The sequence below is a fragment of the Terrapene carolina genome, unplaced genomic scaffold, assembly GCF_002925995.2.
Source record: "Terrapene carolina triunguis isolate 2854851 unplaced genomic scaffold, T_m_triunguis-2.0 Scaffold69, whole genome shotgun sequence".
In the NCBI taxonomy this organism is placed as follows: domain Eukaryota; kingdom Metazoa; phylum Chordata; order Testudines; family Emydidae; genus Terrapene; species Terrapene triunguis.
In genome coordinates this window covers 4,597,822-4,669,910 of record NW_020664420.1, presented here as the reverse complement: position 1 = coordinate 4,669,910, position 72,089 = coordinate 4,597,822, and the positions used below count along the sequence as shown (strand labels likewise).

Below are 72,089 nucleotides of genomic sequence, written 5' to 3'. Positions count from 1 at the left end.
TGCAATCAATATTCTATGGGTCCTGGAGGAGAGTAACTGCGTGTTAGAAGTCTCCAGACTTGTGTCGGAGGTGAATGTCTCCATTGTCATTGTCTCTGAAAAGTGTAGCTTCAATGGTTTGCTTGCTGCTCTGTGACCTCTTGTTCTGCTCCTGTGGCTGCCCAAGACAGCTCCATATTGTGCCACTACAGTAATGGAAAAAACTTAGGAGCAACTTCTTCCTAGAGTTGAGGACTAACACATTTGGCTCCTAGTCTCCTCCTTTAACCAGTAGATTAAACTGAAGGTTCCATAATAGCATGTGGGAAGAATTGCACTGTATGTGTATTTTATAGCACTGATTCAAATCTGTAGACGATTGTTATACACAGGATGGTGATCAGTTGTTCTTCACGTCCACCAAGGGTAAGACAAGAGTTCAACAAGTACTATATCGCTTTTGTTATTAAAGAGTGCAGTCTGGCCCATTACGTTTATTAATCACAGCAGATTTGGACGGATTTGTTCCAGAGCTAAGGCAACAGCTAGTCAAGGTATGAACTCAAGGGCATTCTGCGCATCAGTCTGCACTTCTGCTCTATATACATCACCTAAATGTTCCATATTCTTCTCTAGCTCTCTGTGTGGGGTGATTTTCACCCCCTGCACAGTCTCTGTAAATTATCATTAATACTAAACAGATTTATTTTTAAAGAATTCTGCCTACCATTAATTTGCTCTTAAATTCTATTTTTTTCCCATTTACATACCATATTCAGTAAATCCTATAGTTGTTAAATATGGATAAGATTGGACGAATAACAATATATAAAGCACAATAGTAAAGATCATTTGTTGTTATCTGATTCAGAAAAGTGCTAGCATTATCAACAATATGAAATTGCCAATAACTATCTTTTAAGATGTATTCTGTATGTTAAAATGCCTAATACATTATATTTCTACAGTGTGAAACTGTTTGAATACTTGAAACTTAGTGGAATTGAAAGCCCACTAGCGAAGTTGTATGAACTGCACGCTGTTGCATTATTACAACATTGTAGAACAGTTATATTCTGTATGGGAAACTTCATGCAATTGTTTAATCTGGGCCGTCAGTGTGAACATTAAATTGTTGCAACCCTGATGGGATTCTGCCATTCCAGTGTAGTGTTGCCTAGTAGATAGGCCACTGGCTTGGGACTCCGGAGAGCTGGCTTCAGTTCCCCACTCTGCTGCTCATTTGCTGTGTCACTTTGGATTAGTCACTGCCTTGCTCTGTGCCTCAGTTTCCCCATAAGTAAAATGCTGATATTGATACCTTGGCTGTAAAGTGCTTGGCGATCTATGGCTGTAAAGCACTATGTAAGAGCTATGTGTTACTATTTACGTAAAAAAGCATGCATATGGGAGACCGTACCCTAAAGATTAGGACTACTCCCCCCCAATCCACTGCATAGTTCTTAGTCAGAAGCTCTATCTCTGTCACAAAACCATTCTATGGGATCATTGGGCCCGTACATGGTTATTAACAGATTCCAAGGCCAGAAGGGACCATTGAGATGTTCCAGTCCGATTTTCTGTATAACACTGGCCTTAAGGGGTATGTCTATAATGCAGTAAGAGACCTACGACTTGGTCTCATGGGGTTTGGGCTGTGAGGCTATAAAATTGCAGTGTAGTCATTCAGGCTTGGGATGGAGCCTGTGCTGTGAGGCCATGAGAGGGAAGAGGCCTCAATGTCTAACCTGCTATTTTTAGCCTCTCAGCCTTAGTCTTGCGAACCTAAGTCAGCTGACTCGGGCTCTGAGACTTGGTGGCACAGGTTACGTTTTGAAGAAACAGGTCTATTGTAATACACTCACACCTTTTTTCCCATTAGCTGAGACCACAAATCTATCTGAGCGTTATAAATGTCTAACTCTTCCTCCAACCCAGATTAGAACATAGCAACATTTTCCCTTCTCACTCAGAATACCCCTGAAAGGGAGCTCCGAAAGCAGCTTGAATTCTTCCACTGCTTAGGAGGGCTCATGTTTTCCATTTCTTTCTGGACAGTTAAACTCCATCATACTCCATGGTTTTGTTCACTTAACTATTCTTCTTAGGTTGCTTTTCCACTTACCTTCTGACAATGTCATGTTTCGACACTATGCAATGATTTTATTTGCTCTCCATGGGTGTAACCTATAGGCAGCAGTTCTGCATCTACTAAATGATCCTGTCAAAGAGAGGCTCAGCCAGAACAGACTGGTATCGACTGCTTCTAATTTTTTTTTTTAAATTGCACAAATAGCAGTAAGTATTTCTCCAAGATCTAACTGCCTGTTCATACAGTTCAACAGTCTCCACAGAATTCACAGCAATAGTGCTATCTGGTGACCTTGAATAATACTACAGTCAATCAGATTTTAGTTTATTTTCTGTTTGAGGAGTGTGGGGAGAAAAAAAATAGTTGTCCTTCACTGATGTAGAGGCAATGAATGGTGTCCAGGTTCAGCATAAATGAAGTGGCCCCAAATTGGCTTTAATTAAATCTCCCTCTAAAACTTGTATTTGTTTGACTAATCCAATGGGACAGCAAGCATAATGGGCTCCTTTTAACAAGCGTTATCCATTTGAAAAATGCATGCATTTCTATCCCTCTTTCCCTATGCATACTGGACTAGTGCACACCCCTGTAAATGCATGCTGTACCCTGGACACCAGAATGCTGAGTTTTGTATAACTTTAATGGCAGCGCAATGAATCGTGTCTCTCTCATTTACATCACCTTCAATCATGAAATGAGGGATTATCAAAACCCCAGTTATCCGATACTCCCTATAATAGCTGGAAACTGATGCGAATAGCGAAAACCTTGATTATCCAAATTGATTCAGTTTCACCTGTATTTTCTGGATAATCAAAGTTGTGGTTCTCGTTTGTAGGGTGAAATTCACCCCTGTGCTGAGGGCAAGCACAAAGACCTATGAACCACTTAATTCCCAATTCACTTCCTCAAGAAAGGGGGTAATTATTGTTCGGGTAAATTTTATCCGTTGTGCATAATTGAGGGGATAATCAAGCCTTTAGTCCAGTAGGATACAGTTTTCAATCGTACACAAGTATCTTTGGAGCCTAAGTCCCATTGATCTTCAATGAGATATAGGGTTCTAGGTCACGTAGGGGCTTTTGAAAATATTACTCCTAATGTTTATCTACAATATATAGTCATGAAGATTTACTTTGTATCCCTGTATAATACAAAATCTGATTGCATTTGCTACCTTGAATTTTAGCGTGCTGGATTTTTCCTCCTCTAATTTATTCTTGAAAATTAAAAACAAAAAGATATTTAAAACAAAAACAAAGGATCTAGTTCTGGTGCTTGAATAAAAAGCCGTCATTTCAATTAGCAAAGGCTTCTGTTGTTGGTTTTTTTTATTCTGGTGATGGATAAATGCTGTAACTAAAAGGTTGGGACCAGTTCCTCAGCTGGTGTAATTCAGCCTTGCTCCACTGACTTTAATGGCATGATCCAATGTACACCAACTAAGGATCAGGCCCTTGGGCTCCAAATGTAAACGAATAATAGGATCTTGCAGCAGGAGATAGTTTCCCTGTGCTGCTGTAGATATGGAGCCATATACATACATAAAAACACACACACACAAATGCCAACAGGTGTTTAATTATTTATCACTCCCAGAACATGGAGTGCGATAACATTCCTGGAGTCATTGCACTTCTTTTTGTTAGAGCGGGTTTGCTTAATAAATGTTCAGTATTTGTTTGCTAAGCATGAATGGAAAATGGAGCAAAATAAGATCCTTGTCAAGGACCATTTAAATGGTAATGCCGGGGTTACAAAAGGTGATAGTCTGTTTTCCTTGTAAACAATTTATTTCCATTTTCCTTGAACAGTCTGCTTGCCATGCTGACTGATTTAGCACCTGCTATTTTCGGTTTGCAAGGATTTTTCTAAGTGACTTTACATGACAGAAGGCCTAGAGGCAAAAGGGGCATGTGCGTGTGTGTGGTAGTGTGTATCGGGGAACTTTCCGTCGTTCCGTTATGCAAGGCCTGCAGAAAAGAATTGTGGGATCTCTGGCTCTTCCACAAAGAAAGTTTGTCTTGTGAATAAGGCACTAGATTGGGTCGCAGGAGATCTAGTTTTAACTCCCAGATCTACCAAAGACTTCTTGCTTGAGATCAGGCAAGGCCTGATTTTCAGAGGCTCTGGGAATCTGTAGCTTCAATTGGAGCTAAGGATGATCAGCTGTTCTGAAAATTAAGCTCTTAATCTCTCTGTGACTCAGTTCCCCTCATGTGTAAAATGACGATAACGATCATTTTGTTATCTGTCTTTCCTGATTAGACAGGATCTTTGGAGCAGGGACAGGTTCTCACTTTGTGTTTGTACAGTTCCTAGTATAATGGGGCCCTGTTTTTGAGTGACACCCATAGGTGCTACTGTAATACAAACAACAGCATCAATAATATTAATAATTGCAATGGTATCATGGATATGAAAACCTGTAAACTATTCTATTCTGTGTAGGCTCTCATACTATCTTCATCATAGCATCTGAGCATGTATCAGTAGTGTGTTAAGTAGCTTGAGTAACATCTGTCATAAGTGGTTTATTCTCTCTGCCATTCTCTCCCCAGAGGAGAATTGCATGTGCAGTTGAGTGCTTTTTAAAAAAAAAAACTTTGTAAATGTGTGCACTGCTCTGTATTTATATTAGAGAAGGCAGGTTGAAGAAATGCACTATGGTTTTGGAGTGGAAGTTGGTGAGGTTTGGAATGGTCAGTTCATGTGGGAGTTTGTTCCACTGTCTTGAACAATGGAACCATCTATGTCCTGCACAGGCAAGCTTTACCCTTGTGGTAGAAAGCTCCATTGTTCCTGAGAAGTGGAGTGATCAACCTCTGGTTTCATCCCAGAGCTTTATATGATCTTGTTGATATCCTGGGCACAGGCCACTGAGATTCCTGAAGATAAGGACCAAGATGTTGACTTGACTTGATGTTCTAGGAGAAGCCAGAGTAGAGAACGGAGGATGATTTGATGAGCTCTCAGTAGCCCATGTAGCTGCAGCATTCTGGTCAATAAATGGCAACAAATTAGTACAATTAGGGCACAGTCTTGCAAGCACTTATGTGAGTGAAATCATGCATATGAATAGTGCCATTCTGTGCACAATCATGTCCTAAGTATCTCACTTTGCTATACCTAGCACAACTCGGTAGCTTCTGAACCCAGCAGATAAATTACTTGTTGTGGCACTACTGGAAATGAGACTTTGGCAGTGAATTGGAACACTCAGTGAGTTCATTTTCATTTCTATATGCAGAATGCTCTTCCAGTTCAGCTGTGTCATAGCAGCACTGTTATCTGAATTCTGAGGAAACAAAATGAAAAGTTCAGACATTGCTAGTGGGTTCAGCCTTTTCTGTGAGTTTTTTAATTAATTGAATGTTGGCTAAAAATGGAACATCCAGAGTAACTGAAACCAGCCCAGATAAGCATATTTTATGGTACAGTTAATAGGAAAGTACACTTAGAAACATTTTATGTGAGATTTTCTGATGTTGGTCTCCTAATACAGTCAACTCTGCCTATATTAAATATCACTATTATCTCCCTTTCTGCCATATTCCTTGAATCGTTTTTCAGAGATTCTTTTAAACCCCGTTACATTTGCCTTGAGTCTTCATATTACTTCAAGAATGAAATTTTCATCCCTACATAGAGTTGAAGGCTTGTTTTCTGTCCATACTAAAATCTCAGCCTGTCTCTGTCATCTCCTCATGGACAGCCATCAGCTCAAACTCAGCCTGGATAAAACCCTCCCCACTGTCTACTTTCTCGATCACTGTGGACAAAACCTCCATCCTTCTTGTCATTCAGGTCTTTGACTTGGACCTCTCTCTAGGTCCTCATATGTGTGTCTAAGTTTCAAATTCTTTCTGCATAACATCTCTAATATACAGCCTTTCCCAGCCACACAGCTACAATTCTCATCCAGACACTACTGCATCTCAATTTCTGTAACATCCTTTTCTCTGGCCCTGACAGATGCAATCTTGCTTCACTCATATCCATTCAGAATGCTGCTGCAAAGATTGTTTTCCTAGTTTGTGGCTTTGACCATGTCACCCTCCCTTTGCATTCCTCCATTGGCTCCCTCTTCTCTATTGTATTAAACATAAGCTGCTTGTCTTCACTTTCAAGGTCCTTCATGCCCTATGCTTGGCCTACATATCATCTCTCATTCAGTACTGAAAGGTTGAGTCCCACCTCCGACTGGTCCATGATGCCAGCCTCCATTGCCCACTTGTTACATTTTTAAACCAGCACCTTCTTGTTTTCTTCCATGCTACCCATCATGCTTAGGAGGTACTCCCTGTAAACATCTGCAAAGGCCCATCACTATTCTCCTTCAAATCCCTTCTTAAAGCTCTCCTTTGCCTACAAAAAAAATCAACATTGCTTAAGGCCATAGGTATGCAGGGACCACCGCCTATTATGCCGACCACTATTGTTTCACTGTTTCTTGTACTTCCCCATCAGTCTGTCTGTCTTCATCTATTGACTCTTGTTTTTAGGTAATAAGCCCTCTGGAGCAGAGACTGTCATTTTGTTCTAAGTTTGTACACTGCTATTTTAATATAAATAATAATAACAATAAAATATCTTAGGACCTATTTTGAGAATGCAGATGGTGCATTGGCTTTGTGCTAGCTCTCTTGCATGAGGGTGAATTTTATCTGAAATGCTTAGCTCCAAAGGACACGCAAAGGATAACATAACATAAAACAATGCAAGTATGGTGTTCACACCACGTGAATTCCTCCCATGAGATACACCCACCTGAATAAAACAGCCAACTACTCCTTGGTAAGGATAAGGCTGCCTCTTTATTAAATGCAAGCTTCATAAAAACAAAACAATGCTATTAATAACAGCAATGACTGGTATTTACATATTGTTCTCCTCTTTAGTCTTTTTGAAGTCACCAGGCTTTCAGGCAACTTCCAAAGACCCAAACTAGAGAGAGGTCTGAACAAAAACATTGGACTTGAGTATATATAAACTTCAGGGAAGCCCAATGCTAGATCTGAACATTGTGGTATGGATCCCAATCTGTACAAAACTCTTTGGTAAACTTGTGACTCATATTAGGAAAAGGTTTCGCCTTGTCCACTTCTAGTGGCTGCTCCACATAAGAAGTTTATGTTTGCAGCTTAGGGAGGCTTATTTTCACAGTCCCAAGTTCAAAGCCTGCTGAACCCTCAAGCTCCTAAATGGAAGGGGTGATCCAATTTGTAGGGCCCTCGCCTGGGAATGAGCATGTTTGTTTGTTTTTTTCTGGAAAATTTACATTTTTCATTGGACTTGAGATTTTCTCACAAAAACATCTTTTTTTCAATGAGATTCTATTTTTGAACAGGAAAACTTTCCACACTAAAAATGTTGACCTGCTCTAATCAGAGAGTTCAGTGGCAGAATAGAAACCAAGTGCTGGCCTCAGTGGAGGACAGCAAGGATGGTCTTGTGGTCAAGCGGCGGGAGTGGGAGTCAGGAAATCTGGCTTCAGTTCCCAGCTTTCCCTCCCACTTCCTCTGTGACCTTGGGCAAATCACTTAGGCTTTGTCTATGCTACAAGCTAGGGATGTGTTTCCCAACTTGCATAGGCATACTTGTGCTATCTCTGATCGGAGCTAGTGTGTTAAAAAGAATAGCTTAGTTGTGATAGCATGGGCAGCTAGCAGCACCGAATCTGCAGCCATATGCGGCTTTGCACTCAGGGCAGCGAATATTTGCCACCGCTGCCTGTGCTGGCACGACACTACTATTTCTAACATGGGAGCTCGCACCCGTATGTCTATGTGAGCCGGCAATCCCACCCCCAGCACACAGTACAGACATATCCCATATCTCAGTTCTCCAGCTTGTATGCCATCTTTCTTGGTCCCACCTTTTCTCTGTGCTGTTTTGTTTTTTTTTTAGACTGTAAGCCCTTTGGGTAGGGATTCTCTCTTATCATGTGTTTCTAAAGCAGCCAGCTCAATGGTCTCCCCAGTCTCAGATGGGGGTCTTTCGGAGCTTCTGTAATACTACTCCTAAAAATAAGGAGTTATTCTGGGGTAATCAACAGTCTCTCCATCCTTCCATTAATAGTGCCCCCTCGCCAGATGGCAGCATGGGATGACAACTCTCTACTTTGAGTTCTCATCTCTTGGAACCCAAAGGCAACTGGGCTTTCTGTCCCTCTCCAGCCTCATCCTGTCCTGCCTCTTCCTGCGGCCTCTTTCCATGCTCACTGGCCTCCTGCTCTTGAGTGAGCACTGACTCCCAGATCTACTCTCCCTGGAGTTTTTCTTAGTTTGCCTGGTCTCCCTCTAAACTGCAGGCAGCCCTTTCCCTTTCCTGCCCCCACCCCCACCAGGGCTGATGTTCAAATGACCCTTTGTCACTCCTCTACTTGAGGAGATGAGCTAAATCTGACACAGGTGCATCTGACTGCCCACCTCCTGAAAAGGCCAGCTCACTCGATGGTACAGCTTAAAGCGGTTTTAAAGTTGGCTTAAATTATTTCACCAGAGCATTGTAAACTGGCTGTAGTGTCAATGAGAATCAGGCCCCAAAAGTTTGTTTAATAGCAGAATGTTTCAGTATTGCAATAAAACACAATATATTTATGACATGCACTGTTTTACCACAGATTACTCACTGTACATGTACGTTCCAAATCAAAGCATTTAGTGGTATTCAAAAATAATATGTCTAATATAGAAAATATAATTAATCAGAATCTTCCTATCTGGAAGTAGCACAGGTACAGAACCAGATTATAATTGATTTTTTTTTAATTGCTAATGCTTTACTTGAAGTATCTTTCGTAGGGGTTCCAGTAGATTACTCGTGTTTGGCATACAGAAAGTACAAGTACAATATGAGATCATTCATGAACTGAAATTCTATCTGTGCTCATTAGCATCTGATGACAGAAGGTAAGAGATCTGGAGGGTTTTTTTTTCTTATTAGAAACTGCTTGATACAGTTTACTCAAAAATGGCATTTTAGTTTAAGCTGAATGTGGTCAATGAGCAGTCTGTGGGCTACTGAGTCATTCTACATCTTTAATGCAAAAGGTCTGCTAAAACTACACTTCCCAGAATGCAATTTTACACTTCATCTAAAAACATTTTCTCCCTATACACTCTCCATATACCCCATCTTTTTCTAGAGATTTCCCCCTCCTGCACATCATGGAGCAGTGGGAAGCCCCAGAGGCCTAATGATTTTAAAGACATCTTAGAATTTAAAAATATAATTTTTGTCTATTAATCTCTTTGGGCCAGTCAGTAGCTCGGATAAAGCAGCATAGCTTCACTGAAGTCAATGAAGGTGTGTCCCTTTTTACTGACTGAGAACTTGGCTCTTTATTTTCATTCCCTCACCCTCTCCCATTAGTTACAATAAGAGCCAAGTTCTGCCCTAGTTTATACTCCATACAGCCCAGTTGGAGTCAGAGCAGACCTTGACCCTGTGTTTGTTCACCATGCAATAATACTGCAAACAGGTTCCACCAGCAAATGAATAGAACCCTGTACAATACTGACGCTGCTAATGCCTTCTTTTCAGTTGACCCTCCTGCCTGTAATATTTTTCTTCCAAATGTTCTATGTAATTTTTGGCTTCCCCCCGCCCCCTTCATGTGAATCAGAAGGAGGAAAACAGCCGCTCCTTCAAATACAAAAGTCATTTCTCTTTTATATATGTGTATTTTTATTTTTTTCAGAAAAAGACTATGGTTTCAGCATGAATAATATCCCTTGTGGATTAGACAGAGACATTGTTCTTAGCTCTGAGTAAGGGGCAGAACAAAGCTTTGAATCACAATCTCTTCTCTGTTCTCCCCTTGCTCCCTGGTGGAACTAGTTTTGTGCCACCCTCGACAATGCACGTATTACTTCCCCCTCATGCCCAGCCAGCTTTCCCTGCCAGTGCATTGGGGCAATGGAGTCAAGACTTTACCCACTCCCTAACTTCCTCTGCTTTGTCCCCACCCACCTGCTTATTTTGGGGAACTGCAATCTCATAGAGGTTAATCTCCCCACCTTCCTGCCCAGACTCCCAAAGTGGGTAAGGTCTGGGATGGGGGTTCCAGTCTATGATAGAAGTTCCAGATCAGGTTGTGGTCCTTGCTTCCCTTGTGGCCATAAAGGGGTAAGATACAAACTAGCCCTCTGCATTTATCTCCTTTCTAGGTTCATGAATCCTTTGCAAATTGATCTTGATTTTTCTCTAATGTATTCACTTTTGTACCTGTTTGACAATTAGTTCATTCTCAGACTATGAACTATTCATGATTCTGCTTTTGCCTGTTTGTTATCCATGTTGAATGCTTGCTCCCCTAAGTTACATGCTTTGTTTCTGTTCCCTGAAACATTTTAAGCAGGAAAATAACAAGTCTCAATAAAAACTAGAGGTAAATTTTCCATACTTTTTTTTTAATCATTCGTAGCTGATTGAAAATTTTTAACAGAATTTTTTATTTCAGGGTGGAGGGGGAAGGGAAGTTTCTGAAAAATATTTAGTGATCCCCCCCCCCACCCCTGCCAGCTCTAATGAATAAATCACTCCTAGAATGAATTTTCAGATGAATAATCATTCATGCTCAAATATGTGAAACTTCCTGGATTCATGACATTTTCACAACCCCCTGGCATTTGTCTGATTACTGCTGGTAAACGATAATATGACCCCATGAATCACAGCAAATGGAACTTAAGATCTGTTCCTACAATCATTGAAGTCAGTGGCAACACTTCCATTGACTTCAGGGGGTGCAGGATCAAACTCTTGCTGCCTAATTGGGAAAATATTGGCAAATGCTAGTTTACAGTTTGGCCAGCTCTGCTTAAGTGTTCGTGTCTGGTATTTCCCAGAGCATCCTTCTGGTTATTCCCTGACCTTCAGGCTTGAATGCCAATGCATTATTTAAAATTTTAGCATTCACAAGACAAAGAATACATGAAAACAGAGAAGTACTTATGTAGGAATAATATTTGGGGTCTGAGTACATCAGACCACCGTCTTACCAACTTTATCCCTTTGTAGCATCTGCTCAACCCAGAGGGGCAAAACCCATAAGGACAGCAGGGCACAAAAGAAGGCAGAATGGCTTCAGAGGGTGGTTTACAGAAAACCAAATTTTTACAGTGCAGTGAATCAGTCAGTGAAGCATGGCTTTGGGACCAAAAGGAGACTCTGAGTAAAGGCTGGGGTATGGAATTATTCCTGCCACCAGATGCTGTTTGTCTGCTTCTGTGCTCTAATTGCTATCAATAATTAAACACAGGTCTCTGATTCATATGCACAGAGGCAGAGATTCTTAAATTAAACATTTTAGAATCATTATAGTTCATTTTATATGTTCAGCTAAACACTGTGCTTGTGCAGAATATGATTAAATATACGCATACCAAATTACATATGGATTCCATAAATATCAATGCATACACAGAAGGAATAAAAAGATACATGGCAATGAAAGGGAACATTTTAATTTCAGATGATGAACTGATACTTTTTTTTATAAAAGTTGGCTGGCACATTGTTCCAGGAGCTGGCATCTCCCAGCTGACTTGCAGAAGACAGGAAACACTTTGTCACTTTGGATAACATCAGATGTTAACAATATGGGGATCATGAGTTTGTGTGGCAGCCTCTTGGAAATTCAAGTTTGAATGCAAATGAGGCTTGTACTAGTAAACCAGACTGTGGGGTAGAGGAGATTTCCAAAGCCTTTCTCCCCATGCCTCCAAGGTTGTGAGGTGTTGGTGGTCTTCACCATCCTTATCAGAATTGGAAAACAGTTTGGCTGGGGACCTAACTCCTCTAGGCTCCTTTGAAAATCCCAACATGTGTCTTTGCAGCCCTTTCAAAATCCAGAAAAGACTTGGCCTGGTTTTATTATTAGTCATTTACTGTAAAACAAGAAGGTCTGGAAGATTTTAATCAGAGGCATGATGATGAGCCACATTTGGTGATTCTCTTTTTTCCAAATATAGCCAGAGAGGTTAGCTCGATGGTAACTTTAACACAGGGCCGGCTCTGGCTTTTTTGCCGCCCCAAGCAAAAAAGCCTCCCGCTGCCCACCGCCCCCCACACCCCAGTGGGGAGCGCGGCAGGGGAGGGTGGCGAGCCCGGCCGCGGCCACGCTCTCCCCGGCCGGCCGGAGCGCCAGGGGGAGAGCTGCGAGCCCGGCCGCAGTCCCGCTCTCCCCGACTGGCCAGAGCACCACGGGGAGGGCGGAGAGCCCGGCCGCGGCCCCGCTCTCCCCGGCTGGCCAGAGCGCCGGGGGAGGGCAGCGAGCCCGCTGTGGCTCTGCTCTCCCCGGGTGAGCGCCGCCCCCCTCCAGGTGCCGCCCCAAGCACATGCTTGGTAGGCTGGTGCCTGGAGCCGGCCCTGCTTTAACATCAGGTTTACAAATGCGCAGACTCCTTGGGTATGTCTATATTGCAAGACAACACCCATGACTGGCCCATGTCAGCTGACTCAGACTGGTGGGGTTGGGCTATGGAGCTATAAAATTGCAGTGTACACATTCAGGCTTAGGCTAGAGCCCAGGCTCTGGGATTCTTCCACCTCGTGGGGTCCTAGAGCGTGGGCTCCAGTCTAAGCCTGAACATCTACACTGCAGTTGTATAGCCCCTCATCCTAAGCCCCGCCAGCACAAGTCAGGTGACAGGGGCTGGTCATAGGCATTTATTTGCAGTGTAGAAATATCCTGTGAGGCCTGGGGATCTTACTCACATGGTTCCTAATCTGCCTGCCCTACCTCTATGGCACTGACTGCCCCCTCCAGCATCCTATGGATGCCCCTCTGTGAGTCCCCCATTTGGAAGGGGCTGTGCACAGTTTTGAGGACATAGATGAAGGGCAGATAAGGGGATGCTCTATGAGGCAAAGTCCCACTGGGATTCTGCCTGTAAAAGCAGCTGCCAATGAATTCAGATCAAAATGTTGTTAGCTTCTTCTGGTTCTCCTCAGCTGTTGCTGAGCAACTTCAGGGAGACACAAACAAGGGAAACAGAGCTCTTGTTGGAGCAATCTTGCTAAGTGAAACCAGATGGAGGGGCTATTGTCTCTGCAGGACGGCTCTTGCTTCTATGGACCTGTGGATTTCCAGGATCTTCAATCTAGGTGGTGAGGTGGATCCAAAATCCATGGCTCTCATCCCCTACAGGGGACTTCGCAAGGAAAATGACAAAAAGGCAACCTCACAGAATTGTCTTCCCTGCCCCACACCCCAGGTGATCCACCTTCTTCCCACAGGTTTTGCCATGGCAGGGGACAATCTGGCTTTCTGAAAAATGAGTTTAAATTCCAGCAAGTCTGGCTTGGATCAACACTTTTTCCTTCTGAAGTACGTAGACTGAGTCCCATGCAGGTTTGTGTGCATGAGCTATTTGGACCTGGCCTTGTAGATAATGTTCCTAGGTGCTTTGATGTGTACACATTAAAGATGTTGTGGCATGTTTAGTCTTGAGAAAAGAAGACTGAGGCAGGACCTGATAAGTATTTTAATATAAGCTTCACTATATGAGGGCCTGCTCGCTGTAGCCCTCTTGCTGTAGCTACTGGCACACACCCTCTGTCACTCTCCCTCTCTCCACACCCCTGGAATGAGCAGCACTTCCTCTTCCTGGAACAATCAGTACTTCCTCTGGCTCAAGAAGATAGTGGAGAAATTCCTCATCCTCCATTTGGTGTCCGTAGCTTCCATTCTGAGAAAGCAAAAGTCACTCCACCACTGGAAGGTTCAGGTCACAAGATATTTCTGAGCATGTGCAGTACAAAAGTAGGGGAAAGGTCATCAGATCATAACACTGAGGTAAACAACAGAGAGCCAAGTAGACAAAGGTCACAAAAGTGGTAAACAACAATGATTGACAGATAACGGTCACAAAAGTGGTAAACAACAAATTGGAGGATAAAATAGAATGGACAGATAGCCAATGAAATACTGAGGCTAAAACTAGATAGTATAAAGAACTGACAGCTAGTACAGTATAAAAGGCAGATGGTTAGGGAAGAGAGAAATTGAGAGGAGTCGAGAGTCAGAAGCCAGGAGCAGAAAGAGAGAGATCTAGAAGAAAAAGCTGATCTGACTTGATCACAGGAGCTGATGGTGGCAGCAACAAACAGCAGCAAATGTAGCAGAAGCCAACAGACAGAGTAAGCCTGCCAATTATAATTATAGTATAGCATAGTATCGTGTAGAATTAGTGTTAGTATGTGTTTGTGTATGTTAATAAAGATATATAACTGTGTGTTACTTGCAAAAAGGTTTTATATATGTAAAATTTAAAGTACTGTTGCCAATTACTATCAGCGCTGTGTGGCAAACTGGCAGTCTGTGACAGAGCACAAACACTTAGAATGATTTGAACAGTCTGTTATTGAGGTTTAAAATGATCTTTAACTTGTAAGGGATTTGTGTTTTTATAACAAATAAGGAATTTGTGTCTTATTTGTGTTTCTAGACTATCACTATATTAGGGATTTTTGATTATAACAAGGTATCTTGTTTTGAAAAGAATACTGCTTGTGTCAATCATTTATTGGAGGGCTGTATCCGTGACCTTCAAGTATATGCTGGAGACCCTTACCTTAGGAAAGACAGACTAAGAGGGCAATAGGTAAGTTATACTTGGGGTGCCCCAAATCCTGTTTTTGGGGTAACAAGGACAAGGGCCCATGCGCTCTAAACCCCAATGGGGTTACACATGTTGTTAATGAAAATATTGACTAGTATCAGACTCAGGACAGACCCCTGAATGACCACAATAAAATTCCCAGTTTCACAGTGAAGCATTGATAACTACTCTTTGAGTAGGGTATTTTAATCACTTGTGCACCAACCTTATAGTACTTTTATCCAGACAACATTTCCCTAGTTTGTTTGTGATAATGTTATGTGGGACTGTGTCAAAAGCCTTACTTAAATCAGGATATATCATGTCTATGGCTTTCCCCCATCCACTAGCCAGCAACCGTATCAAAGAATGAAATTAGGTTGGTTTGCCATGATTTGTTCTTGACAAATTCATGTTTGAAGAACTGGAAGTGCTAATAAATAAATACAACTATGACATTGTTGGCATCACTGAAACTTGGTGGGATAATACACATGATTGGAATGTTGGTGTGGATGGATACAGCTTGCTCAGGAAGGATAGACAGGGGAAAAAGGGAGGAGGTGTTGCCTTATATATTAAAAATGTACACACTTGGACTGAGGTAGAGATGGACATAGGAGACAGAAGTGTTGAGAGTCTCTGGGTTAGGCTAAAAGGGGTAAAAAACAAGGGTGATGTCATGCTAGGAGTCTACTACAGGCCACCTAACCAGGTGGAAGAGGTGGATGAGGCTTTTTTTAAACAACTAACAAAATCATCCAAAGCCCAAGATTTGGTGGTGATGGGGGACTTCAACTATCCGGATATATGTTGGGAAAATAACACAGCGGGGCACAGACTATCCAACAAATTCTTGGACTGCATTGCAGACAACTTTTTATTTCAGAAGGTTGAAAAAGCTACTAGGGGTGAAGCTGTTCTAGACTTGATTTTAACAAATAGGGAGGAACTCATTGAGAATTTGAAAGTAGAAGGCAGCTTGGGTGAAAGTGATCATGAAATCATAGAGTTTGCAATTCTAAGGAAGGGTAGAAGGGAGAACAGCAAAATAGAGACAATGGATTTCAGGAAGGCGGATTTTGGTAAGCTCAGAGAGCTGATAGGTAAGGTCCCATGGGAATCAAGACTGAGGGGAAAAACAACTGAGGAGAGCTGGCAGTTTTTCAAAGGGACACTATTAAGGGCCCAAAAGCAAGCTATTCCGCTGGTTAGGAAAGATAGAAAATGTGGCAAAAGACCACCTTGGCTTAACCACGAGATCTTGCATGATCTAAAAAATAAAAAGGAGTCATATAAAAAATGGAAACTAGGACAGATTACAAAGGATGAATATAGGCAAACAACACAGGAATGCAGGGGCAAGATTAGAAAGGCAAAGGCACAAAATGAGCTCAAACTAGCTAAGGGAATAAAGGGGAACAAGAAGACTTTTTATCAGTACATTAGAAGCAAGAGGAAGACCAAAGACACGGTAGGCCCACTGCTTAGTGAAGAGGGAGAAACAGTAACAGGAAACGTGGAAATGGCAGAGATGCTTAATGACTTCTTTGTTTCGGTCTTCACCGAGAAGTCTGAAGGAATGCCTATCCTAGTGAATGCTAATGGGAAGGGGGTAGGTTTAGCAGATAAAATAAAAAAAGAACAAGTTAAAAATCACTTAGAAAAGTTAGATGCCTGCAAGTCACCAGGGCCTGATGAAATGCATCCTAGAATACTCAAGGAGCTAATAGAGGAGGTATCTGAGCCTCTAGCTATTATCTTTGGAAAATCATGGGAGACGGGAGAGATTCCAGAAGACTGGAAAAGGGCAAATATAGTGCCCATCTATAAAAAGGGAAATAAAAACAACCCAGGAAACTACAGACCAGTTAGTTTAACTTCTGTGCCAGGGAAGATAATGGAGCAAGTAATTAAGGAAATCATCTGCAAACACTTGGAAGGTGGTAAGGTGATAGGGAACAGCCAGCATGGATTTGTAAAGAACAAATCATGTCAAACCAATCTGATAGCTTTCTTCGATAGGATAACGAGTCTTGTGGATAAGGGAGAAGCTGTGGATGTGGTATACCTAGACTTTAGTAAGGCATTTGATACGGTCTCGCATGATATTCTTATCGACAAACTAGGCAAATACAATTTAGATGGGGCTACTATAAGGTGGGTGCATAACTGGCTGGATAACCGTACTCAGAGAGTTGTTATTAATGGTTCCCAATCCTGCTGGAAAGGCATAACGAGTGGGGTTCCGCAGGGGTCTGTTTTGGGACCGGCTCTGTTCAATATCTTCATTAACGACTTAGATATTGGTATAGAAAGTACGATTATTAAGTTTGCGGATGATACCAAACTGGGAGGGATTGCAACTGCTTTGGAGGACAGGGTCATAATTCAAAATGATCTGGACAAATTGGAGAAATGGTCTGAGTTAAACAGGATGAAGTTTAACAAAGACAAATGCAAAGTGCTCCACTTAGGAAGAAAAAATCAGTTTCACACATACAGAATGGGAAGAGACTGTCTAGGAAGGAGTACGGCAGAAAGGGATCTAGGGGTTATAGTGGACCACAAGCTAAATATGAGTCAACAGTGTGATGCTGTTGCAAAAAAAGCAAACGTGATTCTGGGATGTATTAACAGGTGTGTTGTGAGCAAGACACGAGAAGTCATTCTTCCGCTCTACTCTGCTCTGGTTAGGCCTCAGCTGGAGTATTGTGTCCAGTTCTGGGCACCGCATTTCAAGAAAGATGTGGAGAAATTGGAAAGGGTCCAGAGAAGAGCAACAAGAATGATTAAAGGTCTTGAGAACATGACCTATGAAGCAAGGCTGAAAGAATTGGGTTTGTTTAGTTTGGAAAAGAGAAGACTGAGAGGGGACATGATAGCAGTTTTCAGGTATCTAAAAGGGTGTCATAAGGAGGAGGGAGAAAACTTGTTCACCTTAGCCTCTGAGGATAGAACAAGAAGCAATGGGCTTAAACTGCAGCAAGGGAGGTCTAGGTTGGACATTAGGAAAAAGTTCCTAACTGTCAGGGTGGTTAAACACTGGAATAAATTGCCTAGGGAGGTTGTGGAATCTCCATCTCTGGAGATATTTAAGAGTAGGTTAGATAAATGTCTATCAGGGATGGTCTAGACAGTATTTGGTCCTGCCATGCGGGCAGGGGACTGGACTCGATGACCTCTCGAGGTCCCTTCCAGTCCTAGAATCTATGAATCTATGAATCTATGTTGGCTATTGGGTATAATCCTATTGTCCTCTGGGTGCTTACAAATTGATTGCTTGACAATTTGTTCCAGTATCTTTCCAGATGTTGAAGTTAGGCTGACTGGTCTATAATTCCCCAGGTCCTCTTTTTTGTCCTTTTCAAAGCTATATACTATGTTTCCCTTTACCCAGTCCTCAGGGGTCTCACCTATTCTCCTTAAGTTCTAAAAAAGAATCACGAGCAGTTCCAAGATTCCTTCAGCTAATTCCTTAAGAACTCTAGGGTAAATTTCAGCAGGGCCTGCTTATTTGAATACATCTAACTTATCTAATTATTCTTTAATCTGTTCTTTCCCTATTTTGGCTTACATTCCTTCCCCCTTGTTAATATTAATTGTGTTGAGGATTTGGTCACCATTGACCACCTTTTTAGTGAAGATTGAAGCAAAATAGGCATTAAATATCTCAGTCTCCTTGATATCATCTGTTATTAGCTCTCCTTTCCCACTAAGTAGAGGACCTATACATTCCTTCATCTTTCTCTTGCTCCTAATGTATTTTGGAAGCTCTTCATATTCTTTTTTATGTCCCTTGTTGGGTGTAACTCATTTTGCGACTTAGCTTTTCTGATTTTGTTCCTGTATGTTTGTGCTATTCTTTTGGACTCCTCCTTAGCAATTTGTCCATGTTTCCAGATTTTGTAGGATTTCCTTTTGATTTTCAGGTCATTAAAGAGCTCCTGTTGGAGCCTTATTGGCCTCTTACTATTCTTCCGAGCTTTCCTTCACATTGGGCTAGTTTGCCTTTAATATTGTTTAATTGAGAAACTGTCAGCTCTCCTGAACTCCTTTTTCCCTTGGTATCTTTCCTACCAATTATCTGAGTCTGTTTATCAAGGCTGATTCCCCACTGTGGCACTTCGAGTGCAGAAGGTGGGGGCCCACAAGGATTCTAAAAATGAATACTGGCCACTCCAGGCTTGTATTAAACTCCCAAGGTTACAGCTTCTCTCTGACCTTGGATGGGTAGATGCTGCCACCACCCAAATGCAAAACCCCTTGGAACCCAGGAAGCACTTGGGAATTCCTTCCTGTGGGGTACCTTCAAGCCCTTCCACCCTCTGGGGAACAGCTGAGAAAGGAAAACAAAGAAATCAGCTGTTGACACCAGCTAACTAAAAAACATGTGCACAACCCGCTTAAGACACAAAAATTCAAACTCTGTTCTTAAAAAAGGTACATTTTATTAAAAACAAAAAGAAAGAAAATACATCTGAAAACTCAGTCTATGCTAGATTTTTCAAAGAGCAATTCCAAAAATTAAGCACACAAAATAATTTTCTGGGGGTTCAGCTTAAAGGTTACAAGCAACCTTTAAGGTTCCTCTGTGCGAATCCACAAGCCGTAAGAAATAAACAAAATAAACCTAATCACATCTTCCTACTCTAGGAATGATTCTGAAGATTTTCATACCTGGCCTTCAGCTTCTCACAGCATAACTCTGTTCCCCTCTTCCCCGGAGAACAACAACAGACAAAGGGGAAGTTTTTTCCCCCCAATTTTAAAAAGTTCTAGCCTTTCCATTGGCTACCCTGGTCAGGTGCCCACTCCTTTCCCCCCACCTGTGGATTTTTTAACCCTTTACAGGTAAAGCAAGTAGAGAACAGCTACTAACAGGGATTTTATAGCTAACTGGCTGGCTGGGTGTCCATAAAAGGGAGCTACCCCCCCTTCATTTATCAGACACACGAAACAGAGTTAATAAGATACATGCACTTCTAATTTTACTAATAATTACATGAAGAACTAAATAGTACTTTTTACATTTCAAGGACTACAGTGACTTGTAATGCAGGGACATATTTACCCAGCTGATTCTGGGAAACCTTCCCAGGAGAGTGCATCAGCCACTTTATTAGAGGCTCCCAAAATGTATTGTATTTCAAAATCAAAGTCTTGAAGAGCTAAACTCCACTGAAGAAGTTTTTTGTTAGTCTCTTTGACTATGTGAAGCCACTTCAGTGCAGCATGGTCAGTCTGTAGGTGGAAATGCCGTCCCCAAAAGTATGGGCATAGTTTCTCCAGAGCATATACAATGGTGTGACATTCAGTGGCTTTCCCTCTCAGAAAGTTTTTTGCTGAGAAACACGACAGGATGGAATTGTTGATATGGTCCTTCCTGCATTAAAACTGCTCCTACACCACGCTCGGACGCATCTGTGGTTATGACAAAAGGTTGGTCAAAGTCCGGGGCCCTTAGTACAGGGTCAGACATAAGGGCTGCCTTAAGCTGGTTAAAGGCTTTTTGATACTTCTCAATCCACTGAACTGCATTTGGCTGTTTTTTCCTGGTTAGGTCTGTCAGTAGGGTGGCAATTTGGCTGTAGTGTGGTGCAAATCGTCGGCAATACCTGACCAAGCCCAAGAAGGATTGGACTTGCTTTTTTGACTTAGGGACAGGCCAATTTTGGATAGCATTTACTTTAGCATGTAAGGGGTTGATAGTTCCTTGACCCATGTGGTGGCCAAGGTATGTTACCCTGTTAGGCCTATTTGACACTTTTTGGCCTTCACAGTTAATCCTGCCTCCCTTACGTGCTGGAAGACAGCTTGGAGGTGTTCCAGGTGTTCTGCCCATGAATCTGAGAATATAGCCACATTGTCAAGATCGGTGACTGCAAATTCCCCAAATCCAGCCAGAAGGTTATCTACCAGTCTCTGAAAGGTGGCAGAGTCCAAAAGGGAACACATGAAATTCATACAACCCTACATGGGTGATGAAGGCTGACCTTTGCTTGTCTGGATCATCTAGCAGCACTTGCCTTAGTTAAGTCTAAGGTAGAGATGAACTGGGCACGTCCCAGTATACAAATAGCTCATCTGTGCATGACATTGGATAGTTCTCTGGGCAAGTGACAGCATTTAGCTTATGGTAGTCCACGCAAAAGCAAGGAGTGATTTAAAATTAAGGGCTACATCCTATAAATAGGAATGCTTCTGCTTAACTGCGTCCTAAAGAACTCAGTGGGACTCACACGTATAAAGTTAAGCATATGCATAAGTGTTGGAAAGATATTCAGGACCCTGGTAAGTACTTCAGGATTTAGCTTTATATTATTTTCCTCTTCCCTTTCTCTTCAAAATGGAAAGAAATGTCTCCTTTTCATTTCTGATTCTGATTTATTTACCAGTGATCCAAGTTACTGACACTTAACTTAGGCCACTGTGGTAGCTGAGCTGTCAACTAAGGCTGGGATTTCCAAAGCAGCCAAATGGCATTAGGTTCCCAATTCCCACTGACTAGCTCATCTAGCCCCTTTGGAGAACCCAAATTGTACCTTTTTCTTCCCCTCAATTAGTATTTTTATTGATTTAAAAAATAAATAGAAGGAAAATATATTTGTCACTAATAAGACTTTGATTCTGTTTCCTAGATACATCTTTGGTATAAAATCCTGGGGAGGAAGAGGGGAATCCAACTACTTTTCCTCAACAGGCAGAGGTCACCAAGGTGAAAAAGTATTCCCTTTCCCAGGGTTCCTGTAGACTTGCTGAGAGCATAACAGCTGCCCTGACTGTCCTGTACAGCAAAGCCAATAAAATGTATACAAAGACAATAATTCTCCTAGCTCACAAACACTACCATCTATGAACTTTAACACATCAGAAGCAGTGGAGTCTAGCTATTATCAAAATAAAGCTGTCACATGAAGAAATAAATTGCCAGTAAAAAACTAACCTTAAAAAAAAATCACAGGAAGTATTAGTAATAGCCAATTCCACAGCTGTGCTCCTTGATATTGTGTTACATAAATGTGTCTCTAACCACCAGAGGGTTGGTCTTTAGAAGCCGTAGAAAGATAATCTATGCTGGTGCAGACTGACTACAACCACTTTAAAATCAATTGTTGGAAATGCCTTATTCACCACAGCCAGCTTTCCTTTTTCCCTTCTCTTCCCTGCCTCCACAGCATGAAATGGCATTAAGGTCTTAAAGCTCAAGAGGGAGGTACAGAACACATCATAATATATTTAGAAAATGATTGTGCAAAATACCAAAAATAGAACGAAGAGGAAGAGAGACACTTCCAGTGGCAGGATTCTGCAGCCACTCAAGAATTCACTGACGTCAGCAGGAACTCAGGACACAAAAAGATAGACCCGTCTCTTGTAGCCTGAGTGATAGGTGCTTGTGAGTTTGGAGCACAAGTTTGTGAGCCAGATACTGAGTATCCACTAAGTCTCCCAACACAAAGGGGATTTATAGCTTCCCTGAGGGAGCGCATGAGGGTTCCTCTAGGATAATTCTCATTTGAGGTAGGGTGGGCTTCTGGTCCCCTGGTATGGTGGGCTTTATGGTGCAGGCTAGGAGAAGGGGAGGGGTGTGTCAAGTGTGAGAAGGGGAGGAACTAGAGAATGAATGCAGTCTGGTAATCCTAGCTGGTAGCATGTGACTGCTTGGGAAGCCATTATCCACTGGCGATAGTTACAGCAGTGCTAAGACTGCTCTAACTTGCACCAAACGCTGGTTCAATTTCCAGCAGCCTCCAAGATTGTGGGAGTGGGGGGGGGGGGAAAGATGGTGAAAGCCACCTGTTGTGCCACCTTCCTCCCCAGCTGTGTCCAGCACTGATCTTGTGCACCTGGCACTGATAGTTAAGTTCATATGATTCTGACAAATAGTATATTGTATATGAAAATGACACATTTGCATGTCTCCCATATACATAAAAACTATGTTATATGTTTTATTGTTACTTATGTGTATGGAGCATAGGGCAACTTGCATATAGGTCAAAATGAGGACTGGTCAAATAATTCCTGTCAAAATTATCAGTGGAAAGTTGTTGTTGTGTTTTTGTTTTTTTTTTAAGAAGATTTTTTCTCACAAAATGTGTCTGCTATCTGTGTAAAATTTAAACTTTGCAATGAAAAACTAACACCTTAAAACTGAAACTTTTTTTGTTTTTTGACAGAAGACTGAAAAAATTTGTCCAAAAGCCCAAAAATGTAAGTTTGGAAATGCCTCCACAATGCCTCCTGGAAGCTGTAGCTTGGTTGCTTCATTTCCCCATTCTCCTCTAAAGGTTCCCCAGCCAGACTACATTTCCCAGTATGTACTGTTGCCAAGGTCACTCATGATACACCAAAATGGCTCAGTGAGAGAGGAGACCATGCTGCTTCATGGGGCAGGTAGTTCAACCAGGGAGCCCAGCATAAAGAACAGAATGATGCATCTAAACTACAGCTTCCATGAGGCATTGCAGTGACATTTCCAAAATAAGGTTTTGTTTGTTTGTTTTTCAGTCAAAAATGTTCAGTATTTGTCTGAATTTTTTTTCAATTTTTTTCCAGAAAGACAACATTTTCCACAGAAAAACAAAACAAAAATTATCCAACCTACTCTAGTCAAAATGTCTCAGACAAAGTCAATATCATACTATATGTTACTTATACGGTATTTGCATGTAAGGTGCATATATGTGTGTTTTTCCTGAAATAGCTGGTAGGCAGGAAGTCATTGTACCTACAGAATCTTGATGCTGTGAAATTTTCTAGGGCCATATTTTCCCACAAATAAAGCTTCAAATTTACATTAAGGCTGATTTTTTCAGAGACAGAAACATAGTGATAGGCTTCTAAATCCATGCTTTCTATTTATCTTAGGTACTTATGTAGCCTCCATCCCCACAGTATCTGAACACCTCCCACTTGTTAATGTATTTATCTTCAGAATATTCCGGTGAGGTGGAGAAGTGCTATTACCCCCATTTGACAGATGGGGAGGTAAGGCACAGATAGACTATGTGGTTTATCCAACGTCCCACAGGAAGTCTATGGCAGAGCAGGGAATTGGAATCAGCACTCCCAAGTCCTAGTCTAGTGATTTAACCACAGGATATTTAGACTTCCAAATTAGTGGCCTGATTTTCAAAAGTGCTAGGAAGGTTCTTTTGAAGTCAGTGGGGGTGTCTGGGTGCTCAGCATTCTAGAAAATGTGGTCACTTATTTATGTGGTCTAACTTAGATTCCTACTTTTAAAAATCTTGGCTTTTTGGCCTGATTTTCAAATGTGCTGAACAAGCACTTTCAGGTCCATATCAAGTCAATGTCTCAAATCTGGAATCCAAAAATTGAGGCTTACACAATTAGTGGCTGCATTTGAACATGTGAACCTCTGGCTATGTCTACACTTGAAACTGAGGTGTGTGGTTCCCAGCTTGCATAGACATAACCGAGCTAGTGTTCTAAAAATATTGTAGCTGTGGAAGCACGGTCAGTGGCAAGCAGTGCCACAGGCTAACCAACCTGAGTACAAACCCACCTGGACCTCATGGGTATGCCTATGCAAGCTGGGAATCACACCCTAAGCTCCAAGTGTAGACATAGCATCAGCATGTAGCTCCAGAGATAAGATTTTGTTGGGGTGGAAAAGGGCTTTTCCCTGTTTTTACCTCCTACATATAAAGCATGGAGATTTATTTTATATTTTAAAATAATAGTTGTTTTGGGTTTTTAAAGGAGGAAGCCAGGCCTTTTTCTCCTCCACACAAGCTCTTTTGAAACCGAAACCTAGTAACTGTTTGTTGATAAGTGGGGAGGGGAGGGAAAACCATTATTTTCCAGCCCCAAATGCTTATTTGAGGCCTATCTGGTTTTGGAACTGTATGGTCTCTGTTGCTTAGTAACCACACTCCCTGCTCTCTCAGCAGCTGGAGGGTGTTCTGCGCATGCCTGTGTATTGATAATCTGTTTTCTAGACCCACAGAAAAGCTCATTGTGATGCAGTCAGCTGGACTGTACATTTTTCACGGGAACTCATTTGAACTTAGTACGGTGGCCAAGGTCTCAAACAGCTCTCCCTTACTTTGTGCTGAATGTGTCTGGGGGTTGATGTGCTCAGATCATGATCATCTGTTTGCTTATCAAATTAACGGAGGGGAATGTAGACTGAGCAATGAGCGTTTGCTCTAGTTTTTACAAAAGGGTGTTCTAAGAATGTGAATCTCTGCTGAAACCTTCAGTATGTTTCCCCAGGACAGGAAGGCATTCCTAAGAATCTGCAACCACAAGGAGAGAAAAAGTGCCCATCGCTTGGGTGGGGCTCAGCTGAAATATAGCCAGTTAACAAATAGAAGGGGTGATCATGTTTCTGCCATTTGCCTTATATACAACATGGAAATAACAGGCTGATTATCTCTCTGCGTAGTTCTATGTATGTTTGCATAAGTGCGTATATGTGTGCTATTCCTCATGCACTGATGGATCTAAGGTGTACACTAGATGGTGCTTGCACAACACAGAGAATAAACAGCACATCTGTCTCAAGGTTTGCCAGCATCCCAATGCTCAACCTGCTTCTTAGGTATTTTCTGTGACACATATTCTGTACTAAGTGTAGCCATATAGTTAACTATGGAAGGATCATGACTGATGTAAGTGATGCTTTTTTTGCCATGTCATAGAAGTGGTATACTATGGGAATAAAGAGTTGATTCTCTATATATGTAAAATAGCTGTCTATCTAATTATCATAATCTCCTTGAAAACTAACAATTCCTAAAGGATGGGAGTCAGGGTAGTGAAAGAAACACCTTCTGTAATGTTTGAATGAGCCATATATGTACAAACCTGAGATAAAAGTAACAGTAGAGACTGTCGTTTACTATATTGTTGTATAGTGTTTAGCACAATGGGGCCTCAACCTGATTGGTCTCTAGGCATTCCCAGATTATTAATATCAAATAATAATATTGATAAACCATAAAAAGGACAAATTTTGTTAATTTAAAAGGGGGGGAACAGGGAGGAAAATGGCTGAACTATCTTGTACTTCGTAAAAAAACCAACTTGCTCCCCCCCCCACACCCTCATTTTACCAGAGTTTCCATTCTGGGAAAGAGAATCAGTGCTGAAAGAAAGTGGTCCCCAGCCACTATAAAACTTGCAAACGGCGTAACAGCCTTTTACATGGTGCCTCCCTGTGTTCCATGGTTTTTAAGAAACCAGAAGGTAAGGAAACCTTTGACAGTCAGAAATTGGCAGTTCCATGTGCTTGGTAATCCCTGTGTATATCAACAGAGATTCTTCCAGATTTCATCAGGGGGGAGAAAAGCCCTATTGATACTGGATCAGGGATAGCATCCATATGTTCTCCAGTTAAATTCGTGTCAAGATCCAGCATATTTTGATCATGGTTGGAAGCCTGTCAGTCTGCTCTGGAGTGTAAAATCAAATGTAATTATTTCCATGCACTTACATTTGAACAAGTCTAAATTTTGGATGGCCAAAATAAAAAAAAGTTGCTATTCACAAAAGGAAGGGAGGGAAAGTCAAAAGCTGGATGTACCTAGATCCTGCCTGTCTTTGAACACCCAAATTGTAGTGTCAAAATAAATAAAGGAGTCAAATGGTAGTTTTTGCCACCTTCTTATACCAGCATGTGTGTATGTCCAGATTTTTATAGGTGTATAGTTGAAGCACCACTATCCTCTATTTATAGAGTATCATTTATGTGTTTGTGGCCAAAATTTGGTAGGATCCAGTGGAGTCCCCATCCTGGATTTGAGTTTCTGTGGAACAGCTGCAGTGTGTGTGGAGAGGTGGACTAGGGACCCCCGGCAGGATTGCTAAAGCGCAGCAGAAGCAGCTAAACATGATCTTTGTGTAGGAAGTGGAATTGGGATTATCAGCATCACAGACTGACTCGGTGCAGCCTCTCAGATGGATTGATTTTGCTGGAGTTAGAAGCAGCTACATTTATTCTGTCGTTAAGCACCAGCATTTGCTGGGTAGGGGATAAAAAAATGTCGGGATCGAGATCCAGGGATCTGGAGCACTATCCACGTGTCTCTGGATTTTGTTGTTGTAACAGGAGTACCTTCACTTGGTCTCCATTTATGCAGCAGAATTTGGGATGGGAGCCAAAACTTGGATGGATCCAGCAGGATTCAAGTGCCGGGTTTTACAGCACTGTTGCAGATTCAGGGGGAGTTGTGGGTGTTTTAGCATCAGACTTTTTTACAGTATAATCCGGGAGTTTTAGGTTCCAAATTGACAGGCAGATCCAGCTTTTACCCAGACCCGAAGGCAGGTCGGAAGAAGAGAACACTATGTTCTTGCACTTCCAAGGGGGAAGGGGCAGTAGACACAGGACATTTAGTGATTCCGATCCATTATGTGTATGGTATCAAATATAGTGAAAACACATCCCTGAAATTGGAGCTGGGTCGTTTGACCCTAAGACTTTGCATCGTCTACTGCATCATTGCAACCTGGATAGCAAATTAATAAATAATACTTAATGAAACATAACAGGGCTGTGGATTATACAAGGACATGTTTGGCTGTAGGAATTAGCATCTGTCTGTGTCAGGCTGAGAATGTGAGCTAATCTCCTGCAGCAGAGCAGGTAAAATAATTGATGAGTGTGTGCTGAATCCCTAGGGGGGAAAGGGGTGGAGGGGGGGAGGGGGAGGAAGGTGCTGATTTCAGCCCTGTAGCGTCAGGATTGCGTCAATTTGGGTTTCAACCACGTCTTCAGTCTCGGAGCCGAGCTACTCAGAAGAACCAAAACAGGGAGGGGGTTGCAAATCACTGTGAAGAGGGAAGGTCTAAAAGCTCCCTCCCCTCCCCGTTCACAGCCTCCTCCTCCTAAACCTTCCCGATCTTTCATGTTTGTGATTTCATCACGCTGGAAAAATAGGGCTCCGTTGGGTTTGTGCAAGCTAAGAGCTGGGCTAAGGAGAGGAAGGGCTTTTCAGTACCTTGGACAGAGCACGCAGCAAAAATGGCTCCGATTTCAGCGAGCAGAGAAGAATTTGGTAAGCAAGTTCCATCCCAAACTTATAATGCCAGGCAATTTCCATCCTTAAGCCTGAGAGCTGGCTGGGCATTTGTATGAACGTTCCATTTCATGGCGTTGGGAGGGCTAACTAAGGGTATGCTTTAAATCTTGTCTAACCTATCTCCACAGCTTCCTTATATCTCTTTCAGAGGAATCCTTGGGGCATTTGAATCTTTTTTTTATGTCTTTGAAGTTCATAGATGTGTAATTTTCTTTTTTGTTTTTGCAGCCCAGGTACTGGCAAGCATTAGGACTTTTTTGTGTATTACTGATGCCTCGATTATCTCCTCTACCTCGAGGAAAGATAGCATACCCCAGAGTTAAGTTGTTCAAGTATATTCCACGCCAAAGATCAAATCCTTGTTCAAAATGCTCTTGGAATAGCTTTCACCCCTGTCTTCTTAAAGAGGAGGGCATATAAAATCTTATCCACAGATATATATGTTCTTTTAATTGACGTTGCTAGGTGAGTGAATGTGTGATATCCCCACTTATTTTAAATGGACATCTTACACCTAAGATAAATCTTGGTGCAGTGGATGTTAGTATAAAAGGATGATAATAATAAAAAGTTTTAAGTTCAACATTTTTTTGTTGAATATGGGATTAACTTTATTACAGAAAGGGAGTTTCAGAAACATTCACATAAATAGGTGTGTGTATCTATATATTTACTTAGAGTTTATAAAAGAAAATGTTTCTGAACTATCCTTTACAAAATATTTACTCTAGCAAGAGTGTAAATCTGAAATCACTCCCTTGATTTAAATGCAGTGAATCCTGATTTACATCTGTGTTACTGAGATCAGAATCTGCTTTAGTATTAATAAATAACATTTCAAAGAAATCTGGCTTTTCTGAATGGCTGGACAATTGATTTGCCATATGAAAATAGCAACAAACACAGGTTGTTATCTAATTGAAGTAAATGTATAGCAGTGTTCTTTACCATTTCATCTCCCTGCCCCACCCCCATCACCTGGGTGTTTCTAACTACATTTGTGACATCTTGCTCACCTGATGACTGATTCAATTAAGATAATTAATTTTAAGTACCAATTTTGTCCTATCAATGCTACCAGAAGCTGCAGATGTAACATGTAATATTATTCACACTTTTATAAACAGTCTGTCTAAATGTGATCTAATGAAAAGTGCTACAAAAATGCAAACTGATACTTAAAACCTATTTAAGTTGTGCTAATAATTATGATATCAGACCTTGTTCTCTGCTATTGCATCTCATACATTTTCCATTTCTGAACCCTGAGGAATTGTCTAAACTCAGTGCTACGTGTTTAACTTTAAAAAAAATGAATTCACTTATTCATCATATATGTCATTTTATTGAGTTCTTACATTTAATTACAATGAATGATACAGAATAAGGGTAGAAGGGAAAATGACTCAACTGTTGGAAGAAATGTAGAGCCAGGCCTAACCCTTTAGCTGCTGGAAGTTTATCTCCTAATATCTCTTTCTAGTGCTATTTTTTCAGTCACGCCAATAAAAAAAAAATAAAGATATGACAGTAAGTGAAAAGTAATCCCATGTGTCTAGCTTTTAACTATACATAACAGACTCATTCATATAGGACACCTGTGCTCTTTCTCAACCAGAAAGGTCTGCTAATCATGTGTTAAAGAACCAGCACTCTTACATAAAGACCATAATTACCCTTATTCATACAAAACATCATTATATTAATATTTTATTAGCCCCTCACTCTTACAGTGATGTGGATTTAGCTCTGATTGGTATATTGTGGGATGTTAAAATTTGTTACTTATAGGGCAAATTGGATTTCCAGTTAGTTGTGCTCATGTGGTCCTTCATTGCATACTTATGAAATACTATAACTCTATATGCAACCACTTTATCCACATTCTAAGTGAGATTGTAGCACTTGCACTGTTTTCCCCTTTGAAATGTAATTTTCAAATGCATGATTCATATGAACACGGGAGAGGAATCTAGCTCTAATGTTTTTTTGTCACAATATACGATCTAATGAAATATTGTAAAACAAACAAGAACCCTCCTTCTATTGCGTTTAAATCCTCCACGACTTTGGTTAATAGTCAGATGGGTTCAATACTTAATGCATAGCAACACAGTGGGTTTTCTTGTTTTTAGAGTTGAATATGCATGCATAATGTCCAGGTAGCAAGAAAAAGCCTTTATAGATATAATTATTGTTTCAAGGACTCATTCCTGGAAGAAGGTGAGTGCCTCCTAAGAAAGTGTTGAATACCATCCCCTTCTATTAAACTCAGCATCTTCATGAGATACCTCTAACCCCTTTTGAGATCAGAAGACAAAACATTTACCTCATTCGATACACAGAGCAGTCCAGGGAGCAATATAAAACATAGATGGCATATACAAGTAATGCATATTTCAGATTCTGTTTAAGCAACAAAATCCTGGCGACTCAATGCAGAAGCTGCAGGAGTGAGCCGAAAATGCTTTTGCCTCATGGGTTCATACTGATTTAGTTGTTCTAAGTGAACCTAGAAACTGCACATGGAAAGGAGCCATTTCAGAATAATTATTAATGATATTATCTTGTCCTACTGTTTTCCTCACAATCACTCTGTTGTTAACGAGAAATGAACAATAAATTAAAATAATGGGCTACACTGTATATGGAAAAGTATTTACATGAGGGGTCCCTCTTGCTGTGTGGCTACACATTTATACCTGCAGATGGCGTGAAATATACACAGATCCTTTGCAATGTGTATAATGAAAAAACATTTCAGTCTGCCTAGGTTGCTGCTAGTGCCATCTCTTTTGAGTGTATTTTCTAATATATCACATTATTATCTCAAGCACTGCTGTTTACATGTTTGTTACTATTAATTTGATTTGCAGATGAAATTCCTACAGTGGTTGGGATCTTTAGTGCTTTTGGCCTTGTCTTCACAGTCTCCCTCTTTGCTTGGATCTGCTGCCAGCGTAAATCTTCCAAATCCAACAAGACCCCTCCCTACAAATTTGTCCATGTGCTGAAGGGGGTTGACATTTATCCCGAGAACCTTAACAGTAAGAAGAAATTTGGAGCAGATGACAAAAGTGAAGCAAAAAGCAAATCAGTGATGCCAAAGAATTCTCTCCACCTCGACCTGGAAAAGAGAGATTTGAATGGCAACTTCCCCAAAACAACCCCCAAAATCCAGAGCTCTCCAGATCTTGAGAACTTGACTCCAAAGCACTTTGTAGAAAGAGAGAAAGATTCAATATCCCCCGAGAGCTTAAAGTCCAACACTTCACTGTCTTCTGAAGAGAAACAAGACAAGCTAGGGACTCTCTTTTTCTCCTTAGAGTACAACTTTGAGAAGAAGGCATTTGTGGTGAACATCAAAGAAGCACGTGGATTGCCAGCAATGGATGAACAGTCAATGACTTCTGATCCCTACATCAAAATGACAATATTACCTGAGAAGAAGCACAAAGTGAAAACCAGAGTGCTGAGAAAAACCTTAGATCCAGCTTTCGATGAAACCTTTACATTTTATGGGATCCCCTATAGCCAAGTCCAAGATTTAATCCTTCATTTTATGATCTTGAGCTTTGACAGGTTTTCCAGAGATGACATCATTGGAGAAGTCCTCATTCCACTTGAAGGAATTGAATTGTCTGAGGGAAGGATGCTAATGAACAGGGAGATCATCAAAAGAAATGTTAGGGTAATCTATTTTAAATATCTTTAAAAGTCCTGTGCTTTTATTATTTATTATTATGTTATTATTTTACTAGTATATTAGAAAGTAGGGAAAGAGTTCATCAGAACAACCATTAAGAAGCTTTACATGATAACATTATGGGGAGACAAGCATACAAGTGCAATCAATGATCACTGCAGTGAGCTTGTTATAAGAAATTGCTAATGGACCAAATCCTATTTTCTTATGCAATTGGTCCAATTTACTTCAATGGGACCACTTATGTTAGGTCAGCAGGCTCTGACCCAAATTAATCAGGCTGGCAAGAACAGAATGCACAGCTTTTTTTCCCCATTCTATATTGAAGACGGGCAATTACGACTTGACTCAAAGCTCATTGAAGTCAATGGGAATCTTTCAGTTGACTGCAGTGAGCTATGGATCAAGCCCTTAAAGATCAAACATATTTATCCAATATTTTTTTTGACACCACTCACAAAATTGCATTGTTGACTACATTGTTTGCTTTCAAATGTATTATTTGACCTTTGTATTATTATCCGGTGTCTTAAGTATTGTAACACAGGCTGCAGCTCCACTAATACAAGGAAGTCACTATGGCAAAATCCTGACCCCATTGAAATCTGTCAGAACTCCTGTTGGCTTCAGTGGGGCCAGAATTTCACCCTGTGTTTCTTATCCAGGTTCAGAATGAAAAGATATTTCAAAACCATAACAACTGAATTGTACCCACCAGCCCTTCCTGAGGATTTGGCATGTGTATTGACGTTAATGTAATTGCTTTCAAAAGATCAAGCATTACATCAAATTGAATTAATGTCTGCCAGCCAATATTCCTATCAGCAATATCATTGTTTTATAGTTCTAATGCTTCAGCACAACAGCGCTGTAATCATCTCATTCATACTGTACATACCAGAGAGGTTCAACCTTTTAGGTCCCTGTTTCTTTTCTTTGCTTTACTTGAAGTGAAGCCATTGTTCTTGCAAATTCAAATTAAATAATTATACAGAAGAACCCTGATTTCTTCTTCCTTCCATTTAAATGATAGTCCTCCAGAGAGTATTAGGGACAACATTTCCATAAAATTTTGAGTCTATATTTGTCAAAAGATTTCACTGCAGATTTTGGTGAATTACATGTGTTTGATATACCTTTTCTATTTTAGCTCTGCTTATACTCTTTTATTTTCACTGAGATTTATTTCCTATGATGTAGGTGTTTCAAAAATCAATTTAAATCTTTATCTTACTATAGCCCAAGTGAACTAATAGGTCTCTTCCATGACAATATATGCTTTCACCTTGTTTTTCTAATCCATTTACTAACAAGCCATTAACAAAGTTTTGTAACCAGAATACTTTGGTACAGTCTGGTAACATAAAACAGCATAGAACTATGATAATAAATAATACTAATAATTCTACTCCTAGTAATAATAATTAATAATAAATAGGTCCTTTAGAGCTACTCCAATGTGTTCCAACATCATATGACATTTTCAAAAAATGTACTAATCTCTCCAATTCACAGCCAAGATATTGACCAAGATATTTGTTCATAAAGGTTCTCTTTTCATTTCCTCAGAAGTCATCTGGACGTGGAGAATTACTGATCTCTCTCTGTTACCAGTCTACAACAAACACTCTAACCGTGGTTGTTTTGAAAGCCAGGCACCTACCCAAAGCTGACGTTTCAGGATTATCAGGTAATGTCTTTATTTATGACTGTGGAATAGGCAGAATTGTAAAAAAAACATACTAAGCCTGGGAGTTTACAGATTAAAGATCTGTGCTATCATCCATGTATTCATGGGCTGTATGATCTGCAATTCACTCTTGCTTTATTCTCAGAGACAAGTTGTATTTTACATTCCAAGTCACAAATGTTAGGAGCTTGTTCCTATATAGTATTTGCCAAGACATTAAGTGACCTAGGAGTTAATATGGAAGAAATCCTCTTCCCAGTGAAGTCATTGAATTTTGCCCTTTTCTTCTGTCGGACTTCTCTGACATCAGCAGGATATTTTGTTGGGAAATACTGCAGAATTATAGTTTTATTGTAAATAAGTAATCTACAAGTGTTTATTTCTGAGACAGACCTTCAGCTGGTGTAATTCAACATAGCTCCAGCGAAGTCACATCAGCCCTCAATCTGGCTCATTACATGGTATTTGCAAAGTAAGATAAGTCACTTGTAACATGATATTTGTGCATTGTAATGCAGTGTCCTTGGGATGCACGAAGGAAAAGCAGGTTTTGCAATCCATTTTCATGGCTCTATTATGCAACTGTTTCTTTTTCTGGAACGTCCATTGAAACCAATGGTAGATACACACAGACACAGACAGACAGTATGGTATATTTATTCAATTTATTTTAAGAGAGTCATAAGCAAAGGCATATCCAAACACTGGGCACCCTGACATAATTTAATTTCACAATAAAATGCAAGGAGCTGTTCTTCTGAGCATAAAATAAAATCCTCTTTAACCCTCAACTCATCCTGAATGCCCAAGAGAAGAGATGGGCCTTGCAGTGTACTCAGTAGGCTGACACATCCTACAAAGCTGAAGATGCTTCAGAAAGGGATCTCTACCTTTAGCACCTCTTCTGATCTCGGTTGTGTCAGCATGGGCCAGGGAGAAAGGAGATGTCTCAAGGTAATCAGATGCCAGTCATGAGAAAATAGACCTCTGTGATTCCCTGTACGAGAGCACCCCTCTCACTTTTACTGCTCACTTTTACCTTCTCAGCAAGATAGGAAGTGATTCACTCAGGAGACTCCATAAACTACTTATATGATGCCCCAACACTCAACAAAACCTCCTGGTCAGTGGTATAAAAGTCTGCTGATAGATATGGGAGAAGCAAACTGGACACTTTAGACGTATCTATGGTTGGGAGATGTTAACTAGCAATGTTTATTTGGCCAGAGATCAAGAGCACTATACGGAACTTTGATGGGTATTGATTTTGATATACAGAATGGAGTTTGTGCTTCAAAAGGCCAGTTAATTATTTAATTATTTGAGGTTTATTCCTAAAGTATTGGTTAACTATGAAAGTATAGTATGAAAGTGGAAATACATTTCAACATACTTTGTCACTGTCATACTGCACTTGAATATGTGCAATATGATCTTTGTTTCTGTATTTCTGCAAAATATACTATCAGGCCAAATGGACGAGTAACCTTGTCATCATCCAGCTATTCCAATTTGATGTCTTTGGCCCAGCAATTCTAAATGGCATTTGTGTTTAGTTCTGATCAATGGTAGAACTCTCTATGAATTCAATGGAAGAAGAGTCAAGCAAAACTTGAATGCTGTTTAAAAAACCCACATTGGGTCAATTAATAGGACTAATAAAATAGGACAAAATTTAACCTTCTAAATTGGCTACTTCGTGCTGCTCCAATAAATAGAGATATCCTATCTCCTACAACAGACCTTGAAAGGTCATCAAGTCCAGCCTCCTGCTTTCACTAGCAGGACCAAGTACTGATTTTGCCCCAGATCCCTAAGTAACCCCCTCAAGGATTGAACTCATAACCCTAGGTTTAGCAGGCCAATGCTCAAACCACTGAGCTATCCCTCCCAATGATACAAAGCAGTCATCAACTTACTTAAGCCTAGGCATATATAGCATACCAACAAATGCAGCTCCACATTTGGAGTTGCTGGTTCAAAATAACCAAATTAAAATTTGTGGGGCCAAGTTAATCAAGTCCATTAAAATCACTGGAGTAACACTAGGAATAAATGTTGTCCATTCAGCCATTCCTTAAAGAAGATTTTTTTCTGTTTTTTTTTCTCCTATGCATTTGCTTGCACAATTCTCATTAAGATGTGGCTTATCCTATACAAATAAGTATGAATAACTAATTCATATTAAACATAAATATAGAGTTTTACATTTCTGCCAATAGGCAAATAGAATTTTTTTCCTTCATGCTGTAATAAAGACCTAGATCTAATATTTATCAGTTGTGCTCAGGGCCGGCTCCAGGCACTAGCGTAAGAAGCTGGTGCTTGGGGCGGCCAATTCAAAGGGGCAGCACTCCATCCAGTATCGGGGCGGCACGTCTGGGTCTTCGGCGGGAATTCAGCGGCGGGTCCCTCATTCCATCTCTTCCTCTTTGAGCTGCCGCCGAATTGCTGCCAAAGAGGAACAGAAGTAGGACTTGCCGCTGAAGACGCGGCGCGATTGAGCTGCCGCTGAAGTGCCGCCGCTCGTCTTTTTTTTTTTTTTTTTTTGTTTGTGGTCTTTGTAAAGCTTTGGTCTGTCCTGGTTGTGCTTCAGTTGTTCAAGATTCATAGTTTAATTTTAAAAAAATGGACAACAAAGCTTGCTGTTGTCACTTAGGATAAAGTTTTACAATTGGGACCTTTTTTCAACATCTATTTGTTTGTGGCAACCCCTCATCATGTTGTCATTATGTGGGTAGAATATATTTTATCATTCATATGATCCATGAATTGCTGTTGGACAACAGTCAATAGTCTTGTGGGGTTTTTTTGCTTGTCATTGCAGATCCTTATGTCAAAGTGAACCTCTACCATGCTAAGAAGAGAATCTCTAAAAAGAAAACCCATGTGAAGAAATGCACCCCCAATGCAGTATTCAATGAATTGTTTGTCTTTGACATTCCTTGTGAGGGCCTTGAAGATATCAGCATTGAATTTTTGGTTTTGGATTCAGATAGGGGGTCCAGGAATGAGATTATTGGCCGGTTAACCCTGGGAGCTTCAGCAGAAGGAACAAGTGGAGAGCACTGGAAGGAAATTTGTGAATATCCTAGGAGACAAATTGCCAAGTGGCATATGCTGTGTGATGGTTAGCAGCCTAGAAATGGGTTGGAACTTAACAAATATTTCCATAGGCAAGGAGCAAATTTCTTTCTGTATGATGCATAATTACAGGCTTGTAACAACAAGACATCTTTTTGTTAAAACTGGAGTGAACTATCAGAACAGAAGGTAACTAAATTTTCACATTAAACAAAGGTCTTTCTAATCCATAGAAACTTGACATAATTTCATATGATATTCATATTCTGCTGGAGTTTACATAGTAATAGACTTGTGAAGCAGTGCAAACTTCAATAAGAGCAGTCTATCTGTTATGAATAAATCACTGGAAACTGTAGATTACTACTCCATGCAGAAGATGATAACCTCATTAATATATATTGCTAGATCTAGGGACAGACTTTTTTTTTAAGTCTAAAAATTGGGAATGTGTGAGGGGCAGGAAGAGCATTTTATTTGGTTTACCATTGTATCAGAAACCTTCTAGTATGGAAATTCAACCAATTTTCATAAGTTTAGGGTACTTATACTTTGATCAATCCAAATACAAGACATTTTCAACAACTTGCTTTGCATATCACATCAGGTGCAAATAGTTGTTATGTGTGTGAAATATTGTATAGTCTTTTACGTTTATGTTTTTTTAAAATTATTATTAATTATTATTATTATTATGACAGTGGATGAAATAAGTATGTTTTAAAAGTAGCGAACAAATTAAAACTAATAGTTTTATAAAAAGGGCTCGGATATAGGTGAGTGCACATGTTACAATACGGTTAGGATTTATCCTTTAAGTATGACCTGCAATTCTTCCTCCCCACACTCCACACCCAGGTCACACACTGAGCATTTCTAATGAAGGTAAAACATTTTGACCAAGGTAATGAAATGTGAAGAATATTACAATGAATGGTCTTTCACTTGTTATATTTTAAAAAAGGTTGAAAATATCTAAAATAAACTTGTCTACCATTTTTTTTTCTACTTGCTTCACTAAAAAAAATAAAAAATAAAAATAAAACACAAATTGTATTATGTGGCAGAAATCAAAGCCCCAATCCCATTAAAACATACATGTGTGTTTAACTTTATGCACTGTGCGTAGTCTCACTGAAATCAATAAGACTACTTACAGTGTATAAAATGAAACAGATATTTTCAGGATTGAGGCCCAAACTAGCATTATAACACATGCTAAATCATATTAGGTGAACAATTTTAAAGTAGCACTTCATTTCAATCATTTTCATGTGTCCATGGCTGATTGTATTAAAAAATGGGGAGGGGGAGGGAAGTAACATGATTTCACTGTAGTATGCAACATGTATGTATCAAGTGATTTAAACTATGATCACAATGCCAGATTGGGGAAATAAGTGTAACACAAAGTAAACAAGTATATAAATAAAACATTTGAGCCCTGTGAATCTTATTTATGTTTACACTGGGTACACTGATTTCTTATACAGTGTTGTCTGCAAATATTTGTCCTATGTTCCTTTTGAATGACAAGCTTTGTAAAGAATAATATTTTTTAAAGAATTGTTAGTGGTGGAAATAAGGAGGATTAAAAAATGCAGGGTCAGTTTCTGATACCCTTGCTCAGACTGAGTACCTCCTTCCTTCACAAGTAATCCCACTGATGAATGAGACTGCTTGTGAATTAAGGTATTACTCAGTGTGAAGAAGGGTGGCAGAATGGGGCCAATGCTGAAAACATTTTAACAATTGATATTGTATTAGACACTCAGTGAAGGCCAAATCCTTGAAGCCCATTGGAGTTTTGTTGCTGGCTTCACTGGGACCATAATTTGACCATAAAATGACAAGTGGAGGAGGCTGGAATGTTAAATATGCAAGAAAGAAAGAAATACTACTGGAAGAATTCTATTTAGGTACTTTCAGGGTTTGTGTCAGTACTTTATCCAGCTTTGAGAACGTGTTTGATATCACAATGTTTATAAAGTTCTATAAAAATGCATTTTCAAACAAACTTATATATGCTTTTTATGACAACACTTAGTGTAAAAAAATTGCATATTGTTTGTACAAAAGAATAGAAACTTTTTTTTTTGTTTAGACATTGATTATCTACTTCAGGGCTAAAGTTTGCTAACCTTATGAAAACCGGGCCCAATTAAATCAAAAGAAAAGATCCCATTGACTTTGGATCATGACCATATAGTAGTATCTGAATCATGAATAGTCCCATCAATGGGACTGTTTATGGAGTAAGTCACTACTCAGTATAATTAAGGGTGATAGAATCTAGCCCAAAGATAGTAGCATTATAGAGCCAGACTGCAATATCCTTATTAATGTCAAAAAAAGAATGTTACACAAGTAATTCCACTGAAGTCAATGGGGTGTTATGTAATATAAGGTACAATTAAAACAAGGGTATAGTTATTACAATCTGGCTCACAGGTAGCGCATCATCTCTGTTAATGTGATCAAATGATTAGAGATTTAGCATACGTTCCTAGTGGATACAAAGCCTTTCATTCAGTAAAATAAAATAAAAATTTTTTTTTTTTTTTTTATATCAGGCATGGGCTGTAGCCATCTTTCATTTTTCCATCCAACGTGATGTTGTCAGGAGGGTGTTTTAAAGTTTCTATAGCAGCCTACGGGTTAATATTTCTACCAGATAAATGACAGCTGTTGCAGGGGAGGGAAGATAGGGAGGTGGGAAGCAAAGACTTTTTATTACACTGGAAAAATTGTAAATAGGATTTTTGTTTTTAATTTAAAGCAATGATTAGCTTGGAAAGTTGAGTAAAAATGACGTGTGACCCATTCGTAAACCAGACATGGCAGGAGTAGAAGTGGTCCTGCCCTGAAATGAGAAATTTTTCCATTTTATAAAGTATTCAATACTCAATGTGAATATCTTGAACTCTGTTAAGGATACTGTACTGTATTAAACATGTAAAATAATGTTTGTCTAAGTAGCTTACGAAAAAAATCTGAATGGGAGGTTCTCCATGTTTGAAGATCTGTTGTAACTAAATAACTGATTTCTTATGCTGTTGTAACTTGATAGAAGTTATTTGGGAGGAAGCATGGTGTATGAGGTTTTGTAAGTTTTTTGTGCCAGCTCTGTATGTTGTGCCATGTATGTAAGACAAGAATAAACTGCTGCTTTCATTCATCCCATCCCAACGCAAATATTCTACCACTGTATGTTTTCAGTCGACTCAATTGTTTTGTTCTTGATCTTTGTTTTTACACCTTCACCAGATAACAGATATTCCCTCTCTCAAAGCCCCACCCCCAAAATAACACTGGGGTAGATTTGTTTTACAAAAGGCTTTTTGTATATACCATACTCTTCCCACCTAGATCCTTTTTCCATGCTGTTAATCCAATATATCTTTCTGGCACATTCGTTTTTAAAGAGGAGTATATATTTGGTGCTAGATTCTGAGCTGGACTCCACACCAGGTAATAAGAGCCTGGTTAGCCACCAATGTGGATTACCAGGACTTTGGGTCTAGAAGTGCAGAAGTAAACAGGGATGCATACCCTTTACTCCTTATCCAGAGAAGGTGAAAAGGGAGTGGCAGGGAATAAGTGGAATCTTGCTCTATTCTCCCTACTAACTTGCCAGAAGTAAATGATTACCCTTTGGAAGGAAATTATGACTCAGAAGTACATCTCTGAGTGACAACGCCTGCCAGGGATATTCTGGGATGAAACCTCTAGTGCTGATTAAACTTTCCCTTTCCATTTAGCCACAGAAAGGATACAGCTCAAGCAGAGTCAGTGATAATGCAAGATTCCCTGCACTGCTTTTTGCAAATGTGTATTAACTGTACCCTGGAAGGAGTTCCTTTGGGAGATGAGAGAGTAGTTGATTTTTTTATGCCCATCCACTCCTCTCTCTCTCTCACTTGCTCTCTTCTAATACTTCCAACAAAGAGGCAGGCCTATTACTGTCCAATGTTATGAGGCCCATCCACTAGGAACTGGATTGAAGCCACCAACCTGTCAGATGAAAACAGCTCTCAATCACTAGTGATTTGAGCTAGGTTCAAAATAGTAATCAAGTGATTAAAGGTCTTGAGTCCATTACCAATCAACACAGCATCTACTCCCTCATTTCTCGAAACCTTAAAAAGTCTTACTTGCTCTTGATTGAGAATGCATCCTTTGTGTTATTCCAGTTGCTCATATAATCACTTGTTATGGAAGACATTGCTACAGTTTGTTTATAATTTTCCTTTTTTGTTTACTATACTAGAAAGGGCATTCCTAGGACTTGTCTACACATCAAAATTAATCCAGATTAAAGTAGGGTGAAAATATAAAGTAGATTAACTGTTCTTGATTAATTCCATGTGTGGATGCTCTCATTCCAGAATAAGAGTGCTTTATTCCAAATGAGCCAAATCCATTTCCAAAGTGAATTACACTAATTCAGAATCAGGCACACTTATTCATTCCAATGTTAATAGAATGGCTTCTGCAGTTCTGTTGTTTTCTAGACAGCCAAGCATGTTGCAGACTGGCTATAAGATTTAATGTAGTCCTGAAGACAATCACGGATATAGCCATCTATTTTCTCTGACAGATGCTGTAAATATTTTAACATGATTCTGAAAACACAATTGGTTTTAAGGAAACAAATAAGAAGTATTTCACAGATATCAATAGCGTTATTGATTCCGTTTCTGCGATGCCCTCCAAATGAGATTGCCTCTAGGATGGTGTGAATGAAACTTCCAAGGCGGACATTAATGAATGGACAAAGGAGCCTGTATAAGTCTGCATTTAAAGTATGTGTGTGTAGGGCAGATATGCAGTATTTTATATTCAATTTTCCTTTCAGATGCACAGGACAAGATTTAACAGCTAGTATAGTAGCTATGAACTTTTTTTTATTAATTATTATTATTTTTCCCCATTCTCCATGGCGGTAATGCTACTTTGGGGGTCACACTTTCCTCTAATAAATTCCTTAGAATTGTACAGCTCAATGGATATACATGGAGAAGAAAAGAAATGTGAAGCAAAGAATCAGTGTATGACAAGAGATAGTTATTCCAGGCTAAAATCAAGAGGTGATATTAAGCGATGGTGAAAGTCAGAGAGTAGTAAATCAGCATGGGCTGAGTGTGTGTCACTATAATGGTCTCAGGGAGGGGGTGGAAATGTGAATCTGCAGCAGGAGAAGCCGTCAACAGGAGTATGTAAAATGAAGTAAGTTAAAACTGCTACTGCTGTTATACATCCGCTATTGCCTGCTTTTCTTGCTATACCATGACCCCTACTGACTCCTCAGTGAGTGCATTAAACACACCCTCACATCGACTTATGCTGATTTATGGCAACTGATGGTGATTTACTCTGACATGAGACTCACACTATGTCGCCTCTGAATTTGGCCCTACAACTACTTTGAATCAACTCTAAAGGTCTATACAAGTCCCCAAGGTATTAAGTCCTGTCTCTTTTAATAGGTACCAAAATATCACTGGCTTCTGTTCCTGACATGCCAGTCTCCTTGTGGGACAGAGACTGGCAGTCAAACCTTTTGGTCCCTACATCATAAAGCTGCTCCTCTTTGCTGGATTGTGGTTGCTTTTCTGCTACTTTCTGAAGCCATTTATCCAATGCATTCCAATCTACAAGTGAAAGGAGAGGTGGGGAAGGAATGTAACTTAATGTGCTTAATGTTAACGCCAACTCCCTTCTCACAGTCAGTGTTACAGGGTGGATCTCAATGCAAACTGGTCCTTAGGTGATCAATAGAAACTTCCAGATCACAAAACTAGGTATATCTGAAATTTCACAAACGAAAGTTCACCCATCTCTGATTAAAACTGTAAAAATGCAACTAAGCCAAAAACAAACTTGTGCCAGGTCTCAGAGGTTGGCCGCTTTCAGTGGCGAAATGACAATCCCTTGAATAATACTATCAAAGTACTCTCTACTGAGAAGAAACAGAATTTTGCCCTCCCAAACTCACAGAGAGTGAAGAGTTCTAAAGGAAACTTTTCATGTTCAAATTAATTTGCAATAGAAAACCATGTAATTTAAAGGCCAGACTCCTAGGCCTTCTCCCATCCCAGGAGAACCTGTTTGCCACCCATGGAGATGTACTTCACAATGCATTCTAATAGAGGCAGATCTTTGAGTAGAGTGAGGACTTTTAGCAGAACTATAATAAATCCCAGAAAATGTACTACTACTGTGACAGACTGGACCCCTGTATTCTTCCCTTGTACGTTATTGTAATAATCTTTGTACAAAGTATGCCTTGTGAGGTATCATTTGAAAACTCATAATTTGCTGGTCATTATTGTCCTGGTAAAATATGTGTGGTAACATTGTATGTAAAGTTATAAGATTGCACTATATGGTGTTAATAAATCATGTTCCACGTCTGGGAAGTAGCCAAACCAGTTCCTCAGGGACAAAGGGCAAGCTGACACCTCAGGTGTATACAAGGTCAATGGGTGGCTAAGTGGCTATTCATTGGCAGGAAAAGGTTCATGGGTGAAAAATCTGTATGTCTGAAAAGAAACAGCATGGAGTTCCCATCCACACAGTCTGCTTGTTCCCATGTTCCCAGCTGGAGACGCTTCTCAAAGAAGGGAGAGGACTATAAAAAGAAAAGGGAGCCGCTCCAAGAGTACCCCTCCTCCTCTCTCTCTCGGTCTGTCCATTGATTCATGGCACGAGAAAGAACAAAAGAAGCAGCCATTACACAAAAGAAGGGATCCTAGTGAGACTGAAAAACGTTGCTTTCAATTTATTATATTTTTTTTATTAGGCATTAGTTGTGTTTTACCCTTATTTTTGTAGTAATCATTTCTGAATTTTATGCTTTATTACTTGTATTCACTTAAAACCTATCTCTTTGTAGTTAATGAACTTATTTTATTGTTTTATCTTACCCAGTGTGTTTGAATTTAAGTGTTTGGGAAAATCCAAACAAGATTTGTGCATCTCTTTTCTATTAATAAAATGATGGACTTTATATGAGCTTGTATTGTCCAGGAGAGGGCTGGGCAGTATAAGATATACATTTCTAGGGGGAAATCTGGCACTGGGAGTGTGCTGGGCCTGCAGTATAATTCAGGCTGATAAGAGCCTGGGTGTGACTAGCAGGCTGCAAATGCACACAGACTTAGGCGGCTCAGTGGTTTGAGCATTGGCCTGCTAAACCCAGGGTTGTGAGTTCAATCCTTGAGGGAGCCAGTTGGGGATTAGTCCTGCTTTGAGCAGGGGGTTGGACTAGATGACCACCTGACGTCCCTCCCAACCCAAATAATCTATGATTCTACAAAGCACCTGGCATTGGCCACTGTTGGAAGAGAGGTTAGATGGACCATTGGTCTGACCCAGTATGGCTATTCTTATGTTCTTCTCTCTACATGGTGAGGCAGTGTACGGAAATATCCCTTTCCTCTTAATTTCTAAAGACCAGAGCTCCACAAAGCTAAGCAATATTTTTAAAAGGATAATATTGTCCAATAGCAACATTTGGAATTAGTGAATTAAAAACTGTATTTGATAGTACTGACTGGTGTAGAATTCCTTTGATTATGTGCTTATCATGCAGTGCATGGCACTGGAAAATATCATTAATCCACAAACCCATAATTGAATTTGTCCTTTGCTCAAATCTAAAATAAACGCTGCCTAAGAAAAGCCGATAATGTTCACCATGAATCTCCTTTGAAATATGGACCCTAAAGGTGCTTCAAAACATGCACAAAGGAAATGTTACCAAACTACTTACAGTAAGTCATTTAGGTCCATAATATCAATTTGTTTTATTTTCCCCTGTACTTTTTGTATTAGAGAAATGCCCAAACTGCTTTATTGTAATGAATGAGACCGAGAATTATGCTACGGTGTGCAGCGTTCGTACCATTTTTATTCTACATAATAAATTTAAATGAAATATGTATGATCTGAGTGGGTAGCTGCTATCTGAGCTGAAAACAAACATGTTCTCCTTAATCTTCATGCTATATTACCTTGTTGTACTTCATACTCATCATTTGTGTGCTCCTGAGCCTTGCAATCAAAGTTTCTAAAAAATGATATCTCACAGCCTTCCCAGAACCATTCTGAATGGCATGAATTCCCAATCCCTATTTACATAAGAACACAGGAATTGCTTTTGCAAGCAGAAGAACCTTGGGGAAGGATATGTACATATATATTGTCTGGTCTCACAGCTGCACTGGGAGCAGAAGTAGAGAGGCTAATCATGAGGTGGGTATACTTCCCTCTACCAGATCTCTCTTGTCCAGGTTGAACTTAAGTGTGTTGAGAGCATACAGGGTACATACCCACAGGGCTCAGGTGTGTCTTTACATCTACTCACCTAACCAGTGCCTCACCATCTACACTGCTATTTATACCTGTGCTTGGGAGGTGTGCAGTGTATGTACTGTACATGCTGCCACAAGTATATGAGAAGACATAGATCTGAGTAGTATTATGACTACACGATAGCCCATATTTAGACCTGGTTGCAGTTTTTTTGACTGAACAGTTTTCATTGACATTGAAATATTTTGGAACGTTTCAAAACAATGTTGAACCATTTTGAAATGTTTTGTGGGAATCTGTCCATTTTAGAGGGGAAAAAGTTGACATTAATCATTTCAGCTTTCGCATTTTGTTTCAATAATTTCAAAATGTGTCCTTTATATGAGGTGAACATGTTTTGGTTTTATTAGCATTTCAATTGATTTAATTTTGATTTTTATATTATACTTAATATTTCGTGTTCTGACATTTTGACATTATTGAAACAAAACATTATGAAAATGAATTGTTTTGATTGTTCCAAATCAATTTTTTTTTTCAAAATGTTTGTTCTGTGGGAATTTTTGAAATTTTGCCTTTTTGCTCTGATTTGGAATGACAACAAATTCCAAAATATCAGAATTTCCAGTGGAACAGAACTTCTGTGTTCTGACCACCTCTACCCAAATTGCTTAACAACCCCCCCCCAGCACTGAACATTCACATTGTCAAGAGAGGTGACAGGCCTGATCACAGTGGAACTTTGCCAATTGAGCATTTCTTGGTGAGACAAACATGTTTCTCATCACCATGTTCATAGATCCAGCAAACAAGAAAGATCCGAACCATTCTAATTCAACACTTTCTTACTGTGATGGGGTGTCAACCCCACACTGACCGAGAAAGGGTTAATGAGACTTGGTGGGCTCAATACGTCTTGCTCCACTTCACCTGCAGTAGGTGTCAAACTTGGAGGGAGGATTAAAAGGGTTAAACCTGGCTCAGGTGGGTCTGACAGGGAAGGAGGGCAGATCTCTGGCTCTCACTCAGTGAGAGAAGCCCAGCTGGAGCCAGAGAGCTGAGTTGGGCTGCTGGCAGACAGAGCCTCCCTGAAGGAAGATAAACCTACAACTGGGAGCTCAAGACAGTTGGGAAGGAAAGTGGCAAGAAGGGAGTCTGCCCAAAGTTCTCTACACTAGTGAACACTGCCCACACTTCTCTTCACTCATGGAGGGGCCAGATGTGCAGAATTCAAATGGAGCTATGGTGTGTGACACCAAGATCTGCCCTATAATATTATTGTGGATTTGTAGGTGATGCTGTTGGACTTTCAGATATATTTTGTATTTATTTAGAATCCAGAGAGGAGGATCTTTGTTCTCTGTCACAGTCGTGACAGGTACATGCCATAAATGCACCATCAGAAAGAAATGCCATTTATAGGGTTGTTTTAGGGTGGTTCTTTCTGGTAATGCTGTAAACTCCAAATGTTTTCCAAGCTGATGACACGATAGACAGAATTTGTCTATTTGTCACAGATAAAAGGAGCAAAAAACTAGGAAAGGATAGATGTGATTGCCGTGCTGATGGATTTGATAACAGGGGCCGAATAGAAGTAAGGAAATACGTTGCAGGGAGAAATAAGGGACATAAACAATAGAAATTTCTATTGGTCTCTCTGTCTGCCATAACTTAAATCTTTTATAGTGCCCATCCCTCTAAAACAGCAATTTCCTTAAAGTTTACCAGAGATATACAACCATTGTTCTACCTAAAAATCATCATGACATATCCTTAAAAAGAATAATAGGTGCATTAGCCAATTATGTGCCTGCTACTGTCAGGGAACTGGAGATGAGGGAAGGTGGAGAAAATCTGCCTTTTCTATGAGCTGCCTTCCCAGAGACTTCTAAAGAGGAAATATATGTGGTATCAATCATAGCTTTCTTCTTTACCTACCTTTCTGCATCACTTAAACACTAGCGTAGGGTGAGCATGAACTACAAACTTCTCAGCTTCCTTGGCTGGCTCAGGGCCTGAGTTTGTAGTAGTCTCCATACACATGAAGTGTTCCCAGTAATTACTGGGGATCAGCCAAGACCAGTTTTGAAATGGTGGTATCTCTCTGGAAGCATATTCACTGCCTACCCCATGCACTGGGAGGGCATTCAACTACTAGCCATCCACATAGTGTAATTCAGGCTAGTAGTCTACACCCAGCATTGGAATAGGTAAAATAAATCTTTTTCATTTCACACATTACTTTCACCTGTTGGGTGAAGGCTGTCACTCACTGTCTGGACAGCCATTTCCCTGTGTCCTATTCAGAAGGAGAAACAACACTTTGTCCTGTGAATTAAGTGGAAAAACACCTCAACTGCTAGAAGAGGGCCTCATCCTCCCTGATTGAACTAACCTCGTTATCTCTAGCCTTACTTACTCTTGCTTGCATATTTATACCTGCCCCTGGAAATTTCCACTACGTGCATCTGAAGAAGTGGGTATTCACCCACGAAAGCTCATGCTCCTATACATCTGTTAGTCTATAAGGTGCCACAGGACTCTTTGCTGCTTTTACAGATCCAGACTAACACGGCTACCCCTTTGATACATTAGAACTGTGTGAATCCTTCACAATGAAACCCCCAAGTCCTATAGCACTTGGTAATTCCATAGGAAGTGTCACATCAAATCAGACCAGTTGTCCATCTACTGATGGCCAGCATCATGTGTGTCAGAACAAGGTGCAATGAATCCTATATTGGCCAATTATAGAATAATCTGTCTATAGGGGGGACGGTATCAATTAGTGATTGGTTTATTCTTGGAAACATGAGGGTTTGCATCTTGAAATGAGTAGGAAAGACAATAAAGAGATGTGAGAAACATTTAAAAATAGCATTGCAGGGGAGAACCAGCAAATAGATATAGCTTCCAGAAACGTATCTCCACATCCCAGGCAAAGACACAGTGGGACAATTCCTAGGGCTTTGTTCTCATGCGGGGAGATTTTTCACTGACTTTTGAGCCTTTAGATTAGCATCTTGGACAGGTTTAGCTTGATTAGAGCAGTCAGCTAAGATTTACAAAATGGGAGGTCATGCTTAACGAGCTTGATTAACTTCCCAGAGGAAGTGACAGGGAGAGCGGACAGGGGTGAAGCAATGGCTACGATTTACTTTGGCTTTAAGAAGCCATTTCTTACAGAATCACAAAGACGATGAATGTCTAATGTTAGCAATAACAATATCGATGAGAATCCATGGGATTAAAAACTGGCCCAGTAATGGAGTGATGGTATTAACTAGTCTTCTCATGAAAATGGCAGAAGGCTCTTCGTTTAGGTGATTTAAAATTAATTGAATAAAACATAGTCTTTTTGGGTTTTTTTTCTGGGCTAAATTGTACCTGGCCTTTATGGCCATACTAGAGTGACTGGGGAAAGTGTTGGAAAAGCCTGTCCTGTTTGGACATCCCAGGCAAAAATATTTCACAGGAACAGGCAATGCTGCACCCATAAGGAAGCATGACATTGCAAAGGGAACAGAGAGAAGGAGGGGCTACGGTGCTTTTCCTCTTTGCACCAGCCACCAAGCCTGTTGGCAATACATGGGGGAACAGTCTGCACCATTCCAAAGATGATGGGTCACCTTCCATACCAGGCTGCTTAGGATGTGCGAATGAGAGCACAGATTGTGTCTTCCTTTGCGTAGTCCCCCCAGGAGATTCCCATTGGATAGTGCAGTTCTGCACTGCCCACTATTCGAGCCAGTGATAAGTGCCACAATTTGTCCCTTAATCTCCAATTTACATTTGTGTAGAGACGGAACAAAATGGAAACCATCAGTGTGACCTCTTCCTGTGGCTCATTGTGGAGGAGTTTTAAAGGTTATTGTAGGGGGGTTGCAGTACTCCTACCCTTACTTCTGCGCTGCTGCTGGCGACGGCGCTGTCTTCAGAGCTGGGCAACTGGAGAGCAGCAGCTGCTGGCTGGGAGCCCAGCTCTGAAGGCAGAGCTGCCACCAGCAGCAGCACAGAATTAAGGATGGCATGGTATAGTATTGCCACCCTTACTTCTCCATTGCTGCTGATGGGGCACTGCCCTCAGAGCTGGTCGCCTGGCCAACAGTCGCCACTCTCCAGCCACCCAGCTCTGAAGGCAGCACAGAAGTAAGGGTTGCAATACTGTGTTCCTCCTAAAATAACCTTTTGACTCCCCTGAAACTGCCTTTTGGGTCTGGACCCCTAATTTGAGAAATGCTGGTCTCCCCCATGAAGTCTATATAGTATAGGGTAAAAGCCCACAAAAAAACAGATTTCATGGTGGGAGACCAGATTTCATGGTCCGTGACGTGTTTTTCATGGCCGTGAATTTGGTACTCATTAGCAACACATCATCTGCTGAGTTTGGGAGGTGAACAAACAAAATCAGGGCTAGTTTTGATCTGGTTTATATATTATTGAAACCATCTTGGTTTGGGGCATTCAGGTAAAGGGCCAAATTGTAAGCCCCTTATTCACATATGTGAGCAGTTACTCACACAAGTAGTCCCATTGATTTCAACTGCTTATCAGTGCGTCAGCACAGGGCTCACAATTTCTATGTGGATATTTCTAGCTGGGTCTTGGTCTCAGTTCTCTGAATGCAACTGGTTAGCCATCAGGTGGAAGGGAGGTGATAAGTGAAATGATTGTTCTGCATCTTGTTCAAATGATACATCAGTGACTTAAAGTAGAGGTCTAAGTAGCAGCGTGTGAAAATCTGCAGATATATTAACTCTAAGAAGAATCATGTCCAAAAGGAAGAAAAGGGATTCTGCCCTCAGTGGTCCCAAACTACAGGATGAATAAAGGGACCTTGCGTGTGAGTTAAGAATGGACATACATTTTAAACCCTTCTCCCAATGTCTGGCAAGAGTTTCAGATGTAGATAGAACATTGAATTGAATAAATAGAGGAAACCAGAGTCAATTAGAATAGATATTTATGCCACGAACAAAGGGTCAGTCAGGTCACAGCTCAAGCTTTGTGTTTTGTTCTGGTTAATATATTACAGACAGGATATTGAAGAAGTGGGAAAAGTACAGAAGAGGACCAAAAAAAAAAGATTAAAGTGCATGTCGTCTATCAGGAATGACTATGTAATAATAGCACAGACTAAGGCAAGTTGTTACTGCTTGTTACTTCTGTTAACTCTGCAAAGGCAACACAGCTAAAAATGAGTGAGCTGGTTTCTGATCCTTTTCATGCATCATTAATAGATCTGTTTATGAAATCAGCTGCACCTATGTAAACACATTAAAAAATGGGCTGGCAGATGAGAAATTACTGTGGGAATAGTTTGGCCTGCCAAACATTTATTACTGGGGGTGGTAGCCAAGAAGCAATTATACATTTTAATAAAGATGCTAGTTCTTGACTTTAATACTTCAAAGAGGCCCCATTAACAAAACTCAGATCCAGACAGGAGTTCAGGCTTTACCTTTCCACACCCAAAGTGACCCGCAGACAGCAACAAAAGAGATAAAGATGACGATAATCTGAAATAGAGTTAGATTGGCCCTTACAGTGGTGCTGGAACAATTTTTAGAGTTGGGATGCTGAGCTGCACCCACCATTCCGCGTCCATGCCCCTCACCACCCCCTAGAGCTGGGGCTGGGAGCAGGGCCTTGGCTCCAGGAGGGGGGGATGCAGACAGGGGTAAGATGGCTGAGACTGGTGCCACAGGGAGCACATGCGGAGCCCCAGATGCCGGGACCCCGAGCCGGGACCCAGGGCCGGCGGCTGGGACCATGGGCCAGGGACCGGGGGCGGCAGTGGAGCCGGGGCCCCCGCACCCTTAGTTCCTGTGTCTATGGGCCCTTACAGGGAGAAATAGACACAGTACAGGTGCTAGGCTGACAAGTGGATGAGTTAGATGGGTTGTAAGGCTTCCATCTTCCCATCAGTCTCACTCTGTTAGAAAAAGAACTGAGCTACATTTCCAAAATTAGGATTCTAAATATGATGAAAATATCCAATATTTGTATAGTCAAATAGGCTAGTGTGCATATAAACACTTTAATTACTTCCCCATGTATCATAGGCTGGGTAGTCCTTTAAGGGGAGTCAGGTGCAGCCTTGCCTGTGACGTAGAAGATATCCCTCAGCAGTTCTGATTTGGCAATGCAATTAGTGATCCTAGATCTGGAAGGGTCAGGAAAGATGACATAATAGGGAGGAGAACCCAGTTAGAAGGACTCAGGAAAGAGGAGGTAGAGAGTTCCGTCACTATGGGAAGAGCCTGGGGAAAGCAAATTGAAGAAGGTCATGGAGACGAAATTAATCCCTGTGGTGGGCCCTGGAAAGAGGGCAAGACACAGAGAGGCAGTCTAGAGGGATTGGAATTCCAGCAGAGGAAGAAGGAAGTGGGAGGACCAAATGAGAAGCCAGAGGCCTGAGAACTAGAGGAAAGCTATGTTAAGCATAGGCTGCAGGGAAGCAGCACAAGGAGATTGGAGGTAGGAAGTGGCCCATGGAAACAGCAGAAGGTCTGAGGGAGCAGACCTTGATGCCCAATACAGGGTCCTTGGACCAGAACCCAGATTAGGGGTTGGGCATTGGGTTCCCCTACCAGCTCAGAGGAAGGGGCATACAAGCCTGATGTAAGGACTATTGGGCCCAGGGTGTGCTGAACACTAAGCTTGAAGGATGGGCCAAGGAATAGCCCAAGTGGCGGTAAAAAGACCTTTTGTGCTGGGACATTTGTGAGATTTTAATATACTCTTGTCAACCTAGAAAGTGTCCAGACATGACAGAACATAGCCAGAGGGCTAAATCATGACAGAACCAGGTCATTTTAGAGTCAAAGTGAAGGTCAACAGGAAGCGCTAGATGTGAAACTTCCAGCAGCTGACAGTGGTGAGTGCAACTAGTTCCACCATATTTGGAAAACAAAATGAGTCTATACACATAATCATTTAAAAAATAAACAGGGTTGTGGTAGAGTACCAGAGGAAAATATTAGAGAGACAAGGTGGGTGAAGTAATATCTTTTATTGGACCAACATCTGCTGGTGAGAGAGAAAATTTCGAGCCACACAGAGCTCTTCTTAGGTCTGGGAAAGGTACTCTGAAGAAGAATGACCTGAAGAAGAGCTCTATATGGCTCCAAAGCTTGTCTCTCTCACCAACAAAAGTTGGTCCAATAAAAGATATTACCTCACCCACTTTCTCTCTCTGATATCCTGAGACTGACATGGCTACAACTACACTGCATAGAGGAAAATATGTCATTCAAACATATTGTGTGGAACTTTAGAAGTTAAGAATGTTCTTACGGTGTATATAAATGGGACAGACAAAGCATGTAGTTCAGTGCATGCAATACTTAATTCCATGCAGGGTTCACAATTTCCTGGTGGTTAATTGTCCCTATAATCACACATTCTGGGCATGCTTTTGGAAATGTAACTTATTTTGGCTGTGACCAAATGAAAAAAACAACAATAACCAGCTTTGCATCCTTTTTATGGAAAGGATAAATGGGGAATTTACAAAGTGCTTGAAGAGAAATGACTATTTATCGTATATTACATTTACATTCCTTGGGTTTTTATCCATTATAAAGCCCTGATGTCCTTTTCTATAACAGTTGAGTATATCATCAAAACTGCAAAGAGCCACTATGTTTACATTAAACTCAAACTAAACCAAGTCATAAAATGGCTTAAATTGTGCCTGGCTTTAAACTAACACATTATGGCTAATGCATTTGGCCTTGTGCCACTTTCTGTTCTTGAGTAGATTAACAAAAGGGCTTTCAGGAGAGGTTTTTTTTTACAGGAACTGTATTAATATTTGCAAAGAAAGAAATTCCTGTGAAAACTATGGTCCAAGACGGGTGGGGTAGGGGAGAAATACACAAATGTGTCCTTTGCAGTCAAATACGCCACCATTACCATATGATTTGCCAACAAGTCCATTGTAACTTTATAATACCTTTGTGTGGGTGAGGTGCTAGAAGGGGAGTATAGTCTTATGGGTAAAACAGTGTTTGGTAGTCAGGACACCTCTTGTTTTAGGGTTTTTCACTGATTCAATGAGTGGCCTAGGGCAAGTCATTTAACACCTCACAATGCCTCAGTTTAGTTATCTGTTATATGGAGTGATATTACTGACTTGTGTCACATGATTGATTGTCCTTGGCTGAAGGATGCTGATTTCATGCACCTTACAATATTTCAGTGATCCCCTATTTCCTCCATCCACCCTAAAGGTCTCATTTTGGGTAGATCTGCCTTTTGGTTAAGGAGATCAAAGTCCTGATAGAATACAGAGACTAATCCTCTGAAGGGAAGTCTCAAAATATTTCCCTTCATGGCCCCATCACATCTACTTCACTCATTATTTTTTGTTTTCCAAGGGGATCCTTAATACACAGAGAGCAGATATGGACTCCTTGACTCTTCTGTGCAGCTAGAATTGGCCAGGAAAGAGTCAAGCGCTCCCAACTCAGGTCCCCTCTTTTCTGAACAAATCTTTGTATTTATGTTTATCCTAAATAAACTGTCTTATGGCTGCATTCCAGTAGCATTGTCTTCCCTGGCCAGTACAGAATCTCCAGCAGTAGATCTTTGTTCCACTGGAAGTCTTTTAAAAGCTGAACCAAAGCATCCCAAGCAGAGCACTGATGCACGTTTACAGCCATTTGCATAAATGAACAAGTCTTTTTAATGATTTTAGACATCAGCTGGGTAATTTATGGAGACCTAATGTTCCCTAAAGAAGCATTAGTTGCATTGTGGCACAAATCTAATTGTTTGCCTAGGTGTTGTTTTTGTAGTGTGCTCTGAAATGAACTTGATTGAAAATGCATTAAGTGAATGTGTCAAGTCCAGTCCTGGCAACCTGAAATGAAAGAATATGTTATTGTTTTTATTATTTTATTATCTATTATTTTATTAAACACTTTGTGCCCCCAAATGAGATCAGGACCCCATTCAGAGATTCATGGGTCCTGAAGCCAGAAGAGATAATTGTGTTTATCTAGTCTGACCTCTGCATAGAACTTCCTCAAAATAATTCCTACAGCAGATTTTTTAGAAAAACATCCAACTGTGATTTAAAAATTGCCAGTGATGGAGAATCCAGCACAACCCTGGGTAAATCGTTCCAAGGGTTAATTAGCCTCCCTGTTAAAAATGTGTGCCTTATTTCCAGTCTGAATTTATGTAGCTTCAACTTCCAACTTTCACTCTGTTAGAATGAAGAGCCCACTATAAAATATTTGTTTTCCACTTAGGTACTCATAGAATGTAATTAAGTCACCCTTAACCTTCTCTTTGTTAAGCTAAATTGATTGAGCTCCTTGAGTCTATCACTATAAAACATGTTTTCTAATCCTTCAATCATTCTTGTGGCTCTTCTCTGCACACTCTACAATTTATCAATATCTTTCTTGAATTGTGGACACCAGAACTGGACATAGTACCAATGACAGACATAGAATAACCTGTCTACTCCTGCTCAAGATTCCTCTGTTTAGCATCCAAGGATTGTGTTAGCCCTTTCAGTCACAGAATCGCACTGGGAGATCGAGTTCAGATGGTTAGCCACCCCTCACCTGCCCCCCCAAAATCACTGCTTCCCAGAATAGAGTCCCTCATCCTGTAAGTATGACCAACTTTCTTTGTTCCATACACATGTAGCCATACTAAACCACACATTGTTTGCTTGTGCCAAGCTTATCAAGTGATCCAGACCGCTCTGTATCAGGGACCTGTTTTCTTCATTGTTTACAACTCCCTCAATTTTAGTCCTCTGCTAACTTTATCAATGATGATATTATGTTTTCTTCCAGGTAACTGACAAAAATGTTAAATAGCATAGGGCCAAGAACCAATCCCTGCAACACGCCACTAGAAACACACCTGTTTGATTCCCCAATTACAATTAAATTTTCAGTCTTATCAGTTAGCTAGGTTTTAATCCTTTTAATGTGTACCATGTTAATTTTATATCATTCTAGTTTTTTAATCAAAATGTCATGAGGTCGGAAGTCTAAGTATATTGTTCAGTACTATTCCCTTTAACAACCAAATTTTTAATCTCATCAAAAAGAGATATCAAGTTATTTTGTCAGGATCTATTTTCCATAAACCCATGTTGATTGGCATTAATTATATTACCCTCCTTTAATTCTTTATTAATTGAGTCCTGTACCGGCCATTACTAGGGCTGTTGATTAATCATAGTTAACTCATGCCATTAACAAAAAAAATTAATCACGATTAAAAAAAGTAATCACAATTAATTGCACTTTTAATCACACTGTTAAACAATAGAATACCAATTGAAATGTATTAAATATTTTGGATGTTTTTCTACAATATCAAATTTCTATTACAACACAGAATACAAATTGTACAGTGCTCACTTTATATTATTATTTTTATTACAATATTTGCACTGTAAAAATGATAAACAAATAGTATTTTTCAATTCACCTCATACAAGTACTGTAGTGCAATCTCTTTATCATGAAAGTGAAACTTACAAATGCAGATTTTTTTGTGACATAACTGCACTCAAAACAAAACACTGTAAAACTTTAGAGCCTACAAGCCCACTCAGTCCTACTTCTTGTTCAGCCAATCGCTCAGAAACAACAAGTTTGTTTACATTTACGGGAGATAATTCTGCCCCGCTTATTATTTACAATGTCATCTGAAAGTGAGAATAGGTGTTCACATGGCACTTTTGTAGCCAGATTTGCAAGGTATTTATGTGCCAGATATCCATCAAGGGACATATGAATCTTTACCACATCTGGCACGTAAATATCTTGTGATTCTGGCTATTATAGTGCCATGCGAATGCCTGTTCTTACTTTCAGGTGACATTGTAAACAAGAAGCCGGCAGCATTATCTCCTGCAACTGTAAACAAACTTGTTTGAGTGATTGGCTGAACGAGAAGTAGGATTGAGTGGACTTGTAGGCTTTAAAGTTTTACATTGTTTTATTTTTGAGTGCAGTTATTTTTTGTACATAATTCTACATTTGTAAGTTCAACTTTCATGATAAAGATATTGTACTACTGTACTTGTATTAGGCGAATTGAAAAATACTATTTATTTTGTTTTTACAGTGCAAATATGTGTAATAAAATAATATAAAGTGAGCACTGTACACTTTGTATTCTGTGTTATAATTGAAATCAATATATTTGAAAATGTAGAAAATATCCAAAAATATTTAAATACATGATATTTTATTGTTTAACAGTGTGATTAATCGCTAACAGCCCTAGCCATTACATTATCTTGGCCAGGATAAATGTTAGACTGACAAGGCTATAATAACCTGTGTCATCCTGCTTATCCGTTGTAAATATCGGCACAAAATTAGGTTTCTTCCAGTCTTCTGGAACTTCTCCAATATTCCAAGACTTATTGAAAATCAATGTTAATAATCTAGCAAGCTCCTCAGCCTAGTCTTTTAAAACTCTTAGATGAAAGTTGTCCAGACCTACTGACTTTAAAATATCTAACATTTGTAGCTCCTGTATAGCATCTTCCTGAAGTACTCGTGGAATGGAAAGAGTTATAATATGATCCAACGACATAATTGTTTTCCCAAACCCAGAACAGAAATATTTATAGAACATTTCTGACTCTTCTGCATTATTAGTGATACTCTACCATTTTCTTCTAGTTATGGACCAAAACCATTGTTAGGATTCTTTTTGTTCGTAATATACTTTCAAAAAACCCTTCTTATTGTCTTTAACTTTGCTTGCCATAGATTTCTCCTTTTGTCCCTTTGCTTCCCTTATCTTTTCTATAATTCGTAGCTTCTGATTTATATTCATTACTATTGACTTCCCCTTTCTCCAATTTGTTATATATTATTTTTTTATTTTTAATAGCTGCCTTCACTTCCCCTCTAATACAGGTTGGTAATTTAACAAATGTGGCCTTCTTCCTCGATTAGGGGTTTGTGGCTTTTTGGACATCTGGCAGTTTTCTTAAGCGAGTCCCAATTATCATTCACATTTTTCTGATTAAATTCTTCCTCCCAGCTGATTTAGCTCATTATTGTTTTCAGCTTTGTGAAATTGGCCCTTTTAAAATACCAAGTATATGTATTTCTGGTCTGGACTTCATTCTGTTTGCACATTATAAATTTGATCAAGTCACGATTACTTGTACCTAAGCTACCATTAATTTTTAGTTCTGTGATCAGTTCCTTTTTATCTAGCAAAGCAAGCGGTAATGAATGCACTTCATCAGATTCTCAGGTGCATCTGATGAAGTGGGGTAGCCCACGAAAGCTTATGCCCAAATAAATTTGTTAGTCTCTAAGGTGCCACAAGGACTCCTCATTGTTTTTACTTAAGTTAGGTAGACATAGGTATGTTTGTCAGGGGTCTGACAAACCAGACTTAACCATGCCAATCTACTCTGCAGTGTAGACATTGCTACTGTCATTCAGGGAGGTGGTGTTCCTGCACTGATGGAAAGAACCTTTCCATTGGTGTAGGCTGTATCTACATTACAGGGTTATACCAGCATAGATATGCCAGTATAGACTCAGAGGTATAGACATACCTGAAGTTGTCTTAACATTTTTCTTACATTTAGGTCAGGTATGTTACATGTGTAACAAACCTACCTACTTCACAACCATGTATGTAGCACCTAGCACAATGGGGTCTTGCTCCATGACTGGCAGTCCTAGGTGCTGCAGGTATATAAATAATAAAAAGAGAGTCTTATTTTACAATATAGTTTTATACTTAGTTAGTCCAAAAGGCTTTCAGGAGGGGTTTGGTGATAAAAAAAAACCCCTACAACACGATGTAGCACTTGCTAAGTACATGGTAATTCAATATATCCTTGAGTGAAATTATACCATTACATATAAAAAATCGACTGTAGCTGTACTTTGATAATTACTTTTGCCAAATCCATTTATACTTTATTTTTACCCATTAGTTGCCTATGTGCTGTTAGTGTCTATGGTAACCTCTACAAAGGAAGAAATACAAACCAACATATTACTGCACTTAGGTATTATAGCTGGAGAACTAGCAACAGCTACTGTGGAGTGTCTGCAAACATTTCCATTATAGCTCTATGTACTTTCTCATACATTTCTAAACCTTTCACCTTCAGTCAATAATTTTATAGTCTTGGATCTCACCAAAACTGAATGCAACAAAACAAAACTCTATTCTCACTTCCAAAACCCAGACATTACTTGGACAATAGCACACTGAGAACACACATATAGTTGGCACCAGAGCTATGTTTATGATAGGGATGTTGATTAATCACTGTTAACTCATGCTATTAACTAAAAAGAAATTAATCGTGATTAAAAAAAATAATCATGATTAATCACACTGTTAAACAATAGAATACCAATTGAAATGTATTAAATATTTTGGATTTTTTTTACATTTTCAAATATATTGATTTAAATTACAACACAGAATACAAAGTGTACAGAACTCACTTTATATTATTTTTATTACAAATATTTGCACTGTCAAAATGATAAAAAGAAATTGTATTTTTCAATTCACCTCATACAAGTACCAAAGTGCAATCTATTTATTGTGAAAGTGCAATTTACAAATGTAGATTTTTTTGTTACATAACTGCACTCAGAAACAAAACAATGTAAAACTTTAGAGTCTACAAGTCCACTCAGTCCTACTTCTTGTGCAGCCAATCGCTAAGAGAAACAATTTGTTGACATTTATGGGAGCTAATGCTGCCCGCTTCTTATTTACAATGTCACCTGAAAGTGAGAACAGATGTTCACATGGCACTTTTGTAGCCAGCATTGCAAGGTATTTTCGTGCCAGATATGCTAAACATTCGTATGCCCCTTCATGCTTTGGCCACCATTCCAGAGAACATACTTCCATGCTGATGACGCTTGTTAAAAAAATAATGTGTTCATTAAATTCGTGACTGAACTCCTTGGGGGAGAATTGTATGCCTCCTGCTCTGTGTTTTACCCACATTCTGCCATAGATGTCATGTTACAGCAGTCCCAGATGGTGACCCAGCATATTGTTCGTTTTAAGAGTACTTTCACTGCAGATTTCACAAAACACAAAGAAGGTTTGTGAGATGTGAGATTTCTAAAGATAGCTATAGCACTCGACCCATGATTTAAGAATCTGAAGTGCCTTCCAAAATCTGAGAGGGACGGGGTGTGGAGCATGCTTTCAGAAGTCTTAAAAGAGCAACAGTCCGATGCGGAAACTACAGAACCTGAACCACCAAAAAAGAAAATGAACCTTCTGCTGGTGACATCTGACTCAGATGATGAAAATGAACATGCATTGGTCTGTACTGCTTTGGATAGTTATCAAACAGAACCCATCATCAGCATGGACGTATGTCCTCTGGAATGGTGATTGAAGCATGAAGGGACATATGAATCTTTAGCGCATCTGGCACATAAATATCTTTCAATGCTGGCTACAACAGTGCTATGTGAATGCCTTTCTCACTTTCAGGTGACATTGTAAACAAGAAGTGGGCAGCATCATTTCCTGAAAATGTAAACAAACTTGTTTGTCTGAGCAATTGGCTGACCAATAAGTAGGACTGAGTGGACTTGTAGGTTCTAAAGTTTTATATTCTTTTTTTTTTAAATGCAATTATTTTTTGTACTTAGCTATACATTTATAAGTTCAACTTTCATGATAAAGATATTGCACTACAGTATTTGTATTAAGTGAATTGAAAAATACTATTTATTTTATTTTTACAGTGCAAATAGTTATAATAAAAAATAAAAAGTGACCTCTGTACACTTTGTATTCTGTGTTGTAATTAAAATCAATATATTTGAAAATGTGGAAAACATCCAAATATATTTATATAAATGGTATTCTATTACTGTTTAACAGTGCGATTAATCACAATTAATTTTTTTAATCGCTTGACAGCCCTAGTTTATGGTTGATAGAAAATGTTGTAGGGCACGGTATGAGGAAAATCTACAATAATCTATGGCTGCACCCATCCATAGACATTACACTTGAAACCCAACCAAGTAAATTGAAGGATTTCCACTAGTGTGAGTCAGGCTTTATTTGAGACCTATATGTAACCATTTGGGCAAGTCTGACATTCCTTTCAGTAGTGGGTATGGTGTATATAATCCTTTACATTAAACTCTATTGGGACTGTATGAATGAAATACCTATTGGAAATAATGAACCCCACAATAACATTTATTAAGCAGCTGATATGTCTGTAATGTAGAAGGCAATAACGCCCCTGTAGAATATCCTCCCGTGCCTTAGTTCCATTATTTGTAAAATGAGGATAGCAATACCAGCCTATCATGCAGAAGCATTACACCATTTTACAGGAAAGGAAACTGGCAAATGCTTAAAGGCCAATTATTCAAAAGAGTGAACTACCTTATTATTGGTGCAATTTGCTTCCACAAAATGTGTACCTATCTCTTCCTTTGGTGACTTAATTGAATATGCATCTGCAAATCTGAGAACTGGAACCTCTAACTGCAGGTTCAAACCAGGCACCGGCTAGTGCTATCACAATCAATCAATGGAGGGGGACCCAGTTTCAGTCCTACTATGTAGAAGAGGTATCAGCCAACTCAGTGGTACTCACATGTCTTAGCATCCCATGTGGGGGGCTCCTGATGTGGTCTAGATTCACATGTAGGAAGATTACCCTGGAAGGTTAGATAATACAGCTTGGGGCTGTATTTCCTGCTCCACAGAGACTTTTCCACACAAGAAGTCCTCTGTCACCAAACCATCTTTAAGAAGAATCCTGGAGCACTTGGACAGGGGCAGTCTCTGGTAGCATTCCTCCATTAGAGCTGCTCTGGAGGGAGTGGGGTTGATTCTTGAAAAGACGGGCACTGAGAGCAGAGAGCTGAATAGGAAGGCACAGGGACTTCTTGTGGATAGCCCTGCTCTCACAATGATTACCCACAATCCAAACCTGGGGATGCTCCAGGTTCATGGGTGGGTCCTGAGGCTCTATCCAAAATGGAGCAAACTCACCACCCATGACAAAATGATTGAGAATGAATTCTGCAAATGGATCCTTGAAGAGTCTTCCTACCTCTTAGCACTCTCCCATAGGTTTTAATGTGACAGGGAGCAATCCACTCCCAAGTAACTAAGGGAAGTAGGTCCTAGGGCAAGCCCTCCAATTTACATCTGCAAAAAGGGAGTCTGGGACTTCAGCAGTTTTACAAAGATACCCCAAAGTGACATGATTGATTGAATCTACATTAAATATTGTTAGTGAGCATGTATTAGTCTTCTAAAATGAGAATATTTTAATAGTAAATCAATTCTTTGTGGGATTGTCCAGCTGACAAAATGTACAGGACCTGAGATCAATCCAAACATTGTAGATCCGAAGGGTCAATTGAATGAAATCAACGAAGTTACATTTGCTTCATACTGAAGCAATGTCTTTTCAAGACCCCAATCCTGCAAAGAAAATCAGATAGGAACACCCCTGAAACTGAATGGAGTCCTATTAATGTCATATATATGATATTATATATAAATAATATGTGTGTGTGTTAGAACTTGGTCAAGTTCATTATTTGCTAAGCAAAGCTCGTATTTTCATTCTCTAGAAAAAATAGATCACAGCCTCCAAAATGCCATGATCTGAAATCAGAAATATATCTGTGATGCCACTATAATGATAAAGTTTAAGAATATGGAATAGCTAGCAACAGCTGCAATATGAAAATAATCAGCCTTCAATCAGTAAGAATGATTTCACAGCAGGCTTTTATTATTCAATTGTGAATGTTTTGAATAACATTTTTATTGGTGCAGGAAAAAAACGAATTAAGCAATAAATAGCTTGTCAGAAACATTGTGGTACGTTTGATTAGGGTTACATTATTACATACATACAAAAGAGATGGAATAACCTTTGGGAATTTTTCATGCACGGCAAGAGCACATTGCAGTCCCTGACTGATTTCTTTTGGTTTTTGTTTTGTATATGCTCAATAATATAGAATGAATTATTTATGAAAAAATACATACTTGAAATACTGACCTGAAACGTCAATGCAGCCTTAAAAAAAACAAGTTTCACCACCACAAACCCTATTCTGCTGCAATTGAAGCCAAGAGGAGTTTTGCTATGAATGCCAACGGGTGTCGGATTGAGTCCCATGACACGTATATTTACAATATGTATTTATTTTAACATGACTCCTATGAGACAGCCAACTTAAATATGAAAATGAAAAGGGTTGCCAAGTATTTGTGCAGCACAGCACTCATAAACCAATGCAGACCCTGTGGTCGGGTATGTTTTAGAATTCATCACAGCTAGTTTGCAGAGTGTTTTAAAAAAAGCAGGGGAAGAATAACATAAGAGTTTATCTAATCCTACAAATAATCTTAAACTCTTTGAGGCAGGGACCATTCTTTCACAATGGGGTCCTCATCCGTGGCTGGGTCTCCTAGGCCCTATTGCAATACAGTTAATAAATAAATATTACTATTACTAATAGTAATAATAATTAATAAATAGAAATGTATAAAAAGTAAGATTCTGCCACCCTCAGTCATGGTGAGAAGTATCTTATTCTTTCAGTAATCCCATTGAAAGCACTTACTTTGTATCTTTTAACTTCTTAGTTATGCCTGGAACCGGAAGCTGAAGTTCTAAAACACAAGACTGACCTCCATTTTCTTGTTCCAAGAAGATCACCCAGGACCAGACTCTAATCTAAATTATTCCACTCAATTCAGTGGGGTTACTCTTGACTGACACGGCTGTAACGGAGAGAAGAATTTAGCCCCTTGCCTAAAATACTTCTTATTAATTGTGGGGGATGCATCCTTATAATACAGACATCAAATAGATATGTTATTCCTATAGTACAATTCAAAAAGCATTGCACTCAAGATATGTGGGTTTTAATGAGAATTCACTTAGGGAAAAAAAAAGTTTGTCATATAGGAGCAACCAATACAATAGAGTCTTCCCACTGACAAACATTTCCTTCCTTTTTACTCACGATGACTTTTTGCAGCGGTGGTGTTGTGAAAGAGGACATCAGAAGTTACCTGGTGACATAGGGCCAGATTCTGATCTCCTAACTCAGCCTGAGAGGCATGATATGATTAGGGGGCTGAAGCACATGATTTATGAGGATAGGCTGAGGGAACTGGGATTATTTAGTCTGCAGAAGAGAAGAATGAGGGGGGATTTGATAGCTGCTTTCAACTACCTGAAAGGGGGTTCCAAAGAGGATGGATCTAGACTGTTCTCAGTGGTACCAGATGACAGAACAAGGAGTAATGGTCTCAAGTTGCAGTGGGGGGACATTTAGGTTGGATATTAGGAAAAACTTTTTCACTAGGAGGGTGGTGAAGCACTGGAATGGGTTACTTAGGGAGGTGGTAGAATCTCCTACCTTAGAGGTTTTTAAGGTCAGGCTTGACAAAGCCCTGGCTGGGATGATTTAGTTGGGGATTGGTCCTACTTTGAGCAGGGGGTTGGACTAGATGACCTCCTGAGGTCCCTTCCAACCCTGATATTCTATGATTCTATGATACTTCGCACACAGTCCCAATGGCTATTTCTGAAGTAAAGTGCCAGTCAGTGTGAATAATCCTACTGAAGTCAGAAGAGCTAGTTCTGAAATAAGGAACTATTCAGTGTGAGTAAACTGGGGATTAGAATCTGCTCATAAAGTGGACTATTCCCAATGACAATCTCACAAACGCAACCCCTTCCTTTCTTAACTAGATCTATATGCAATCTTATTGCCTTCATGGACTTCACAGCTCTTAGGGTTTCTGCATCACTGTTGACATTTTTTTCAGTTGATGGGGTTTTTTTATACATCATTAATTTTCAGACCATAACAATGATATTCAAGTTAAGGATGTTTGGATGCTGCTCAGGAAAGATATGTCCTGGAGCATTTTATTACACAACACATTAGTTCATCATTCTGTTCCTTATTTCAAACAATGAGTTGCCTGAAGAAGGATACATGGCTCATAAAGTTCTCAATGGACTAAAAGCAGGACCATCTGCTGAAGTCATCAGTGACTTGTTGGCTGAGCTTAGCAGCTGGGAAGCCGTCAACTCATCAGCTCTTCTTTAATCAGCTAGGTGTCTGTGAAGTCACTGGGAATTATTCTAATTGATTCTCAGAGAGCTGAGATAATGAGAGCCTCTCCATTTTCAGCTGACATCCTTGTTTTAACTCATTTCTCCACTTACCCAGCTTATTAGTTGTTTGTTTTTTTTGCCCAAAGTTCTTCTTTCCAAATTACTACACACTTGTTTATATGGCTTGGAGAGAACTGCAGTTCTGAATTGGAAAGTGCAAGGATTCACTGAAGCCTTGTTTCTAGGATCATTGATAAATGTTGTGGATCCAATTCAGACATGTGCTTCTGACTAATATTCACTCATCTCATTTCCACAGAGAGACTGAGAAAGAGAGAAAATGGAGGGCTCAGTGTTGAGAAGAAGAGCAATCTTTTTGTTAGGGAAGAGGGGTGGTCTTCTGATTAAAGCACTAGCCTGAGACTCTAGAGATGTTGGTTTAATTCTGATCTCTGCCATAGACTTCCTGCTTAACTTTGGGCAAATTGTATGTCTACCCTGAAATCAGAGGTGTGACTGCTGTGTGTGTAGACGTATCCAAGTTAACATTGATCTAATTAGCTCAAATAACAATAGCAGTGACACACAAAAGCATGGGATGGCCTCTCAAGTACATATTAAGGGTTCTGGGCAGACTTGTACAACCTTTGCTGCCGTGGCTTCTTATTGTTATTCAAGGTAGTTAAATCACAGCCAGCTTGCGTATGTCCACATGTGCTGCACTCTCACCTCTGATACCAGTGTAGACATACCCATAGTCTCTGTGCCAATCTTCTGCTTGCCTGTCCATTGCCTTTAATGGGCTTTGGTCAAAGCTTCAGAAAACAAAAAAAAGGAGATGGCTAGTGCCGAGCATACTTAAAATGAAAAAGTATGGCATCTCATGGTATGTCTACAATGCAAAGAAAAACCTGCAGCACTGAACCTGAGCCCAGGTCAACTGGCTTGGGCTTGCATGGCCTATACTACAGGGCTAAACATATCAGTGTAGATGTTTTGGCATGGGCTGGAGCCCGAACTCTGAAACCCAGCAAGGAGGGCAGGTGCCAGAGTCCGGGCTCCAGCCTGAATGGGAACCTCTGCACTGCTATTTTTAGCACTGTAGTCCAAGACATTTGAGCCAAGTCAATGGACCGGGCTTTTTGACTCAGTGTTTTAGTGCAGAAGTACCCCAAAGGCCTACAGATGAGTTTCAGTGACCTGTAGCATGAGATCTGTAGCATATATCCCTGAAGTGACTACAGAAGAATGGTGAATTTACAAATTGACAGTGATTTCACATTGGGGAAAAAAAATCTGAGCTTTTTTTGAAATTTTGCAAAATACTTTTACCTTGTCAGGAAAAAGTGATGAAGCAAAATGTGGAGAATTTTACATAATTATACTAAAGAGTAGTAATAATAACGGATGCTAAATTTGCTGTCCTCACATTTCATCAATATATGTTTTCAGTACCTGCTACAGTAAAAAGCAGATAAGTTGTGGTACTTTTTTACCGTATTTATATCTGCTTTCCATGGCAGCTACATAGCACAAAACTGCATCAAAGTGTTAACATTGAAGCAGCTTCAAAGGTGCCCCTAAAATGGAAAATAATAATACCCTTATATGCTGATAAAATAATTCTGTTCATATAACTGGAAGATTTTCATATACATCTTGGAACACAAAGTGCCACTGAAAACGGAAATCAATCTGATTATTATCGCATGCATATTCACAATGTAGTAAAGGGAAATGTCAAATCTGATATGCTAAGAAAATCAAAATCCTTACAATTTTCTCTCTTTACCTTGTTGCAAAAAATAAGCAGACAGACACAACAGGAGTTGTTCATTTATGTGCAGCACAGAGAATAGACAGTGTTATTTCAATTTAAGAGGATTCTGACACTCCTGGAGACTGACCTGCTCTTTATAGGCCTCATCCAAAAGACCACTGAAGTCAGTGGGAATCTTTCCTTTAGCTTTGAGGGGCTTTGGACCAAGTTCACTATTGTCCATTGTACTGCACTGCTTAATATGCTTCAGCTGTGCTGAAGAGGGATGTATCATTAGTGATGTGACAAATAGTATCTGCTGTCTCTGGTGGTAATTGACATAATTCAGACCAAGATACCTAAAAAAATACTGATGCTGTATAGTGTGACCAACTTTTGTGATTTTATTGCAAGTCACATGGTATTTGGTGTTCTTCTTCAAAGCTAGCATCTGAAATCATGTAACTTCATAAGAATCTCAATATTCCTTAATTTTATTTAAAGGAATTTTTAAAAGCCATCGTGCTTATGGAGAATAACCTCAATAGGTGACCTTATTGCACGCTAAATGCTCAAAAGGACTCAAAATCTATCATAGAACAAAACACCTCATGATTATTTTGGGGGCTGACTCATGATTCATGGACTTGTCAATATTGTTTATAGTCATTTCCAAATATGAAAGGGATTGCAAAGCTGGACAACTCTTGGACTGGAAAAAAAATTGAATTGCAAGTTACCAGGCTCTAGTCATACTCATACAGAGAACTGGTAGGTAAGATTCCCCGGGGAAAAAAAAAACATCTATGGGATAACAGAGTTCAGGAGAGCTGGCATTTTCTCAAGAAGACAATATTAAAGGTCCAAATGCGAACTATCCCATGAGAAGGAAAGATAGGAAGACGAGTAAGTGTCTGGTATAGCTACATAAGAAGCTCTTTAATGACTGAAAATCAAAAAGGGGAAACATGGACAAATCGCTAAGGAGGAATTTAAAAGAATAGCACAAGCATATAGGAAAAAATCAGAAAGACTAAAGTACAAAATCAGTTATACTTAGCATAGGACATAAAAGCTGATAAGAAGTTTTAATGAATACCTTAGGAGCAAGAAAAAGATTAAGGATAATGTATGTGCACTACTTAGGGGAGGGGAATCAATAACAGATGACATTAAGGGCAGGTCTACACTATGGGGTTAAGTCAACCTAAGTTATGCTATATCAATAACGTAGCCGGAGTCGATGTAGCTTGGGTCGACTTGTTGCAGTGTCTACACCATGCTGGGTTGACAGGAGAAACTCTCCCATCGACTTATCTTATGCTTTTCGTTCAGGTGGAGTACCAGAGTCAACGCGAGCACTATCGGTGGTCGATTTAGCAAGTCTTCACTAAACCCCGCTAAATCGATCCCCAATAGATCAATTGCCGCATTGTCGATCCACGGTAAGTGTAGACAAGCCCTAAGAAAGCTGAGGTGTTTAATGCCTATTTTCTCCAGTCTTCACTAAAAATGTTAATGATGATCAGAGACTTAGCACGATTAATATTAACAACAAGGTGGAATGAATGCAACCCAGAATAGGGAAAGAACAGATTAAAGAATATTTAGATAAGTTAGCTCTATTTAAGTTGACAGGCCCTAATGATATTCACATTAGGTTTCTAAAGGAATGAGCTGAAGCAATCTTGGAACTGTTAGCAGTTATCTTTGAGAACTTGTAGCAGATGGATGAGGCACATAGGACTGGATAAGGGCAAAGCACTTCGAGGAGAGGAAAGTGATCAGGAACAGTCAGCATGGATTCACCAAGGGCAAGTCATGCCTGACTAATCTAATTGCCTTCTATGATAGATAATTGGCTCTGTGGATGAGGGGAAAGCAGTGGACGTGTTATTCCTTGACTTTAGCAACACTTTTGATACGGTCTCCCACAGTATTCTTGCCAGCAAGTTAAAGAAGTATGGGCTTGATGAATGGACTATAAGGTGGACAGAAAGCTGGCTAGATTGTCAGGCTCAACAGGTAGTGATCAATGGCTCCATGTCTAGTTGGCAGGCGGTATCAAGCGGAGTGGGGTTACTGGCCTAGTGAAAAGGGGGGAAGCAGTAGATGTGATATATCTTGATTTTAGTAAGGCTGTTGACAAAGTCCCACATGACATTCTCATAAAGTAGGGAAATATGGTCTAGATCAAATTAATAAGGTGGATGCACCACCAGCTGAAACATTGTAGTCGAAGAGGAGTTATCCATGATTTGCTGTCAAGCTGAGAGGATGTATCTAATGGGGTCCCTCAGGAGTCTCTGTCTTGGGTCTGGTACTATTCTATATTTTACTTAATGACTTGGATAGTGAAGTGGAGAGACTGCTTATAAAATATGTGAATGACACCAATCTGGAGGGATTGCAAGCACTTTGGGGGGGCAGGAATAGAATTCAAAATAATTCTAATCAATGTGATGAAATTCAATAAAGACAAATGCAAAGTACTATACTTAGGAAGGACAAATTAAATGCACAACTACAAAATGGGGAATAACTGGCTAGGCTGAAAAGAATTGGGGGTTATGGTGGATCACAAATTGAACCTGAGCCAGCAATGTGATGCAGTTGTGAAAAAGGCTAATATTCTGGAAAATATTAACAGGAGTGTTGTGTGTAAGACATGGGAGACAATTGTCCCACTCTACTTGACACTGATGCGGTCTCAGCTGGAGATAATCCAGAAGAGAACAACAAAAACGATGAAAGGTAAATGATAAACAATAAAATGTTTAGAAAACCTGACCTTTGACCTTAAAAAACTTGAGAAAAGAAGACTGTGGGGGGACTTGATAGTCTTCAAATATGTTAAATGCTGTTATAAAGATATGCTGATCAATTGTTGTCCATGTCCACTGACAAAGTAATGGTCTTAATCTGCAGCAAGGGAGATTTAGATTAGATATTAGGAAACAACTTTCTAACTCTAAGGATAGTTAAGTATGGGTGTAGGTTACCAAAGGAGGTTGTGGAATCCCACCTCTTTTTCAAAAGAACAGGTTAAACAAACACCTATCAGGGATGGTCTAGATACATTTGGTCTTGCCTCAGGATGGGGGCTGAACTAGATGACCTCTCAAGGTCCCTTCCAGCCCTACATTTCTATGATTCCATATTTTATTTATGGTTTATATTAAATTGTACTGCTGCACTTATGATATGTTTTTAAGTTATGTCAACAGTACCTGAAACATATGGGAAGATATGCATTTTAGTATTTCTATAAATCCATATATATATAATAAATATATGTAACTATCACCTGTTGAGGAGCAAAATATATACATTAACTTCTATATCTGATCTCTGGGGGATTTCATGTCCTGAAACAGCCATCTCTCACTGGGTGAAAATCAGCTGTGATAAGGTAAAGGCACTGAAACCTGAAATGTGTTAACAGATTTGGGTTGCTCACATGGAATAGGCATTGCAACACTGAGCATTCCAACACCTAATTTTTGGATGCTTAGACACCCAGTGGAGTCCACAAACATTGGATTAGGCGTCTGTACTCCCAATACAATATATGGGAGGAGCTAGCTACCTGAAAATGGAATCCACAAAAAACTGCATGCTGAGCGAGGAGCTGCCTATCATAGCCAACAGCAGATGCAATGAAACAGGTGTGCCCTAAGCCCCCCCTTTCACTGAGTTAGATGCCTTAATCCAGGCTGGAGGGAGGGGCCTATCACTGCTTGAGATCCATAGCTGGGAACTCTCTCCTGGCACTGCCCCCACTCCACCCCTTCCCTCAAGGCCACACCCCCTCCTGACCCCACCTCTTCCCACCCCCGTTCCATCCCTTCCCTTCCCACCCCATTCCGCCGCCTCTCCTGAGTGCACCACATCCTTGCTCCTCCCACCTCCACCCCCAGCCTCCTGCATGCTACAAAAGAGCTGATTGTGGTGGGCAGGAGGTGCGAGGCAAGAGGGGGAAGTGCTGATCGTCGGGGCCCGCTGGCGGGCAGGAGGCACTGGGGAGAGAGGGGAGGTGCTGATAGATGGGCTGCCGGTGAGTGCTCAGCACCCACTATTTTTTCTCTGTGGCTGCTCCAGCCCCAGAGCACCCACAGAGTTGGTGCCTATGGCCTCCCTCATAACCTTTAGTCCAGTGGTTGGAGAACTCATCCTGGATGTGGTTCAATTACCACCTCTGCCTGATGAAAGACAGGGATTTGAATAGGGTTTCCTAACCGAGTGCCTCAACATTGGACTACCGAGTCTCTCACTTGTTGTCTTGATGGATATTTAATTATTTTATGTTAAGTGGAATAAATTCAACAGACAGACTGAGAAGGACCTTGTGATGGGGCAGCTGCCCCTCACTGGCAGAAAAGGGGTTAAAAGCAGCCCTAGGGAGGCTGTGCCAGAGGCAGCCAATCAGAGGAAGGCTGAAGGGAGCAGCCAATCAGGGCCAAGTAGGCCCATATAGAAAGGGAGCTGCAAGGCAAAGGAAGGCAGTCTCTTTTGGGAGCCCTGGGCGGAATGATTGTGTCCCCGAAGGGCCAAGAAAACTGCCATCACCCTGGACAAAGCAGTGCTGCCAACAGAGGCCGAGGGAGCCAGAGACAGCTCCTGGCTAGCTGCTGGGGGGTTGCAGACTGAGGCCCTGATACAAAGGTAAAGAGTGTGCTAGAACCACGTTGGAAGTGGCTAGACCATGGACTGCAGTTTGCCACTGACAGGAAGTGGCTGAACAGCGGACTGTATGTCCCCTGGAAGCAGGGAGCACAGTGTGTGGCACGGTCAGAGGGCTGTGCCATTGAAAAGGATGCCATGATCCTTGGAGTGACATTGGTCCAAGAGCGGGAGTCTCGGTGGCATTGCACCACCTGAAGGGGGCGCCCTCAACCACAGAGCTAATTCCCAAGACAGGCTGAGGAGGCGCCAGAGTGGTGAGTGGACCCTGTTACAGACCTATATTGAAGATTGTGTAGGCTTACTAAAATCCTGTTTCCTCCTCAGGGAACTGAACCAGGATCTTCTACCTCCCAACCGAGTTCCTTAACCACTAGGCTAAAGGTTATAAGGGAAGCCATGTTTGCCATTTCCTCCTAATCCCAGCTGCTGGTTCTGAGCACCCCATCAGATCAGGATCTATAAGGTGAGATAGGCAAGGCGACACTTATCTTTACCTGGTTTGAGGATTGCACTGGGGTTTAGGTGTGACATAGGAGTCTGGGCATCTACCTAAGGCAGCACTGGGCATGCCCCAGTCAGAAAGTTAAGCACCTAGAAAATCCCCTAGAAATGCTATGAGAAGGTTAGAAATAGTGACAGAGAATGGGCAGAGCATGGATTGAAGGAGCAGCCAGAAGCTAAGGAGGCACGGGTTTGAGAGGGTATTAAGGGAAGGCTACGTTGGAGTCCTATCTTGGAAGTAAGCCCAGTGGCTGTAGAGTTCCTAATGCTCAGACTATTGTTCAGGGATTTATTTGGTGCTGCTGTATATGTTTTGTTCAAGATGTTACAGGGCTACCTGTTGGTGTAGGTGAATATACTGGATTTGTTTTATATGATTTGGGCCCATTCCAAGTCATTAAGCTCTGTAGCTAGTAGAGATGAGTAATACTTAGGGCAGCCGTTGTTTTGAAGAGCCAGCTCCTCATAAAAGAGGGAAAAAATCAATTTCATTACATGGATTGGAAAAGGCATTGTTTTTCTTTATCGGAGAAGAGGATGTCAGTGTAATTTCATAAAGTGGGACCATGCCTTGAGTTACGAAGCCTGGAGTTTGCCTGTTGTTTTTAATGCAGTTGTTTTTTCCTCCTATCAACCCTGGAATGCAATACGATCAGGCTAAGTGAAGTAAGCCTAGCCTACACACACACACACACACACACACACACACTTTGGGGCATGGAAATGCAGAGATGAGTATGTTCTGATTTTAATGATTGCACAATAACAACCAAATTGTTAGTCCTTGTTCTGGTTTCATATTCATATAAATCTGGAGTAACTCAGTTAAATTCAATAGAGTTACACCAGCAAAATACAGTTAAAAAAGATCAGTATTATATCCATTTTCTATAATGTTGAGATGATTTTTCCTGAGAGGTTTCCCCTTCCTTGTCCTCTGCTTCCCATCTTCTTGTCTTCAGTTTTATTTTCCCTTGAAGTTTATAAGTTTAGAGAGATTCAGAATTATTATGGGCTTCATTGCATTGCAACAGAATACACTGTCCCCCCATCTTGCCCATGCATTTTCTTTAAAAAATATCTGTGTAAAATATCTATGAAATGGGAAAAGGTAATTCTCATAGACACATAGAGTCTAGAGTCAGAAGGGACCATTGTCATAATTTGGTCTGACGATCTGCACATTGCAGGCCACAGAACCTCACCCACCCACTCCTATAAAAAATCCCTAACCTGTGGTGAGATACTGAAGTCCTCAAATCACGGTTTAAAGATTTCAAGTTACAGAGAATTCACCATTTACACTAGTTTAAACCTGCAAGTGGTCTGTGTCCCATGCTGCAGAGGAAGTAAAAAAAACAAACCAGGGTCTCTGCCAATCTGACCCAGGGGAAAATTCCTTCCTAACCCCAAATATGGCGATCAGTTAGACCCTAAGCATGGGGGCAAGACCCACCAGCTAGACACCTGGG

At 40.2% G+C, this 72,089-nt stretch overlaps 1 protein-coding gene across 2 annotated transcripts; it reads left to right on the top strand.

Moving 5' to 3' along the window:
• Positions 1-27,564: 27,564 nt before the first annotated feature.
• SYT4 (synaptotagmin 4) lies at positions 27,565-36,895 on the top strand. Of its 2 annotated transcripts, none has more exons than XM_024192876.3 (4): positions 27,565-27,713; positions 30,614-31,428; positions 33,013-33,133; positions 35,961-36,895. In XM_024192876.3, exons 1-4 carry the CDS (start codon positions 27,680-27,682, stop codon positions 36,266-36,268), a joined length of 1,278 nt encoding a protein of 425 aa, XP_024048644.2. In that variant the 5' UTR covers positions 27,565-27,679; the 3' UTR covers positions 36,269-36,895. The 2 variants fall into 2 exon arrangements, with proteins under 2 accessions (XP_024048644.2, XP_024048645.2); XM_024192877.3 differs by having other exon boundaries at positions 27,680-27,713; positions 30,668-31,428.
• Positions 36,896-72,089: the final 35,194 nt, after the last annotated feature.

Bases quoted from the DNA above. Each gene is read 5' to 3' on its own strand.
- SYT4 (XM_024192876.3), top strand. From the start codon at position 27,680: ATGGCTCCGATTTCAGCGAGCAGAGAAGAATTTG. The intron at 27,714-30,613 runs GTAAGCAAGTTC...TTTGATTTGCAG, and splicing joins AGCGAGCAGAGAAGAATTTG to ATGAAATTCCTACAGTGGTT. The intron at 33,134-35,960 runs GTAATGTCTTTA...TTGTCATTGCAG, and splicing joins TGACGTTTCAGGATTATCAG to ATCCTTATGTCAAAGTGAAC.